The sequence below is a fragment of the Triticum dicoccoides genome, chromosome 6B, assembly GCF_002162155.2.
Source record: "Triticum dicoccoides isolate Atlit2015 ecotype Zavitan chromosome 6B, WEW_v2.0, whole genome shotgun sequence".
In the NCBI taxonomy this organism is placed as follows: domain Eukaryota; kingdom Viridiplantae; phylum Streptophyta; class Magnoliopsida; order Poales; family Poaceae; genus Triticum; species Triticum dicoccoides.
In genome coordinates, this window is record NC_041391.1 from 228,471,096 (window position 1) to 228,543,184 (window position 72,089).

Sequence of the window (72,089 nt, forward strand, 5' to 3'; positions counted from 1 at the left end):
ACGGATGTGTTTTTTTTGTAGTGTTTAGTTGAATCTGATCCTTTTTCTAGCCTTGAATCTGAAACTGTTGTGGCACATCTTACCAAGTTGAATGATATAGCTACCCTATTTACTAATGATGAGAAGTCTCGCTATTATTATATCCTTAAGATATTTCTGTTCTCATTAAAGGGTGATGCTAAGACTTGGTATAATTCTCTCGCTCCTGGTTGTGTGCATAGTTCCCAGGATATGATTTATTACTTCTCTACTAAATATTTCCCTGCTCATAAGAAACAAGTTGCCTTGCAGGGAATATATAATTTTGTGCAAATAATAGAAGAGAGTCTCCCACAAGCTTGGAGGAGGCTTCTCCAGTTACTTAATGCTTTGCCTGATCATCCTCTTAAGAAACATGAAATACTTGATATCTTTTATAATGGACTAACCGATGCTTCCAAGGACTACTTGGATAGTTGTGTTGGTTGTGTTTTCAGGGAAAGAACCGTCAACGAAGCTAAAATATTGTTGAATAATATGTTGACTAATGAAAATAATTGGACTATTCCTGAGCCAATTCCTGAAGCAATTCCTGAACCAATTGAGCCAACTCCTGAGCCTATTCCTAAACTCACTCCGAAGAAGAGAGGTGTTTTATTTCTCAGTCCTGAAGATATGCAAGAGGCAAAGAAATCAATGAAAGAAAAAGGTATTAAAGCTGAAGATGTTAAGAATTTACCACCTATTGAAGAAATACATGGTCTTAATATACCGCCTGTTGAAGAACCACTTTGTCTTGATAACCCGACACAGGTAGTAAAGGTAAATTCTCTCTATAGATATGATAAAGTTGAAATCCCCTCTACTAAATTTCATAGCCCATGCTTAGATGAATTTGATGACTTTATGGCTAGACAAGAGAGTTTTAATGCTTATGTTGGTAGAGAGTTAAAGAATAATGCTTTCAAGATAGGACGTGTGAGCGATAATATGGCTAGAGTTAAAGGTGAACTCCAACTCATTAGCAAATATGCTTCTATGGTTGCTACTCAAGCTGAGCAAGTACTTAAAGCTCAAAATGATTTGCTTGATGAATTAAATAATAAAAATGACTTTGCTGTTAGAGTGGCTACTAGAACTGGTAGAATGACTCAGGAACCTTTGTATCCTGAAGGCCACCCTAGGAGAATCGAGCAAGATTCTCAGAGAAATAATTTAGAGGCACCTAGTTCTTCTAAAAAGAAGAAAAAAAACGATAGAACTTTGCATGCTTCTAGTGAACCTACTGTAGACACACCTGAGAATCCCAATGATATTTCTATCTCTGATGCTGAAACACAATCAGGTGATGAACATGAACCTAGTGATAATGTTAATGATAATGTTCATGTTGATGCTCAACCTAGCAAAAACAATGAAGTAGAGATTGAACCTGCTATTGATCTTGATAACCCACAATCAAAGAATCAACGTTATGACAAGAGAGATTTTGTTGCTAGGAAGCACGGTAGAGAAAGAGAACCATGGGGTCAGAAACCCATGCCCTTTCCTCCTAAACCATCCAAGACAAAGGATGATGAGGATTTTGAGCGCTTTGCTGAAATGATTAGACCTATTTTCTTACGTATGCGCTTAACTGATATGCTGAAAGTAAATCCTTATGCTAAGTATATGAAGGATATCATCACAAATAAAAGAAAGATACCGGAAGCTGAAATTTCCACCATGCTTGCTAATTACACTTTTAAGGGTGGAATACCAAAGAAACTTGGAAATCCGGGTGTACCAACTATACCATGCTCCATTAAAAGAAATTATGTTAGAACTGCTTTATGTGATCTTGGAGCCGGTGTTAGTGTTATGCCTCTCTCTTTATATCGTAGACTTGATTTGAATAAGTTGACACCTACTGAAATATCCTTGAAAATGGCTGATAAATCAACTGCTATACCTGTCGGTATTTGTGAGGATGTGCCTGTTGTGGTTGCAAATGTCACTATCTTAACGGACTTTGTCATTCTTGATATTCCCGAGGATGATAGTATGTCTATTATCCTTGGTAGACCTTTTTTGAATACTGCAGGGGCTGTTATTGATTGCAACAAAAGCAATGTCACTTTTCATGTTAATGGTAATGAGCATACGGTACACTTCCGAGGAAACAATCTCAAGTTCATAGCATCAATTCTATTGGAAAAGTTCCAACTATTATTATTGGAGGTTTTGAATTTCCTCTCCCTACTGTCAAGAAAAAGTATGATATTCTTATCATTGGGGATTTTCATATCCCCGTTGAGGTAACTTAGTGTTATTCGAAATTTCTCCGGTTCCGTGTTATTCGGAATGAGTTTGTTAACAAGACTTGATCGACCTTGTTAGTGGATTCATTTTGATGATCATGAGATGGATGAAACTAGAAGGCACAACCTTTTGTATCCTCTTTTTACTTTCTGTTATTTAGAATAAATAAAGAAAAAATAGTATTATCTGTCTATTTTCTGAATTATCCGTGCATTAAAAAATATCCCAAAAATAAAAGTGCTCCAAATGCCCTGCAAATTTAGTATGATTTTTAATGGAATATTTGTGGATTTTAGGCACTGAAATCACTACAGGAAGGGCAAGCACCAGGCCACGAGAGTGGAGGGCGCCCCCCCTATAGGGCGCGCCCCCCTGTCTCGTGGGCCCCTAGTGGCCCACCTCCACTTATGCCAGCACCCACACACTTCATCTTCTACCCAAAAAAAATCTCCATCCAGCTCAAGCACGAGTTCTAGCTCATTTTGCTATGATTTTCGATCTCCTTGCTCAAAGCTCCATTCACAAAACTGCTTTGGGAGATTGTTGCTTGGTATGTGACTCCTCCATTGGCCCAATTAGTTTTTGTTCTAGTGCTTTATTCATTGCAAATTTTTGCTGCTTAGGTGACCATGTTCTTGAGCTTGTATGTTAAATTTATGAGGTCCCAAGCAATTCTAATGCATGATATAGGCTCTAGGCACTTGTAGGAGTAGTTGCTATCAATCTTATTTAGTTTTATTCACTTTTACTTTGAAGTTACTAAAATTTCAGAAATTTTCAGAAAATGTTAAGGAAGTTTTTGAGGGGCTCTTCTAGCCAAAGCTCTCAGAAAAAACAAGCCAAAGAGAAGGAAAAAGCCAAGTATAATCTTCCTCGCTTAGCGGAAGTACGGTCGTGTGAATGGCCATGCGATGATTTCTTGAAAGAAGCTGGAATTCATGAAGATTTTTATTCTTTGATCGAGAATGCAGGCCTTCCCAGTTTCATGAACGACCGGATCGATCAGTATCTCTTACTCACCAATACTTTCATGCAAAATTTTTATTATTATCCTAAGAAATCACCGCCTTCAGTATCATTTCATTTATATGATGAGTTCAGAGAAATATCTTTACGTAATTTTTGTGCGGTATGTAGGATACCCTATGAGGGAGAATTAGAGGAACACCATCGTAAAGATGTGGATGGCTTTGTTAACACTATAGCTGTAGAGGAACCAAAGAAGGGTTCCGAGGCAAAAATCTCTAGCATACACTTTCCTGTTTTACGCTACTTTGCCATATTTGCTAGTATATGCTTGATTGGTCGTGGAAATAGTGGAAACTTCAGTGTTCCTAGTATTATCATTCTTCAACATGCCTTGCTTGGGGACAATAGCTTTAGTGTTGATGTCGTCGTTGCTAAACGGCTAGCCCTTAATCATACAAAAGGCCCCATATTTGGAGGTATCTATGCTTCACGTCTTGCTAGACATTTTTAGATACCTATTAGGCACCATGAGAAAGAGGAGGCAAAATTGCCTCCTCACATTTTAGATACAAGAGCATGGTAGCACACAAGTTTATTGTTGACAACAAAGATAGGATGCTCTTGTATAAACTTAGATTCAATAAGAAACACATTGAGAATATTATTTTGCCTGCGCCTCTGTTGTTTGATTTGCTTGCAGAAAATTTTCTTGTCACACCGGAGGCGGTGTATGCTCATCGAGCCCAAGCATCCACTCTAGAACCTGAACCTGAACCAGAACCTAAACTGGACCCTAATCGTGCATCATCTGTCCAGTGGGATCCAGAGATGACCAGCCAGTGGTATCCTGATTACACTTCCCAGTACACCAGGGAGAGTAGCGGCGGTCCTTGGTACTAGACCAACTTATGCCAAAATCCTAAGCTTGGGGGAGTACGTATTTCTCACCGACTTTACATTCATGTTCACACACTAGTCGTCGGTGCTCATACTCTTTCATTGTATTATTCATGCTAGTTTAAATTTCTTTTTCTAGTTTTCTTCTTGTGTGTTTGATAAACCTTAAGAAAAACCAAAAAATTAGTTAATTAGTTTAATTTCCATGCTTGTGGTAGAAATTAAAATGAAAATCCAAAAAGATTTCTAGTTCTTCTTTTTACTTGTTGGGAGCTTTCCCGTGTAAATAGTTTTATTTTCTTTTCTTTCCTTTGGGGGTCGAGAAGACCATATTGAAAATGTTTAGTGTCTCTCATATGCATGATTGTTTATTTAATTTAGAGCTCATATTACTTGTCTTCTCTTTTGAGTTGAATGCTTGCAGATTCCAGCTTAGTCCAATGCACGTGCACTATTATTATTATACACATCGTTCGGTCATGCAAGTGAAAGGCAATAATGACGATATATGATGGACTTATTGAGATGAGAAAAGCTGGTATGAACTCGACCTCTCTTATTTTTGTATGATGAGTTCATCGTTTCCGAGTCAGCTTATTATGAGGTAAACATATTTGCAATGACATTTAGAGATTATAGTTGCTTGTGCCATGCTTGATTAGCTATGAGTTATAATGGTTTACCTTGCATGCCAACATGCTATTAGAATGATTATGATGTGGTATGATGGGATGGTATCCTCCTTTGAATGAATTGAGTGACTCGACTTGGCACATGTTCACGCATGTAGTTGAATCAAATCAACATAGCCTTCATGATATTTATGTCCATGGTAGATTATATCCTACTCATGCTTGTACTCGGTGTGAATTAATTTTAATGCATGTTTATGACTGTTGTCGCTCTCTCAGTTGGTCGCTTCCCAGTCTTTTGCTAGCCTTCACCTGTACTAAGCGGGAATACTGCTTGTGCATCCAAACTCCTTAAACCCCAAAGTTGTTCCATATGAGTCCACTATACCTTCATATATGCGGTATTTACCTGCCGTTCCAAGTAAATTTGTATGTGCCAAACTCCAAACCTTCAAATGAAATTCTGTTTTGTATGCTCGAGGAGCTCATGTTACAACTAGGGCTGCCTATATCTTCCATGCTAGGTGGGTTATTCTCAAGAGGAGTGGACTCCGCTCCTCATTCACGAGAAAGGGCCGGTAACCGGGATGCCCAGTCCCATGATCCAAAAAGATCAAAGCAAATCAAAATAATTAAACAAAACTCCCCCAGGGTTGTTGTTAGTTGGAGGCATTCGTTGTTTCGAGCAAGCCATGGATTGATGCTTGTTGGTGGTTGGGGGAGTATAAACCTTTACCATTCCGTTTGGGAACTGCCTATAATGCATGTAGTATGGAAGATACAACCATCTCATAGTTGTTGCGTTGACAACAAAAGTATGCCGCTCAAAATGTTATTCAATCTCTATTTTAAAATCGAGCTCTGGCACCTCTACAAATCCCTGCTTCCCTCTGCGAAGGGCCTATCTATTTACTTTTATGTTGAGTCATCACCCTTCTTATTAAAAAGCACCCGCTGGAGAGCACACTGTCATTTGCATTCATTATTGTTGGTTTATATTGGGTATGACTTGACTGGATCTCTTTTACCATGAATTACAATGTTTAGTCAGTCCTTGATCTTTAAAGGTGCTCTGCATTTATGTTTTGCGGTCTCAGAAAGGGCTAAACTCCGCCTATGTTGTCTCAACATAGCCGGTCCCAAGCCCGGGTAAAGGAGGAGGGTTGTGATAGGCTTGGAGAGCCAACGTAAAAACTCAGCCACTCTTATGGAGATGAAACCCAAAAGATTTTTGTTGGGGCATAACCCTCTCAGCGACGCGCCACACCGGAACCCGGGTGTGGTGGAAAATGGGCAAGGGCCGGGCCGTCACCCCCCCAGGTGGCGTGCCGTATCTTGATCCGGATACGGTGGCAAGTGAGCGAGGATCGGGTCGTCGCATCCTTAGTGGCGTGCTACATCGGTGCCCGGATGTAGTGGAAAATGAGCAAGGGTCTTCGCATTTGACTCGACGAGTGCGAAGGGTAAGGAAGCTAGCCGAGCCTAGGAGGATTCACTTAGGTAGCTGGAACGTAGGGTCTCTGACAGGGAAGCTCGGGAGCTAGTTGATGTAGCGGTGAGGAGAGGTATTGATATCCTTTGCGTGCAAGAAACCAAATGGAGAGGACAGAAGGCGAAGGAGGTGGAGGATACCGGCTTCAAGCTATGGTACACGGGGACGGCTGCAAATAGAAATGCGTAGGCATCTTGATCAACAAGAGCCTCAAGTATGGAGTGGTAGGCGTCAAGAGACGTGGGGACCAGATTATCCTGGTCAAGCTGGTAGTTGAGGACTTGGTTCTCAATGTTATCAGCGCGTATGCCCCGCAAGTAGGCCACAATGAGAACACCAAGAGGGAGTTCTGGGAAGGCCTGGAAGACATGGTTAGGAGTGTACCGATTGGTGAGAAGCTCTTCATAGGAGGAGACCTCAATGGCCATGTGGGTACATCTAACACAGGTTTTGAAGGGGCGCATGGGGGCTTGGGTATGGCATCAGGAATCAAGAAGGAGAAGATGTCTTAAGCTTTGCTCTAGCCTACAACATGATTGTAGCCAACACCCTCTTTAGAAAGAGAGAATCACATCTGGTGACTTTTAGTAGTGGCCAACACTCTAGCCAGATTGATTTCATCCTCTCGAGAAGGGAAGATAGGCGTGCGTGCCTAGACTGTAAGGTGATACCTGGAGAGAGTGTTGTACCCCAGCATAAGCTGGTGGTTGCTGACTTCCACTTTCGGATTCGTGTCCAGCGGGATAAGCGGGCTAAAGTCGCTAGAATGAAGTGGTGGAAGCTCAAGGGGGAGGTAGCTCAGGCGTTCAAGGAGAGGGTCATTAAGGAGGACCCTTGGGAGGAAGAAGGGGATGCAGACAATGTGTGGATGAAGATGGCGACTTGCATTCGTAAGGTGGCCTCAGAGGAGATTGGAGTGTCCAAGGGAAGGAGAAGCGAAGATAAGGATACCAGGTGGTGGAATGATGATGTCGAGAAGGCGATTACAAAGAAGAAAGATTGCTTCAGATGCCTATACCTGGATAGGACTGCACACCACATAGAGAAGTACAAGATGACGAAGAAGGCCGCAAAGCGAGCTGTTGGTGAAGCAAGGGGTCGGGCGTATGAGGACCTCTACCAACGGTTAGGCACGAAGGAAGGCAAAAGGGACATCTATAAGATGGCCAAGATCCGAGAGAGGAAGACGAGGGATATTGGCCATGTCAAATGCATCAAGGACGGAGCAGGCCAACTCTTGGTGAAGGATGAGGAGATTAAGCATAGATGGCGGGAGTACTTCGACAAGCTGTTCAATGGGGAGAATGAAAGATCTACCATTGAACTGGATGACTCTTTTGATGAGACCAACATGCGTTTTGTGCATCGAATCCAGGAGTCTGAGGTCAAGGAGGCTTTAAAAAGGATGAAGGGAGGCAAGGCGATGGGCCCGGATTGTATCCCCATTGAGGTGTGGAAAGGTCTCGGGGACATAGTGATAGTATGGCTAACCAAGCTTTTCAACCTCATTTTTCGGACAAACAAGATGCCAGAAGAATGGAGATGGAGTATATTAGTACCAATCTTGAAGAACAAGGGGGATGTTCAGAGTTGTACTAATTATCGTGGAATTAAGTTGATGAGCCATACAATGAAGCTATGGGAGAGAGTCATTGAGCAGCGCTTAAGAAGAATGACAAGCGTGAACAAAAACCAGTTTGGTTTCATGCCTGGGAGGTCATACATGGAAGCCATTTTCTTGGTACGACAGCTTATGGAGAGATATAGGGAGCAAAAGAAGGACTTGCATATGGTGTTCATTGACTTGGAGAAGGCCTATGATAAGATACCACGGGATGTCATGTGGTGGGCCTTGGAGAAACACAAAGTCCCAGCAAAGTACATTACCCTCATCAAGGACATGTACGATAATGTTGTGACAAGTGTTCGAACAAGTGATGTCGACACTGATGACTTCACGATTAAGATAGGACTGCATCAGGGGTCAGCTTTGAGCCCTTATCTTTTTGCATTGGTGATGGATGAGGTCACAAGGGATATACAAGGAGATATCCCATGGTGTATGCTCTTTGCGAATGATGTGGTGCTAGTTCACGATAGTCGGGTGGGGGTAAATAGGAAGTTAGAGTTATGGAGACAAACCTTGGAATCGAAAGGGTTTAGGCTTAGTAGGACTGAAACCGAGTACATGATGTGCGGTTTCAGTACTACTAGGTGTGAGGAGGAGGAGGTTAGCCTTGATGGTCAGGTGGTACCTCAGAAGGACACCTTTCGGTATTTGGGGTCAATGCTGCAGGAGGATGTGGGTATTGATGAAGATGTGAACCATTGGATCAAAGAAGGATGGATGAAGTGGCGCCAAGCTTCTGGCATTCTCTGTGACAAGAGAGTTCCACAAAAGCTAAAAGGCAAGTTCTACAGGACGGCGGTTCGACCCGCAATGTTGTATGGCACTGAGTGTTGGCCGACTAAAAGGCGACACGTTCAATAGTTAGGTGTGGCGGAGATGCGTATGTTGAGATGGATGTGTGGCCACACGAGGAAGGATCGAGTCCGGAATGATGATATACGAGATAGAGTTGGGGTAGCACCAATTGAAGAGAAGCTTGTCCAACATCGTCTGAGATGCTTTGGGCATATCCAGCGCAGGCCTCCAGAAGCTCCAGTGCATAGCGGATGGCTAAAGCGTGCGGAGAATGTCAAGAGAGGGCGGGGTAGGCCGAATTTGACATGGGAGGAGTCCGTTAAGAGAGACCTGAAGGATTGGGGTATCACCGAAGAGCTAGCTATGGACAGGGGTGCATGGAAGCTTGCTATACATGTGCCAGAGCCATGAGTTGGTTACGAGATCTTATGGGTTTCACCTCTAGCCTAGCCCAACTTGCTTGGGACTAAAGGCTTTGTTGTTGTTGTTGTTGTTGTTGGTCTCAGAAAGGGCTAGCGAGATACCATTTTGTTATATCACGTTATGATTACTTTGAGAAAGTGTTGTCATCCGAGTTTTATTATTATGGCTCACTAGCTGATTATGCTATTGATATGAGTAATTGTGAGAACTAGGTGTTATTGTGAGTATGGTTAGTTCATAATATTTGCTGAAACTTGAATGCTGACTTTTCATGTTTACAACAACAAGAGCAAACAGAGTTTGTAAAAGTTTTTCTTTATCACTTTCAGTTTATCAACTGAATTGCTTGAGGACAAGCAAAGGTTTAAGCTTGGGGGAGTTGATACGTCTCCAACGTATCTACTTTTCCAAACACTTTTGCCCTTGCTTTGGACTCTAACTTGCATGATTTGAATGAAACTAACCCGGACTGACACTGTTTTTAGCAGAACTGCCATGATGTTGTTTTATGTGTAGAAAAGAAAAGTTCTCGGAATGTCCGGGAAATCCACGGAGGCACTTTTTGGAATTAATAAGAATTTCTGGGCGAAAGAAATACACCAGGGGGCCCACACCCTGTCCACGAGACAGGGGGGCGCCCCCCCATAGGCCCCCCCTATAGGGCGCGCCCCCTATCTCGTGGGCCCCCTGGACCTCCACCGACCTCAACTCCAACTCCATATATTCACGTTCGGGGAGAAAAAAATCAGAGAGAAAGTTTCATCGCGTTTTACGACACGGAGCCGCCGCCAAGCCCTAATCTCTCTCGGGAGGGCTGATCTGGAGTCCGTTCGGGGCTCCGGAGAGGGGGATTCGTCGTCGTCGTCATCATCAACCATCCTCCATCACCAATTTCATGATGCTCACTGCCGTGCGTGAGTAATTCCATCGTAGGCTTGCTGGACGGTGATGGGTTGGATGAGATTTACCATGTAATCAAGTTAGTTTTGTTAGGGTTTGATCCCTAGTATCCACTATGTTCTGAGATTGATGTTGCTATGACTTTGCTATGCTTAATGCTTGTCACTAGGGCCCGAGTGCCATGATTTCAGATCTGAACCTATTATGTTTTCATGAATATATGTGTGTTCTTGCTCCTATCTTGCAAGTCTATAGTCACCTATTATGTGTTATGATCCGACAACCCCGAAGTGACAATAATGGGGATACTTCTCGGTGATGACCATAGTTTGAGGAGTTCATGTATTCACTATGTGCTAATGCTTTGTTCCGGTTCTCTATTAAAAGGAGGCCTTAATATCCCTTAGTTTCCGCTAGGACCCGCTGCCACGGGAGGGTAGGACAAAAGATGTCATGCAAGTTCTTTTCCATAAGCACGTATGACTATTTACGGAATACATGCCTACATTACATTGATGAACTGGAGCTAGTTCTGTGTCACCCTATGTTATAGCTATTACATGAGGAATCGCATCCGGCATAATTATCCATCACTGATCCATTGCCTACGAGCTTTTCATATATTGTTCTTCGCTTATTTACTTTTCCGTTGCTACTATTACAATCACTACAAAAACCCAAAAACTATTATCTTTACTTTTGCTACCGTTACCTTTATTATCATACTACTTTGCTACTAAATACTTTGCTGCAGATACTAAGTTATCCAGGTGTGGTTGAATTGACAACTCAACTGCTAATACTCAAGAATATTCTTTGGCTCCCCTTGTGTCGAATCAATAAATTTGGGTTGAATACTTTACCCTCGAAAGCTGTTGCGATCCCCTACACTTGTGGGTTATCAATCAACGGGTGGAAGAGAGGCTCCGACGCACCCCTACCTGGCGCACCAAATGTCGGATCTCGATTTCTGGCAAAAACCTTGAGGTTTGAACACTGGGGTGCACACGAAGATCTCTCACTACCTAATCACGCCCTCACCCTCGCCACGATCTCAAAGCCTAGCTCAACGAACCCGCAACACAAGAGACACAAGATTTTATACTGGTTCGGGCCACCGATGTGGTGTAATACACTACTCCAGTGTGGTGTGGTGGATTGCCTCTTGGGCTCAGGGTGAACAGTTACAAGGGAAGAACAGCCTCCTGAGGAGAGGTGTTCTTGTGCTTAGTGGGTGTGAGGATGGAATGGATCCAGTCCAAGATCAGTTGCCTCCTAATGTGGTGGCTAGTCCTATTTATAGGGGCCCTAGTCCTCTCCCCAAATATTGAGCGGGAAGGGAGCCAACAATGGCCAAATTTGAAGGGAGACAATTAGTACAAGTTATCCTGACTAAAGGTGGTCTTCGCCTGCCAAAGGCTCTGGTGGTGACGCCACCTTGGGCTCCATGATGACCTCCATCCTGTCGTCCCACTGGTCTTGGTCTCGTTGCACCAATATGGAAACCTTTGCCTGATGCCTCGCGACTCCTCGCCTGCGCTTGCCCCTTTAGCACCAAAGAGGAAACGAGGACACTGCGCGCGTCAGCGCCCGCCTGGCTCCAGTCGTCATGGCTTGCGTCATAGGAACCTTGCGAGGGGTCCCTTGCCTTGATCTTTCCACCCCTTGCAAGCCAGCCTAGTGAGGCTGCCCCTGAGGAGGTCTTGCATCGTCCTCCTCGCGAGGCTTGGCCCCTCGCGAGGGTCTTGAGTGTTTGTTGGAGAAAATGGGCCATACAGGGCCGCTGGCAGAGCCACGCCATGGGCCGCAAGTAGGCAAGTCTGGGGACCCCCGCTCCTAGGACGCCGACATATATGACCCCGAGCGTCGCACAATTATCATGGCACCTGGTTAGTCTACTTCTTCATTAATGTATTCACTCTCAGAAAGAAACTTTCACTTTGTCCCAAGTTTCAGACTCTTCGAGTGTTATGAACCCATTCCTTTCAAAGATGTGGAAGTGTTAGCCTGGGTGCTGAGTCTAGATTACTGCATGTTTGCGAGGTATAGGGTATTTATCTCACACCGTAACACACATAATCTTTTCTTATCGAGAGGCTTGTTGAAGATATTAGTGAGATTGTCTCCGGTCTTGACATGATTGATAACAATATCCTCTCAAGCCACATGATCACGAATAAAGTGATGTCTGATGGCAATATGCTTCATGCGAGAATGCTACACAGGATTGTGTGCAATTTTGATAGCACTCTCATCATCACAATAAAGAGGTATATGCTTGACCTTGATGCCATAATCCTTCAGTTTCTGCTTCATCCACAATAATTGAGTGCAACAAGAGCTAGCAGCAATATATTCAGCCTCAGTCGTAGATAGAGATACACAATTCTGCTTCCTTGAAGACCAACAGACCAAGGATCTACCAAGGAAATGACATGTCCCCGAAGTAGATTTCCTATTAACCAAATCACCAACCCAATCTGAGTCTGAATAACCAACAAAATCAAACTATGCTCCCTTAGGATACCATAAACCTAAGGTGGGGGTGTGAGCCAAATATCTTAGAATGCGCTTGACCGCTTGGTGATGCGATTCTTTTGGTACAACTTGATAGTGGGCACACATGCAAACACTCAACATAATGTCAGGTCTGGATGCACATAGGTAAAGAAGAGATCCAATCATCGAATGATAGGCTTTCTGATCATAATCCTTACCGTACACATCTGCATCTAGCTTACCATTCATGGGCATTGGAGTCCTATAGCCCTTCATTTTGGAATCTTGCATTCTGAATTTCTTCAGACACTCCTTCAGATATTTTTCCTTAGAAATGAAGATGCCACTCGCTTGTTGATGTATTTGTAGTCCGAGAAAGAATTTGAGTTCACCCATCATGGAGATTTGATATTTACCAGACATTAGTTTCCCGAATTCTAAGCTGCATGCATTGTTAGTATAGCCGAACATAATATCATCCACATTGATTTGACAAATGAATAAATAATTGTCAATAGCACGAGTGAAAAGTGTGGGATCAGTGGAACCTGTTTTGAACCCCTTGTCGAGCAAAAACTTCTTCAGGGTGTCATAGCAAGCTCTGGGGGCTTGCTTTAGCCCATATAAAGCTTTCTTCAACCTATAAACTTCGTTAGGAAACTCAGGTTGTTCAAAGCCAGGTGGCTGTCTAACATAATCTTCATCATCAATTTCACCATTGAGGAAAGCACTTTTCACATCCATTTGATAAAGCAGGATATCATTGTAATTTGCATAAGCAAGTAGAATGCGAATTGCCTCAAGGCATGCAACATGAGCATATGTTTCACCAAAATCAATGCCTTCTACCTTTGTGTACCCTTGAGCAACAAGTTGTGCTTTGTTTCTTACCACAATACCATTTTCATCTTGCTTGTTACGGAAGATCCATTTTGTGCCGATGATATTGTACTTCTTGGGATCCGGTCTGTCAACCAATCCCCATACATCATTTAATTCGAATTGCACCAACTCCTCTTGCATGGCATTCATCCAATCTGGATCGTTCATGGCTTCTTCATATTTGGTAGGTTCTACCAAATAAACAAAGGAGAAACTGCCGCAGTAGTTACCCAAACGAGTACACGAACGAGTTATGGGTCGATAACCTACATTCTCAAGTTCATCAAGAATTAGTGAGGATCAATTCGATTTGCCACTCGAGGATGAGCATTTTCTTTGTGATGGTCATTATCATCAGCATCTGCATTTGTATCATCATTCCCTTCAGGATTGCCATTTTGATTGGCATTTGTGTTCTGATTGCCATTTCCATTCAGAGGAGCATTTGCTTTGGCAGAGGCTTGACCAGTTCAGAGGAGCATCATCATCAGATGACTCAGGTGCATTTTGTTCAACAGGCTTGTCACTCCCAATGGCCATTTGCCGAATTGCGCCCGATACCAGCGGTTCATCTATCACATTTGGCAAGTGCTCCTTTTGAGAGCCGTTAGATTCATCAAACCGCACATTTACCGTTTCCATAATTTTCATGTGGTGAGAGTTATAGACTCGATACATATGCGAGTTTGAGCCATAACCAAGAAGAAAACCTTCATGTGCTTTAGGTGCAAACTTGGAAGAGTGATTCATATCAAGAACATAGCAAGGTGCACCAAAAACATGAAGATCAGAAACATTTGGTTTCTTGCCAGTGATAAGCTCATATGAAGTTTTCTTAAGGAACTTGTGAAGATAAACACGATTGATGACATGACAAGCAGTGTTAATGGCATCGAACCAGAAGCGAATGGGGGTTTTATACTCACTGAGCATTGTTCTTTCCATTTCAATGAGAGTTTTGTTCTTCCGTTCAACAACTCCATTTTGTTGAGGAGTGTAAGTAGCACAGAACTCATGGGTGATACCATGATCATCGAGAAATTCAGCAATGTGAGTATTTTTTGAACTCAGCTCCATTGTCACTTCTGACATGCTTAATTAGCACATCATATTAAGTCTGGGCCTTCTTAGCAAAACTTTTGAATATGTCTTGAGTACAAGTCTTGTCTTCAAGGAAGAATACCCAAGTGTATCGGGAGAAATCATCAACAATAACAAGACCATAATGACTGCCACCAAAGCTTGCATAATTTTGAGGACTGAATAAATCCATATGAAGAATTTCCAGTGGTCTTGTTGTGGTCATGACTGTCTTGGATGAATGATGTTTCTTAGCCAATTGACCAGCTTCACAAGCACCACAAAGACAATTCTTGTCAAATTTCACACCAGGAATGCCACGAAGATGCTTTTTCTTCACCAAATTCTGCAAGTTTCTCATACCTGCATGACCAAGTCTATGATGCCACAGCCATCCTTCGGTTGATTTTGCAAGCAAACAAGTTTGGACTGAGGGACCCTTAGAGAAATCCACAATCTAAAGATCACCCTTTCTAATTCCCTCAAAGACAAAGGAATGGTCAGAGGCCATGAAGACAATGCATTTGGATATATAGAATAGTACTAGCATGCCTAAATCACGTAACTTGCCAACTGACATAAGATTGAAACCAAGGGATTGAACAAGTAGCACATCATCAATAGATTTGTCCTTGGAAATAACAATTTTACCTAAGCCAATTACCTTCCCTTTGTTGTTGTTACCAAAAGTGATATATTTCAGAGAAGAAGCAGTTAAGTTGGGGTCGACAAACAATGACTTGTCTCCGGCCATATGACTTGTGCATCCACTGTCCATAATCCATTCAATACACCCGGAGACATAGTCCTGCAGAAGAATTATGCTTTCTTAACCACCCACATCTTTGCAGGTTGCTTCGAAACAAATGAACAAGCAGGATATGATTTTTTTTGATAAGCATAGTTGTTGCTCGATGAGGAGCGAGAGTAATTGAATAAGCATTAAAATTCCTTCCAGATGAATGAGCATAGTGATTCTATCCTCTATGCATATATTCATTATGTCGAATTCTTTGCTCCTGCATGGTTAGACGAGTAGAAATAGGCAGGGCATCAACAGTTTTCTTAGGCACCCAAATGATTTTCCTTGGGGAACCATTTCTGTTGTTCAGTCCAACATAGCGAGCAATTGTTTCACCATGTTGATCTTTGAACAACTTATAGTTTTCCACGGAATCATCATCGGGATATTCAGGAATGGAAAAGTTATATACCGAAAGCAATGCAATGTCGAGCATTTTGCTCTTTGCAGGAACCCACACAGTCTTAGGATATTGATGTGGTTCCCAGTAAGTGCCATTGTCATTCATTTTCCTTTCGAAACTGATCCCTTCCTTTTGGGGATTTTTGTGAAGAATAGATTTCTTCAGAACATGGCAAAGGGTTTGATGCCCTTTGAGAGATTTGAACATTCATGTCTGAAGAAGATCCTTCAACCTAGCATTTTCATCAGAAACAGAACTGTTTTCCTCAATTGAGGGGTTAGCACTCATAGATGATTCGGCATTAGATTCAACATACTTTCTTTTAAGACATTTTAAACATGGTGGCTCAAACACTTCAGGTTTCTCCTTGAGTTGTTGGGTGAGAAGAGAATTTTCTCTTAACAAGTCTTCATGAGCCTCTCTCAGTGCCTCGAGTTCCTGTTTCCTTTTCAGGAAATCATAGGTCAATCTCTCGTCATCTGCTGAGAGAAAGTCATGAGGAGTTGTGAGTTCATCCATTCGTGACTTGAGAGTAGCATACTCTTCGGTCAGCGACTGATTCTTTTCCTTCTCCTCAACCAACAACCCTTCGGACTTCCTGAGGGTTTTCTCAATTTTCTCAAGAGAGTTTTGTTGAATATTGGGAATTTTGATCAACTTAGCATGGTTATCCTCATTAGAGTGAACCTTGTGATGTTTGACGGGTACCTTTTCTTTCGAGGCTTTAGCCATGAAGCAGTAGGTAGGAGTTTCATCATCGCTCTTTGGGTTCCCGAAGAAATTCGTTGCCGGGGAAGAGGCGCATGCTATGCCGGCCATGCCTGAGTCGGAATCCTCATCAGACTCATTTTCTTCTTCGGAAGCAGACGATTCTTCTTCTTCAGAATCCATCTCCTTGCCGGTCCTTGGCCTTGCGATAGGTACTCTTGCGGTTGGAGGAGGACTTGGAAGGATTCTTTGAGGAAGATCTTGAGGTGGAGCTGTCCTTCTTCTTGAAAAACATAGTTTTTTCTCATCATCGGAGTCATAGTTCTTGCTCTTGCCTTTGCTTCGGTAGTTGCTCGAGTCATATCTCATACTCGCAGGGATTTCAGCTTCCCAGAGAGGGTAGTCTGAAATGAAGTGTCATGGCTTTTTGCACTTGAAAGAGGTGTATTCTCCAGTAGGTTTTGAAGATTTTTAACCTCCAGAGTTGCTTGAACTTCTTTTCTGGAACTGGCTCTTCTTATGGAAACGTTGGAATCGTTTTGTGATTAGTGCGAGATCATTGCTGAGTCTTTCTGGATCATCAGAATCTTCTTCGGCATTTCCATCGTAGGAGGAAACAGCCATGGCCTTGAGAGCATGGTTTTTGTGTTGAGTTGAGCCATAAAGATCTCTCTTTTATTCTTCCTATTCTTCATGAGTGTTCAGTCTCTCCATAACATCATCAGAGTTGAGGCTCTTGAAATCGGGGTGTTCAAGAATCATCAAAACAAGCGTGTCAAATGAGGTGTCAAGGGATCGCAGCAATTTCTTAACAACTTCATGGTCAGTGATGTCTTTGGCGCTGAATCCTTGAAGTTCATTTGCTATGTCACTGAGCCGACCAAAGGTTTGTTGACAGCTTTCATTTCCAATGCGCTTGAAGCAATTGAACTTCGCCCAAAGAGTATCAATTCGATCTTCCTTTTGAGTTGACACTCCTTCATTGATCTTTTCGAGGACATCCCATAGTGTCAGATTCGGGGCTCCGTATACCCAAGATAGATTCGAACTCGTGCAAACAACTCAACCTTCCCAGTCTGCCAACTCGTCGATCCCAAGGCCTAGCTCGATGAACTAGGAGGAAATGGGACAAGGCAGTTTACCCAGGTTCGGGGCACCTTGCGGTGTAATACCCTACTATTGCTTTGTGGTGGATTAGTGCTACGTCTTGAGCTTGCGTTGGTTTTCCTTGAAGAGGAAAGGGAGATGCAGCAATAGTAGCGTAAGTATTTGCCTCAGTTTTTGAGAACCAAGGTATCAATCCAGTAGGAGGCTCCTCAAAAGTCCCACGCACCTACACAAACAAACAAGAACTCGCAACCAACACAATAAAGGGGTTGTCAATCCCTTCAAGGCCACTTGCAAAAGTGAGATCTGATAGACATAATATGATAAGATAAATATATTTTTAGTATTTTATGATATAGATTGGAAAAGTAAACATGCAAATAAAATTAGATTGAAAGCTTTATATGATAAGAGATAGACCCGGGGGGCATAGGTTTCACTAGTGGCTTCTCTCAAGATAGCATAAGTATTACGGTGGGTGAACAAATTACTGTCGAGCAATTGATAGAAAAGTGAATAATTATGAGATTATCTAGGCATGATCATGTGTGTAGGCAGCACGTCCGTGACAAGTAGACCGACTCCTACCTGCATCTACTACTATTAATCCACACATCGATCGCTATCCAGCATGCATCTAGAGTATTAAGTTCATAAAGAACAGAGTAACGCGTTAAGAAAGATGACATGATGTAGAGGGATAAACTCATGCAATATGATATAAATCCCATCTTTTTATCCTCGATGGCAACAATACAATACGTGCCTTGCTGCCCCTGCTGTCATTGGGAAAGGACACCGCAAGATTGAACCCAAAGCTAAGCACTTCTCCCATTGCAAGAAAGATCAATCTAGTAGGCCAAACCAAACTAATAATTCGAAGAGACTTGCAAAGATAACTTAATCACACATAAAATAATTCAGAGGAGATTCAAATATTTCTCATAGATAAACTTGATCATAAACCCACAATTCATCGGATCTCGACAAACACACCGCAAAAATAGTTACATCAAATAGATCTCCAAGAAGATCGAGGAGAACTTTGTATTGAGATTCAAAGAGAGAGAAGAAGCCATCTAGCTAATAACTATGGACCCAAGGTCTATGGTAAACTACTCACAACTCATCGGAGAGGCCTTGGAGATGATGTAGAGGCCCTCCGTGATTGATTCCCCCTCCGGCAGAGCGCCAGCGAAGGCTACTAGATGGGATCTCGCGGATACAGAAGGTTACAGCGGTGGAAATAGTTTTTCGTGGTCCCTTCTAATGTTTTCGGGGTACATGGGTATATGTAGGAGGAAGAAGTAGGTCGGTGGACGCTCGAGGGGCCCACGAGGGTGGGGGCGCGCCCACCTGTAGGGGGCATGCCGGGTACCCTCGTGGTCGCCTCCCTTGTTTCTTGACTTCCACTACAAGTCCTCTGGATCACGTTTGTTCCAAAAATCACGCCCCCAAAGGTTTCATTCCGTTTGGACTCCGTTTGATATTCCTTTTCTTCGAAACACTGAAATAGGCAAAAAAAATAGCAATTCGGGCTGGGCATCCGGTTAGTAGGTTAGTCCCAAAAATGATATAAAAGTGTAAAGTAAAGCCCATAAACATCCAAAACGGGTAATATAATAGCATGGAACAATCAAAAAATATAGATACGTTGGAGATGTATCAAGCATCCCCAAGCATAATTCCTGCTCGTCCTCAAGTAGGTAAATGATAAAAACAGAATTTTTGATGTGGAATGCTACCTAGCATAATTCTCAATGTAATTTTGTTTATTGTGACATGAATGTTCAGATCCAAATGATTGAAAATAAAAGTTCATATTGACATAAGAAATAGTAATACTTCAAGCACACTAATCAAGCAATCATTTCTTCTCAAACTAACATGGCTAAAGAAAGTTCATCCCTACAAAATCATATAGTTAGGTCATGCTTCATTTTCGTCACACAAAAATGCTCCCATCTTGCACACCCCCGATGACAAGCCAAGCAATTGTTTCGTACCTAAATAATCTCAAACTTTTTCAACTTTCACGCAATACATGAGCATGAGCCATGGATATAGCACTATGGGTTGAATAGAATATGATGATGGGGATTGTGTGGAGAAGACAAAAAAGGAGAAAGTCTCACATTGACGAGGATAATCAACGGGCTATGGAGATGCCCATCAATTGATGTCAACATGAGGAGTAGGGATTGCCATGCAACGGATGCACTAGAGCTATAAATGTATGAAAGCTCAACAAAAGAAACTAGTGGGTGTGCATCCAACTTGCTTGCTCACGAAGACCTAGGGCATTTGAGGAAGCCCATTGTAGGAATATACAAGCCAAGTTCTATAATGAAAAATTCCCACTAGTATATGAAAGTGACAACATATGAGACTCTCTATATGAAGAACATGGTGCTACTTTAAAGCACAAGTGTGGAAAAAAAGATAGTAACATTGCCGCATTTTTTATTTTCTCTTTTTTTGGGCCTTTCTTTTTTTATTTGGCCTTTCTCCTTTTTCTTATTTGGCTTCTTTTTTATTTGGCCTTTCTTTTTGTTATTTGGGCACAATGCTCTAATAATGATGATCATCACACTTCTATTTATTTACAACTCATGAATTACAACTCAATACTAGAACAAGATATGACTCTATATGAATGCCTCCGGTGGTGTACCGGGATGGGCAATGAATCAAGAGTGACATGTATAAAAAATTATGCATGGTGGCTTTGCCACAAATACGATGTCAACTACATGATCATGCAAGGCAATATGACAATGATAATGCATGTCATGATGATGAACGGAACGGTGGAAATTTGCATGGCAATATATCTCGGAATGGCTATGGAAATGCCATAATAGGTAGGTATGGTGGCTGTTTTGAGGAAGATATAAGGAGGTTTATGTGTGATAGAGTGTATCGTATCATAGGGTTTGGATGCACTGGCGAAGTTTGCACCAACTCTCAAGGTGAGAAAGGGCAATGCATGGTACCGAAGAGGCTAGCAATGATGGAAGGGTGAGAGTGCGTATAATCCATGGACTCAACATTAGTCATAAAGAACTCATATACTTATTGCAAAAATCTATAAGTCATCAAAAACCAAGCACTATACGCATGCTCCTAGGGGGATATATTGGTAGGAAAAGACCATCGCTCGTCCCCGACCGCCACTCATAAGGATGTACAATCTAAGAACACCTCATGTTTCAAATTTGTTACACGACTTTACCATACGTGCATGCTACGGGACTTGCTAACTTCAACACAAGCATTCTTTAAATTCATAATCACCCAACTAGCATGACTCTAATATCACTACCTCCATATCTCAAAACAATTATCAAGTATCAAATTGATCATAGCATCCAATTCACTTCCTATGATAGTTTTTATTATACCCAACTTGGATGCCCATCATTCTAGGACCAATTTTATAACCATAGCAAATACCATGCTGTTCTAAAAGACTCTCAAAATAATATAAGTGAAGCATGAGCGATTAACAGTTTCTACAAAATTAAGCCACCGTCGTGCTCTAAAAGATAAAAGTGAAGCACTAGAGCAAAAACTATCTAGCTCAAAAGATATAAGTGAAGCACATAGAGTATTCTAATAAATTCCAATCAAGTGGGTTTCTCCCAAAAGGTGTGTACAGCAAGGATGATTGTGGTAAAATAAAAAGCAAATACTAATATCATACAAGACGCTCCAAGCAAAACACATATCATGTGGTGAATAAAAATATAGCTCCAAGTAAAGTTACCGATAGACGAAGATGAAAGAGGGGATGCCTTCCGGGGCATCCCCAAGATTAGGCTTTTGGTTATACTTGAATATCTTGGGGTGTCATGGGAATCCCCAAGCTTAGTCTCTTGCCACTCCTTATTCCATAGTCCATCAAATCTTTACCCAAAACTTGAAAACTTCACAACACAAAACTCAACAGGAAATCTCATAAGCTCCGTTAGTGCAAGAAAGAAAAACCACCACATAAGGTACTGTAATGAAATCATTATTTATTTATATTGGTGTTAAACCTACTGTATTTCAACTTATCTATGGTTCATACCCCTACATACTAGCCATAGATGCATTAAAATAAGCAAACAACACACGAAAAACAGAATCTGTCAAAAACGGAACAGTATGTAGAAACCTGTAACTCTTGAATACTAAGGGGAACTTTAAAAATCCTACCAAAATTGGAAGTCCTGAGAAATTTGTCTATTGATCTACAGAAAAAATAATCAACGCAAAAGCACGTTTTTGTGAATTACTAAAATTATTTTCATGCGCGCAAAGTTTCTGTTTTTCAGCAGAATCAAATTAACTATCACCATAGGTTATCCTATAGGTTCTACTTGGCACAAACACTAATTAAAACATAAAACACATCTAAACAGAAGATATATGAAACATTTATTACTAAACAGAAGCAAAAACAAAAAACAAAGATAAAATTGGGTTGCCTCCCAACTAGCGCTATCGTTTAACGCCCCTAGCTAGGCATAAAAGCGAGGATAGATCTAAGTAGTGCCATCTTTGGCACTCAATTCATAAGTAGCTCACATGATAGATTCATAAGGTAATTTGACTTTGTTTCTTTGAAATTGCTTCATGCCTTTCCTTAATGGGAATTGGAATCTAATATTCCCTTCCTTCATATCAATAATTGCACCAATCGTTCTAAGGAAAGGTCTACCAAGAATAATAAGACAAGAAAGATTGCAATCTATGTCAAGAACGATAAAATCTACGGGCACTTAGTTCCTATTTGCAACAATAAGAACATCATTGATCCTTCCAATAGGCTTTTTAATGGTCGAATCCGCAAGGTGCCAATTTAAAGAGCAATCATCAAGATCATGGAAACCTAGAATATCGCATAAAGTTTTCGGTATCATGGAAACACTAGCACCCAAATCACACAAGGCATAACACTCATGATCTTTAATTTTAATCTTTATAGTAGGTTCCCACTCATCATTAAGTTTTCTAGGTATAGAAACTTCCAAATTAAGTTTTTCATCATATTGCATCAAGGCATCAACAATATGTTTGGTAAAAGCTTTATTTTGACTATAAGCATGAGGAGAATTCAAAACGGATTGCAACAAGGAAATACAATCTACTAAAGAACAATTATCATAATTAAATTCCTTGAAATCCAAGATAGTGGGTTCAATGCTATTTAAAGTCTTGACCTCTCCAATCCCACTTTTACCAAATTTAGCATCAAGATCTAAGAACTCCGAATTATTGGGACGCCTTTTAACTAAAGTTGACTCATCTCCAGTCCCATCATTATTAAGATTCATATTGCAAAACAAAGATTTAATAGGGGACACATCAATAACTTTTAGATCTTCATCATTATTTTCATGGAAACTAGAAGAACACGCCTTTACAAAGCAATCTTTCTTAGCACGCAATCTAGCGGTTCTTTCTTTGCACTCATCAATGGAAATTCTCATAGCTTTGAGAGACTCATTGATATCATGCTTAGGAGGAGTAGATCTAAGTTTGAAAGAATAAACATCAAGTGAAAGTCTATCAACGTTCCTAGCCAAATAATCAACTTTAAGCAATTTTTCTTCAAGCAAAGCATTAAAATTCTTTTGAGAGATCATAAATTCTTTAACACTATTCTCAAAATCAGAGGGCATCTTATTAAAATTACCATAAGAATTATTGTAGGAATTTCCATAATTATTAGAGGAATTACTAGGGAACGGTCTAGCATTAAAGTTTCCTCTATAAGCATTGTTACCAAAATTATTCCTACCAACAAAATTCACATCCATAGATTCATTATTGTTCTCAATCAAAGTAGACAAAGGCATATCATTGGGATCAATAGGAGCACTCTTAGTAGCAAACAATTTCATAAGTTCATCCATCTTTCCACTCAAAACATTAATTTCTTCTATACATGCACTTTTTTACTAGTAGATCTTTCGGTGTGCCATTGAGAATAATTAGCCATAATGTTATCAAGCAGTTTAGTAGCTTCTCCTAACATGATTTCCATAAAAGTGCCTCCCACGGCCGAATCTAAAAGATTTCTAGAAGCAAAATTCAAGTCGGCATAAATTTTTGTATGATCATCCATAAATTCAAACCATGATTTGGGCAATTGCGAATCATTAATTTTATTCTTTCCCAAGATTGGGCAACATGCTCATGATCAAGTTGTTTAAAATTCATAATATCGTTCCTAAGAGAGATGATCTTAGCGGGAGGAAAATACTTAGAGATAAAAGCATCTTTGCACTTATTCCATGAATCAATACTATTCTTAGGCAAAGACGAAAACCAAACTTTAGCACGATCTCTAAGTGAAAATGGAAATAACTTCAATTTAACAATATCATTATCTGTATCTTTCTTCTTTTGCATCTCACACAAATCAACAAAATTGTTTAGATGGATAGCGGCATCTTCACTAGGAAGGCCGGAGAATTGATCTTTCATAACAAGATTCAGCAAAGCAGCATTGATTTCACAAGACTCAACATCATTAAGAGGAGCAATCAGAGTACTATGGAAATCATTATTATTGGTATTGGAAAAGTCACACAATTTGGTATTATCTTGCGCCATTGCAACAACTAATCCAACACACAAGCAAACAAAAAGGCAAGCGAAAGAGAGAGGAGGTTGGGAAAGAGAGGGCGAATAAAACGGCAAGGGTGAAGTGGGGGAGAGGAAAACGAGAGGCAAATGGCAAATAATGTAAGTGCGAGGGAGATGAGCTTGTGATGGGTACTTGGTATGTCTTGACTTGAGCAAAGACCTGCCCGGAAACGGTGCCAGAAATCCTTCTTGCTACGTCTTGAGCTTGCGTTGGTTTTCCTTGAAGAGGAAAGGGTGATGCAGCAATAGTAGCGTAAGTATTTCCCTCAGCTTTTGAGAACCAAGGTATCAATCCAATAGGAGGCTCCTCAGAAGTCCCACGCACCTACACAAACAAACAAGAACTCACAACCAACGCAATAAAGGGGTTGTCAATCCCTTCAAGGCCACTTGCGAAAGTGAGATCTAATAGAGATAATATGATAAGATAAATATATTTTTTAGTATTTTATGATATAGATTGGAGAAGTAAACATGCAAATAAAAGTAGATTGAAAGCTTTATATGATAAGAGATAGACCTGGGGGCCATAGGTTTCACTAGTGGCTTCTCTCAAGATAGCATAAGTATTACGGTGGGTCAACAAATTATTGTCGAGCAATTGATAGAAAAGTGAATAATTATGAGATTATCTAGGCGTGATCATGTATGTAGGCAGCACGTCCGTGACAAGTAGACCCACTCCTGCTTGCATCTACTACTATTACTCCACACATCGACCGCTATCCAGCATGCATCTAGAGTATTAAGTTCATAAAGAACAGAGTAACGCATTAAGAAAGATGACATGATGTAGAGGGATAAACTCATGCAATATGATATAAATCCCATCTTTTTATCCTCGATGGCAACAATACAATACGTGCCTTGCTGCCCCTGCTGTCATTGGGAAAGGACACCGCAAGATTGAACCCAAAGCTAAGCACTTCTCCCATTGCAAGAAAGATCAATCTAGTAGGCCAAACCAAACTAATAATTCGAAGAGACTTGCAAAGATAACTTAATCACACATAAAAGAATTCAGAGGAGATTCAAATACTTCTCATAGATAAACTTGATCATAAACCCACAATTCATCGGATCTCGACAAACACACCGCAAAAAAAGTTACATCAAATAGATCTCCAAGAAGATCGAGGAGAACTTTGTATTGAGATTCAAAGAGAGAGAGAAGAAGCCATCTAGCTAATAACCATGGACCAGAAGGTCTGTGGTAAACTACTCACAACTCATCGGAGAGGTCTTGGAGATGATGTAGAGGCCCTCCGTGATCGATTCCCCCTCCGGCGGAGCTCCGGCGGAGCGCCGACGAAGGCTCCAAGATGGGATCTCACGGATACAGAAGGTTACGGTGGTGGAAATAGTTTTTTGTGGTTGCTTCTGATGTTTTCAGGGTACATGGGTATATGTAGGAGGAAGAAGTAGGTCGGTGGACGCTCGAGGGGCCCACGAGGGTGGGGCGCGCCCACCTGTAGGGGGCGCACCGGGCACCCTCGTGGCCGCCTCCCTTGTTTCTTGACTTCCACTCCAAGTCCTCTGGATCACGTTTGTTCCAAAAATCACGCTTCCGAAGGTTTCATTCCGTTTGGACTCCGTTTGATATTCCTTTTCTTCGAAACACTGAAATAGGCAAAAAAAAACAGCAATTCGGGCTGGGCCTCCAGTTAGTAGGTTAGTCCCAAAAATGATATAAAAGTGTAAAGTAAAGCCCATAAACATCCAAAACGGGTAATATAATAGCATGGAACAATCAAAAATTATAGATACGTTGGAGACGTATCTATTAGCCTCGAGGTGGGCTGAGGATGAACTAGTACAATGGAAGAACATCCTCAGGAGGTGTGTTCTTGTGTTTGAGTGAGCTGGTGAGGGTGTGGATGGTCTGGATCCCTGTCTATGGTGGTTGCTATGCTATACTTATAGTGGCGTTGGTCCTCTTCCCCCAAAATGAAGGCGGAAAGGGATCCCACAACGACCAAATTCGAAGGGAGACAACTAGTACATCTTATCCTGACGAAAGGTGGTATTCGCGTGCAAAGGTTCAAGCTATGCCGCCGTGGTGGGCTCGGCAATGACCTCCGTCCTGCCGTCCTGGCGGTCTTGGTCTTGTAGCATGGAAATGGAAACCTTTGGTTGATTCCTCGGGACTCCGCGCCTGCACTTGCCTCTTTAGCACCAAAGAGGAAACCTATTGTACTGCGCCCACTAGTGTCCGCCTGGCCTTGGTCGTCATGGCTTGCGCCATCCAGCCCTCACGAGGCGAGGGCTCGCATAGAAATCTCCACTCCTCAGGAGCCAGCCTAAGGAGACCACTCCTTCTGGTGGTCTTGGCATTGTACGCCTCACGAGGCTTGGCCCCTCGCGTGGGTCTTGTGTCGTTGGTGCTAAGGTGGACTGTACCAGGCCGCCATTGGAGCCATGAAGTGGGTTGCAGGCAGGCAAGTCTAGGTACCCCGGTTCCCAGAACACCGATAGTAGCCCCCGGGCCCAAGCGCGCTCAGACTTGGCTTCCGGGAGAAGCCAAAGGGAAAGGGTGGAGCGCTGTGGAGCCCAACCGCCTGCGGCCCCGGTCGATGTGTGGCGCTTGATGGGATGTGGGCGTCTTTGCTTCCCCATGCTGCCTTGGCAACCGTTCGACTTAACCAGAACCTGCTGCATGCAAAAAGATCATCATTACTGGGGATCATGGAGGCCGGCGGTTGGCCTCCCTCTGGGTATAAATGGGGGGAGCGGCGGAGCCCCCCTGCTTATCTCCATCTTCTCGTTGCTTGCTCTTTCTTCTTCCTTCTTGTCTTGTTGTCTTGCTGAAGCATCCACGGTGCCTATAAGGAGGTTTTCCACGGCAGAGAAGGGAAAAGCTCCTCGGGAGGAGCTCGGGCCACTCCCGCCGAAGAAAAGGCTTCGCTGCTCCTGTGACGCCGGCGAGGGGCCGGTGGTGACGCGGCCTTGGCACGAGCGGCCTCAACCTGGCTTCACGATCCCTATGTACGCCCGCACGCAGAGCTCTGGGCAGGGGGCAACGCCCAGCGCTGCGTGGGTCGAGGTCGCGGAAGACAGGCTGTGGCTACATGGCCAGTCGGCTTACGAACTCACGCCAAAGGCACATCACGCGAGTTCATGGTCTGGGCAGCAATGCTGTCGCGCACGTGAATCCGGATCATGAGGTTCTTCGCCGAGGAGATACTGCCTAGGGGGCCCGCCGAGATGTGGCTGCAACACGCCGGGTGCTGCAGCCAAGCTACTGAAGAGGAGATCGAGGTCGTCCCCCCGGGCGACGTCTTCATGACTCAAGGATGGGGCGAGATCGCCCGTGCCTGCTGTCTGGAAGGGGCCCTTGCCATCCACTTCAAATACGACGAAGCCTCCACGCTTTTCTTCAAGGTCTTTGGCCGGCGTCTGGAGTGCTGCTCTGGAAGAGGAGATCCACGTTGCATGGCCACGGGCGTTCAACTTGCCCTTGGCCTTGTCAGCAGCTCCTCCAGTAGCAGCAGCGACTCCCCAGAATCCAGCGATTCTCTGGAGTCCAGTGATGATGATGGCTACGAGCCGCCGAGCTCTTGTCGTGCCCGGAGCACAGCAGCGCTGTTGGCCCGGCCTCGTCGGTGATGTCCTGTGGCCGGGGTTCTTCCAAGTCTTTTTCTTTTGTTTTCCCTGCGTGGAATCGTGACGGACCCCATGGGGGGTATGTAAGAAACTTTAATACTTCTTCCTTAACGTTATCATTCCTAGTTCAGTTTTGTGACTGCGTATCTCGCTTTGGCATGGTGCTCCTTTTTGTTCTCTCGGTAGCTTAGTGCTCTACGCCGATAGGACCCAGTCCACAGGCAGGCTTCAGCCATCGCTGATATGCCACGTCGCGATGCCGTGATCAAGGCTAGGAGGTGAGCAGCCTGAGGTCCGGTAAGAGCCCCTGAGGCACGATGCTCAGGAGGTCCCCTTTAGCATGCAAGCAGCTCCATGAAGGCCGAAAAGGAAAGTGGCATTTCCCGAGCGAGATCGCGAGAGTCAAAATACTGGGTCGTGAGGTTCACGCCGTTATGTATGGGGTGACTTATCTTGGTGAGCTCGCGGTGATTCCCTTGCGTGACGCCTGACCATGTCTTGGTGGTGGCACTTCTAAGAAGGGCTCATGCCAGCCCCCCTTTTTTTGCTCACATAGATGATCTACGTTCTCGGGTCCCAAACCTCGAGCGGGGCTCAGCCGCCACTAGTATGCCAGGTCGCGATGCAAGGCTCAAGGACAGGGGGTGAGGGCTCGGGAGCCATTAGGAGCCCCTATGGCGCGATGCTCAGGAGCCTCCTTTAACGTGCAAGCGATTTGCATGAAAAAGGAGTAGCCGATGGGGCCGCTCGTCCAGAGGTTCCTGCAAGTTAGTTGGAGAAAGAGACCAGAACACATATCCGCGCTTGCTGTCGTGCCGTTGATCTTTCGGCAAGTAGATGAACGCACTGAGGACCTGGCGAGGTGATGTGCACGGGGCAGGCCACGAGTCAGAGCTTGATCTCTCAGGTTTATCAGTGCTGCAGGGACGAACCCGAGCACAGGCACCGTGCCAGCCGCCCCCATGGCGGGATGAGCAAACGGCGGGTTAGCAACCCACGGAGGACGCGAAGGGCGACAAAGCACCGGACATGCAGGTGATAATCATAAAGCAACTCATGAAAGAGTAAGGCCAGTTCTGATAGATGCAAAGAACGATACATGCCGCAGGGACGGACCCACACGGCTTGGGGATAATGCAGCCCGAGGGGCACCCCAACTGAACAAACCAAAAAGTGTCACCTGGCACCGTTACTGAAGAAGTGTTGAAGTAGCTGAAGACGCGTGTTGTAGAGGTCACTCCTCATGAGCCATCCAGGTCCTGAACCTTGTGACGCTCTGGAGGCCCAGGGGGCTTGCGAGGATCCAACGCCACCTCCGATAGGATCACCTGGTGCCTAACCTCATCAGCCGCCAGGACGCCCTGCATGTGGCGCTGCTACGTGGCAGCCTTTTTCAACGAATCAAAAGGCATGCGAACATAGATGTGAGGGGGCCTTCGCACCAGCCAATGTGGGATGACCAGAAGAGCTCCTGAGACGCGGCTCTGTTGAGCCCTAGGATGTTGACGCAGACGTGCAGCTCGCTGCCCTCGTCAGGGAGGGAGCCGCGCTGGGTGGTGCAGGGCAACTCTTGCCTCGCATGGCTCTTGCTTCCTAAAGCTCCTTGGTTGCCTCGGTGATGAACTCCTGAGCGACTGGCGCCTCGCGCCCTGCGCTCTCCTTGTGGAAGTGCGCGTTGAAGAACGTCTCCACATGGTGCCCGAGCGCCTCCCTCGTGACGTGGGCCAGGTCAGAGGCCCTCCAGAGGAGAGCCCAAGAGCCCGACCTAAGAGGGGCGCCGGGCGCGCCTTCCTATGGGAGAGGGGAAGGCGCCCCGTCAGTGGGCAGAGGTCCTGAAGCACGGCAGTTGGTCGCCCCATCCTCCTGAAGTCCTAGGCGGAGCAGCTCCTTCTTCTTCTTGGGGACGGCCTCAGGAGGGTAGACATCACCCTCTTCCTCTGGATTCTCGACTGCCGCAGCCTAGTAGGCGCGCTCGAGGGAGCATACGGCGTCATTTTCGTCGCAGGCAACTGTGATGATGCCGCAGCTTCCTGGCATCTTGAGGACATTGTAGCCATGATGTGTTGCAGCCTTGAACTTGGCCAGGGCCGGATACCCAAGGATGGCGTTGTATGGGAGGCGAATGTGGGCGACGTCGAAGTCGATGAGCTCAGTGCGGTAGTTGTTGCGCTTGCCGAAGGTGACAGGGAGTCGGATCTGCCCTATCGGGGTGGTGGAGCCGTCAGACACTTCTGAGAAAGGCTTGGTAGGGAGGAGTTGGTCGTAGGGCACCTGGAGCCTGTCAAACATCTCGACGGAGAGAACATTGAGCCCCGCTCCGCCATCGATGAGTGTCTTGGTGACGAGGACGTTGCTAATGGTAAGCCAGCAGAGCATCAGGAGGGTGCCGGCAGTGGCCACGTGATACGTCTCCAACGTATCTATAATTTTTGATTGTTCCATGCTATTATATTATCTATTTTGGATGTTTAATGGGCTTTACTAAGCACTTTTATGTTATTTTTGGGACTAACCTATTAACCAAAGGCCCAGTGCAAATTGCTGTTTTTTTGCCTATTTCAGTGTTTCGCAGAAAAGAAATATCAAACGGAGTCCAAACGGAATGAAACCTTCGGGAGAGTTATTTTTGGAACAAACGTGATCCAGAGGACTTGGAGTGGACGTCAAGAAACAAGCGATGAGGCCACGAGGCAGGGAGGCGCGCCTGCCCCCTCGTTGGCCCCTCGCAGCTCCACCGACCTACTTCTTCCTCCTATATACACCCATATACCCCAAAAACATCCAGGAGCACCACGAAACCCTATTTCCACCGCCGCAACCTTCAGTACCCGTGAGATACCATCTTGGGGCCTTTTCCGGTGCTCCGTCGGAGGGGGAATCGATCGCGGATGGCTTCTACATCAACACCATATCCTCTCCGATGATGTGTGAGTAGTTTACCAAAGACCTTCGGGTCCATAGTTATTAGCTAGATGGATTCTTCTCTCTCTTTGGATCTCAATACAAAGTTCTCCTCGATCTTCTTGGAGATCTATTCAATGTAATTCTTTTTGCAGTGTGTTTGTCGAGAGCCGATGAATTGTGGGTTTATGATCAAGATTATCTATGAACAATATTTGAATCTCCTCTGAATTCTTTTATGTATGATTTGTTATCTTTGCAAGTCTCTTTGAATTATCAGTTTGGTTTGGCCTACTAGATTGATCTTTTTTGCAATGGGAGAAGTGCTTAGCTTTGGGTTCAATCTTGTGGTGTCCTTTCGCAGTGACAGCGGGGGTAGCAAGGCACGTATTGTATTGTTACCATCGAGGATAAAAAGATGGGGTTTATATCATATTGCTTGAGTTTATCCCTCTACATCATTTCATCTTGCCTAATGCATTACTCCGTTCTTATGAACTTAATATTCTAGATGCATGCTGGATAGCGGTCGATGTGTGGAGCAATAGTAGTAGATGCAGAATCGTTTCGGTCTACTTGTCACGGACGTGATGGCTATATACATGATCATACCTAGATATTCTCATAATTATGCACTTTTCTATCAATTGCTCGACAGTAATTTGTTCACCCACTTTAATGCTTATGCTATCTTGAGAGAAGCCACTAGTGAAACCTATGGCCCCGGGTCTATTCTCCATCATATAAGTTTCCAATGTATTTTTACTTTGCATTCTTTACTTTCAGTTTATATCATAAAAATACCAAAAATATTTATCTTATTATCTCTATCAGATCTCACTTTTCCAAGTGGCCATGAAGGGATTGACAATCCCTTTATCGCGTTGGTTGCAAGTTTCTTATTTGTTTGTGTAGGTACGAGGTGACTTGCGTGTAGTCTCCTACTGGATTGATACCTTGGTTCTCAAAAATTGAGGGAAATACTTACGCTACTTTGCTGCATCACCCTTTCCTCTTCAAGGGAAAACACAACGCAAGCTCAAGACGTAGCAAGAAGGATTTCTGGCACCGTTGCCGGGGAGATCTACGCCAAGTCAAGACATACCAAGTACCCATCACAACTCTTATCCCTCGCATTACATTATTTGCCATTTGCCTCTCGTTTTCCTCTCCCCCACTTCACCCTTGCCGTTTTATTCGCCCTCTTTTTCCGTTCGTCTCTTTTCTCTTGCTTCTTGTGTGCTTGTGTGTTGGATCGTTTGTCACGATGGCTCAAGACAATACTAAATTGTGTGACTTTTCCAATACCAACAATAATGATTTTCTTAGCACTCTCATTGCTCCTCTTACCGATGTTGAATCTTGTGAAATTAATGCTGCTTTGTTAAATCTTGTCATGAAAGATCAATTCTCCGACCTTCCTAGTGAAGATGCCGCCACACATCTAAACAACTTTGTCGATTTGTGTGATATGCAAAAGAAGAAATAAGAGGATAATGATATTGTTAAATTGAAGCTATTTCCGTTTTTGCTTAGAGATCGTGCTAAAACTTGGTTTTCGTCTTTGCCTAAAAATAGTATTGATTCATGGAATAAGTGCAAAGATGCTTTTATCTCTAAGTATTTTCCTCCCGCTAAGATCATCTCTCTTAGAAACGCTATTATGAATTTTAAGCAACTTGATCATGAACATGTTGCACAATCTTGGGAGAGGATGAAATTAGTGATACGTAATTGCCCTACACATGGTTTGAATTTATGGATGATTATACAAAAATTTTATGCCGGTTTGAATTTTGCTTCTGGAAATCTTTTAGATTCGGCCGCAGGAGGCACTTCTATGGGAATCACTTTAGGAGAAGCTACTAAACTTCTAGATAGTATTATGGTTAATTATTCTCAATGGCACACCGAAAGATCTACTAGTAAAAAGGTTCATGCGATAGAAGATATTAATGTTTTGAGTGGAAAATGGATGAACTTATGAAATTGTTTGCTAATAATAGTGCTCCTATTGATCCTAATGATATGCCTTTGTCTACTTTGATTGAGAATAATAATGAATCTATGGATGTTAATTTTGTTGGTAGGAACAATTTTGGTAACAACGCTTATAGAGGAAACTTTAATCCTAGGCCGTATCCTAGTAATTCCTCTAATAATTATGGTGATTCCTACAACAACTCTTATGGAAATTTTAATAAGATGCCCTCTGATTTTGAGACTAGTGTTAAAGAATTTATGATTTCTCAAAAGAATTTTAATGCCTTGCTTGAAGAAAAATTACCTAAGATTGATGTGTTGGCTAGGAACGTGGATCGAATTTCTCTTGATGTTGATTCTTTGAAACTTAGATCTATTCCTCCTAAGCATGATATCAATGAGTCTCTCAAAGCCATGAGAATTTCCATTGATGAGTGCAAAGAAGGAACCACTAGGATGCGTGCTAAGAAAGATTGCTTTGTAAAAGCGTGTTCTTCTAGTTTTCATGATAATAGGGATGAAGATCTAAAAGTAATTGATGTGTCCCCTATTAAATCTTTGTTTTGCAATATGAATCTTGATAATGATGGGACTGGAGATGAGTCAACTTTAGTTAAAAGGCGTCCCAATGATTCGGAGTTTTTAGGTCTTGATGCAAAAATTGGTAAAAGTGGGATTGAAGAGGTCAAAACTTTACATAGCAATGAACCCACTATTTTGGATTTCAAGGAATTTAATTATGATAATTGTTCTTTAATAGATTGTATTTCCTTGTTGCAATCCGTGTTAAATTCTCCTCATGCTTATAGTCAAAATAAAGCTTGTACTAAACATATCGTTGATGCTTTAATGCAATGTTATGAAGAAAAGCTTGAATTGGAAGTTTCTATCCCTAGAAAACTTTATGATGAGTGGGAACCTGCTATTAAAATTAAAATTAAAGATCATGAATGCTATGCTTTGTGTGATTTGGGTGCTAGTGTTTCCATGATTCCAAAAACTTCGTGTGATGTGTTAGGTTTCCGTGAATTTGATGATTGTTCTTTAAACTTGCACCTTGTGGATCCCACCATTAAGGAACCTATGGGAAGAATTAATGATGTTCTTATTATTGCAAATAGGAATTATGTGCCCATTGATTTCAATTTTCCTTATATAGATTGCAATCCTACATGTCCTATTATTCTTGATAGACCTTTCCTTAGAACGATTGGTGCAATTGTTGATATGAAAGAAGGAAATATTAGATTCCAATTTACATTAAGTAAAGGCATGGAACACTTTCCTAGAAATAAAATTAAATTACCTTATGAATCTATTATGAGAGCCACTTATGGATTGCATATCAAAGATGATAATACCTAGATCTATTCTTGCCTTTATGCCTAGCTAGGGGCGTTAAACGATAGCGCTTGTTGGGAGGAAACCTAATTTTATTTTTGTTTCTTGCTTTTTGGTTCTGTTTAGTAACAAATAATTCATCTAGCTTCTGTTTAGATGTGGTTTTATGTTTTAATTAGTGTTTCTGCCAAGTAGAACCTTTGGGAAGACTTGGGTGAAGTCTTTATGATCTTGCTGTAAAAAACAGAAACTTTAGCGCTCACTAGATTAGCTACAACGTTTTACTGGAGAGTTATATTTAGTTGATTCTTTTTTAAGATGATTAATAGATAAATTACTCACGTCCAGCAATTTATTTTAGAATTTTTGAAGTTATACAAGTATACGTTTGATACAGATTACTACAGACTGTTCTGTTTTTGACAGATTCTGTTTTTCGTGTGTTGTTTGCTTATTTTGATGAATCTATGGCTAGTATCAGAGAGTATGAACCATAGAGAAGTTAGAATACAGTAGCTTTAACACCAAAATAAATAAATAATGAGTTTATTACAGTACCTTATGATGGTGATTTGTTTTCTTATACTAACGGAGCTCATAAGATTTTCTGTTGAGTTTTGTGTTGTGAAGTTTTCAAGTTTTGGGTAAAGATTTGATGGATTATGGAATAAGGAGTGGCAAGAGCCTAAGATTGGGGATGCCCAAGGCACCCCAAGATAAAATTCAAGGACAACCAAAATACTAAGCTTAGGGATGCCCCGGAAGGCATCCCCTCTTTCGTCTTCGTCTATCGGTAACTTTACTTGATGCTATATTTTTATTCACCACATGATATGTGTTTTGCTTGGAGCGTCTTGTATGATTTGAGTCTTTGATTTTAGTTTAACACAATCTTCCTTGATGTACACACCTTTTGGGAGAGACACACATGAATCAGAATTTATTAGAATACTCTATGTGCTTCACTTATATCTTTTGAGCTAGATAATTTTGCTCCAGTGCTTCACTTATACCTTTTTAGAGCACGGTGGTGGTTTTATTTTATAGAAATAATTGATCTCTCATGCTTCAATTATATTATTTTGAGAGTCTTTTAGAACAGCATGGTAGTTTGGTTTGGCTATAAAATTAATCCTAATATGATGAACATCCAAGATGGGTATAATAAAAACTATCATATAAAGTGCATTGAATATTATGAGAAGTTTGATACTTGATAATTGTTTTGAGATATGAAGATGGTGATATTAGAGTCATTCTAGTTGAGTAGTTGAGAATTTGAGAAATACTTGTTCTAAAGTTTGTGATTCTCGTAGCATGCATGTATGGTGAACCGTTATGTGATGAAGTCGGAGCATGATTTATTTATTGATTGCCTTCCTTATGACTGGCGGTCGGGGATGAGCGATGGTCTTTTCCTACCAATCTATCCCCCTAAGAGCATGCGCGTAGTAATTTGTTTCAATAACTAATAGATTTTTGCAATAAGTATGTGAGTTCTTCATGACTAATGTTGAGTCCATGGATTATATGCACTCTCACCCTTCCACCATTGCTAGCCTCTCTAATACCGCGCACCTTTTGCCGGTATCATACACCCACCATATACCTTCCTCAAAACAGCCACCATACCTACCTATTTTGGCATTTCCATAGCCATTCCGATATATATTGCCATGCAACTTACCACCGTTCCGTTTGTTATGACACGTTTCATCATTGTCATATTGCTTTGCATGATCATGTAGTTGACATCGTATTTGTGGCAAAGCCAGCATTCATAATTATTTCACACATGTCACTCTTGATTCATTCCATATCCCGGTACATCACCAGAGGCATTCACATCGAGTCATATTTTGTTCCAAGTATTGAGTTGTAATTTTTGAGTTGTAAGTAAATAAAAGTGTGATGATCATCAGTATTAGAGCATTGTCCCAAGTGAGGAAAGGATGATGGAGACTATGATTCCCCCACAAGTCAGGATGAGACTCCGGACTAAAAGAAAAAAAAAGAAAAAAAGAGGCCATAAAAAAGGGGAAAAGGCCCAAATAAAAAAATGAGAGAAAAAGAGAGAAGGGACAATGTTACTATCCTTTTACCACACTTGTGCTTCAAAGTAGCACCATGATCTTCATGATAGAGAGTCTCCTATGTTGTCACTTTCATATACTAGTGGGAATTTTACATTATAGAACTTGGCTTGTATATTCCAATGATGGGCTTCCTCAAAATGCCCTAGGTCTTCTATGAGCAAGCGAGTTGGATGCACACCCACTTAGTTTCTTTTGTTGAGCTTTCATACACTTATAGCTCTAGTGCATCCGTTGCATGGCAATCCCTACTCACTCACATTGATATCTATTGATGGGCATCTCCATAGCCCATTGATACGCCTAGTTGATGTGAGACTATCTTCTCCTTTTTGTCTTCTCCACAACCACCATTCTATTCCACATATAGTGCTATATCCATGGCTCACGCTCCTGTATTGCGTGAAGATTGAAAAAGTTTGAGAACATCAAAAGTATGAAACAATTGCTTGGCTTGTCATCAGGGTTGTGCATGATTATATACTTTGTGTGATGAAGATAGAGCATAGCCAGACTATATGATTTTGTAGGGATAACTTTCTTTGGCCATGTTATTTTGAGAAGACATGATTGCTTTGTTAGTATGCTTGAAGTATTATTATTTTCATGTCAATATTAAACTTTTGTCTTGAATCTTTCGGATCTGAACATTCATGCCACAATAAAGGAAATTACATTGAGAAATATGCTAGGTAGCATTCCACATCAAAAATTCTATTTTTATCATTTACCTACTCGAGGACGAGCAGGAATTAAGCTTGCGGATGCTTGATATGTCTCCAACGTATCTATAATTTTTGATTGTTCCATGCTATTATATTATCTGTTTTGGATGTTTAATGGGCTTTACTAAGCACTTTTATATTATTTTTGGGACTAACCTATTAACCAAAGGCCTAGTGCAAATTGCTGTTTTTTTGCCTATTTCAGTGTTTAGCAGAAAAGGAATATCAAACGGAGTCCAAACGGAATGAAACCTTCGGGATAGTTATTTTTGGAATAAACGTGATCCAGAGGACTTGGAGTGGACGTCAAGAAAGCAGCCAGGAGGCCACGAGGCAGGGAGGCGCGACTGCCCCCCTGGGCGCGCCCCCACCCTCGTGGGCCCCTCGCAGCTCCACCGACCTACTTCTTCCTCCTATATATACCCATATACCCCCAAAACATCCAGGAGCATCACGAAACCCTATTTCCACCGCCGCAACCTTCCGTGCCCGTGAGATCCCATCTTGGGGCCTTTTCCGGCGCTCCACCGGAGGGGGAATCGATCACGGATGGCTTCTACATCAACACCATAGCCTGTTCGATGATGTGTGAGTAGTTTACCGTAGACCTTCGAGTCCATAGTTATTAGCTAGATGACTTCTTCTCTCTCTTTGGATCTCAATACAAAGTTCTCCTCAATCTTCTTGGAGATCTATTCGATGTAATTCTTTTTGCGGTGTGTTTGTCGAGATTCGATGAATTGTGGGTTTATGATCAAGATTATCTATGAACAGTATTTGAATCTCCTCTGAATTCTTTTATGTATGATTTGTTATCTTTGCAAGTCTCTTCGAATTATCAATTTGGTTTGGCCTACTAGATTGATCTTTTTTGCAATGGGAGAAGTGCTTAGCTTTGGGTTCAATCTTGCGGTGTCCTTTCCCAGTGACAACAGGGGCAGCAAGGCACGTATTGTATTGTTGCCATCGAGGATAAAAAGATGGGGTTTATATCATATTGCTTGAGTTTATCCCTCTACATCATGTCATCTTGACTAATGCGTTACTCTGTTCTTATGAACTTAATACTCTAGATGCATGTTGGATAGCGGTCGATGTGTGGAGTAATAGTAGTAGATGCAGAATCGTTTCGGTCTACTTGCCGCGAACGTGATGTCTATATACACAATCATGCCTAGATATTCTCATAATTATGCACTTTCTCTATCAATTGCTCGACAGTAATTTGTTCACTCACCGTAATACTTATGCTATCTTGAGAGAAGCCACTAGTGAAACCTATGGCCCCCGGGTCTATTCTCCATCATATAAGTTTCCAATCTATTTTTACTTTGCATTCTTTACTTTCAGTTTATATCATAAAAATACCAAAAATATTTATCTTATTATCTCTATCAGATCTCACTTTTGCAAGTGCCCGTGAAGGAATTGACAACCCCTTTATCGTGTTGGTTGCAAGGTTCTTATTTGTTTGTGTAGGTACGAGGCGACTTGCGTGTAGTCTCCTACTGGATTGATACCTTGGTTCTCAAAAACTGAGGGAAATACTTACGCTACTTTGCTGCATCACCCTTTCCTCTTCAACGGAAAAACCAACGCAAGCTCAAGAGGTAGCACCGCGCACTTGAGCTAATCAGTAGAGTGAAAGGTGATGGCATACTTGGACCACCTGATCGGACACGTCGCTCGAGCTTGGGGAGGGCCACATTCACCTCGCGAGCTAATTGCTTGAAGATGCGATGGGAGGCAGGGGCCTGAGTGCCGCCTAGGATGCAAGCGATGGCACGAGGCTCCTGGAAGCTCCCAGCCCCATCATCTTGGTGGTGGCCATCATTCCTTCTTGGTGGCGGTGGCAGCCGAGGAAGGCCAGTGTTGCCTTGAGGATGATCCTCATGAGGCTGATCCTCATGAGCCCTACCAGCGGTCCTCATGAGGCTGAACGCGCCAGTCCTTTCGGGGGTCGCGGTTGTCCCAGCATCCTCCGCCTCGGCCTCCTCCATGGGCATAGCCTCGGTCGTTGCGCTCGGGGCAACGACCGAGGCGCCCGTCGCGGATGGCCCTGAGCTCCCGGCAGTCATTGGTGTTGTGGTTGTGCACGTTGTTGATGACGCAGAACGGGCGGTTGCCCTTGGAGGACTCGGGGTGATCGCAGCAATGCTTCATCTTAGGTTCGGCCGCGAGCACGGCTGGGCCCTTGCGCTTCATGTCCTTGGCCTTGGCTTTCTTGTCTTCTGTATCCGCCTCCGGGAGCTCGAGGAGGGTCCTTCCTCATCTCTCGCACATTTGGTTGCAATGTTGAACATCTCCAGAGCCGAGCACAGGTCCTCATGTATGGTGACTTGATATCCTGGACGCCATCAGTGAACGCCGAAATAATGGCCTCGTCCAACACCTTGGGAATGTTGAGGCGAACGTTGGTGAAACGCTGGATGTATTTGTGCAAGGTCTCTCCTGGCTGTTACTTGATGCGCCGCAGGTCACCCGCGGCCGGTGCGCGGTCATGAGTGCCCTGGAAGTTGGTGATGAAGCGCTCTCGCATCTCATCCCAGGAGGAGATCGATCCCGCGGGGAGGTTCAGGAGCCACGAGCACACGCCATCCTTCAGGGCCATGGGAAACCAGTTCGCCATGACCTTCTCATCACTGTTGGCCGCCTCGATACTCAGCTCATAGAGTTGGAGAAACTCGGCAGGGTTGGGGGGCCGTCGTAGCGCGGAGGCAGGTCTGGCTTGAACCTCCCAGGCCAGACGATGCGGCGAAGCTCTGGGGTGAACGCGCGGCAGCCCGCCGAGGTCATAGGAACCCGCCGTGGAGGTGGAGCCTGATCTTGGCGCTCGCGCACCGCCGCCTCGAGCGGCACACGGTCTTAACATGGTGGTGCTGGGAGCGCACGCGCCTCTCCTTGGGGCCGCTGCACCACCTGGTAGCTTTCCTCGTCGCACGTCGGCGCCCTGCGCGGCGGGTCATGCCGAGGAGCCTCACGCCTCGGCTCAAGGACGACGTCTTGCCTGGGAGGTGGAGGAAGCGCACCGTGGGCCACGCCACCTGCAAGAGGCGGTGGTGGATGCAGCGAGTAGGACGGCGCAAGGGCCTCTACCGCGGCACTAACGAGGTCGGCGATGCAGTCCAACCAGTCCTCGTAGAGGTCATCGGTCGGGCGATAGCGCAGGAGCTCGCATGCCATGAGCAACGCAGCCTGCGCGTTCGCTGGCACGCAACGAGCATGAGAAGATGAAGCAGCCGTCGGAGTCAGCGACGGAGTGGTGGTGCACCCATCATGCCGCATAGAAGGCTGCAGCCGAAGCCTGCTGCTCATGGGCCACGGGGTTGGTGGCAGTGTTGGCCATAGGCGACTGGGAACGGCGGGGAGCGCCGTCGCCTGCAGGCGCCGTCTGGGTGACGCGGGCGGCGAGGGCAGCCCAACGCTCAGAACGAACTCGACGAGCGTCAGCCATGGGAATGGTGAAACGGTGGCAAATCGGTCGGAGGAAGAGAGGCTCCGACACACCCCTACCTGGCGCTCCAAATGTCGTATTCGGGGCTCCGCAGACCCAAGATAGATTCGAACTCTTGGTTGCATGCAAAGAACTCAACCTGCCCAGTCTGCCAACTCGTCGATCCCACGGCCTAGCTCGATGAACTGGAAGGAAATGGGACAAGGCAGTTTACCCAGGTTCGGGCCACCTTGCGGTGTAATACCCTACTCCTGCTTTGTGGTGGATTAGCCTCGAGGTGGGCTGAGGATGAACTAGTATAATGGAAAAAACAACCTCAGGAAGTGTGTTCTTGTGTTTGAGTGAGCTGGTGAGGGTGTGGATGGTCTGGATCCCTGTCTATGGTGGTGGCTAGGCTATACTTATAGTGGCCTTGGTCCTCTTCCCCCAAAATGAAGGCGAGAAGGGATCCCAAATGGCCAAATTTGAAGGGAGACAACTAGTACATTTTATCCTGATGGAAGGTGGTCTTTTCCTGCAAAGCTTCCAGCCGTGACGCCGTGGTGGGCTCGGCGATGACCTCCGCCCTGCCGTCCTGACGGTCTTGATCCTGTAGCATGGAAATGGAAACCTTTGGTTGATTCCTTGGGACTCCGCGCCTGCGCTTGCCTCTTTAGCACCAAAGAGGAAACCTGTTGTATTGTGCCCAATGGCGCCGGCTTGGCCTTGGTCGTCATGGCTTGCGTCATCCAGCCCTCACGAGGTGAGGGCTCGCATAAAAATCTCCGCTCCTCGGGAACCAGCCTAAGGAGGCCACTCCTTCTGGAGGTCTTGGCGTCATCCGCCTCGCGAGGCTTGGCCCCTCGCGTGGGTCTTGTGTTGTTAGTGCTGATGGTGGGCCGTACCAGGCCCCCGTTGGAGCCATGCAGTGGGCCGCAGGCAGGCAAATTTGGGTACCTTGGTTCCCAAGATGCCGACACATAATTCTTTTTCAGTATCACACTATTGGTATCAAAGGAATTGAGCTCGAGAGAGATGGCCACCAATTTCATCTTTGGCTTGAGCGTCTAGCTGAATGAGCTTCTTTTCTTCATCGGTAGGTGCTTGAGGAATTAGAACTGTGAACCCAATGTGCACGACGTTCCACATGTCATCATCTATAGCTCGAAGATGGATCTTCATCTTCTCCTTCCAAAAGGGGTAATCCGTCCCATTGAATATGGGAATCTTGAGATGCAACTTGTAGTTCATAGAAGACATACTTAAACTCCAAAGTCGTTAGACTAAAATGAGCAGAGTCAAGGAGTACCTCCCTCTGATACCAATTGTAGGAACGAAGTATGTCTACCAGAGGGGGGTGAATGGGAGTTTTAAATTTTCTTTGGAAAGCTTAAATCTCTCAGAACCCAGCAGTGGAATAAACAACAAACAGACTAAGAAGAACTACAACATATGACCGAAGGGAAACTAAAGCATGCTTCGAAGTAAAATACATGAATAAAATGCATTGGAGGTAAACTTGAGTAACAGAGGTAATCGATGGTGCTCGATGGCGACAAGGTATTTGTTCGACCAGTTCGTCCTTCTACACAACTAAGTCTGGTTTGAGGGGCTGCGACTTAACACGGAAGATAAACTCTCTTCACCCTATTCTCCTCGACAATCGATTCATCAACCGATGTCGATCACTCGTGGTAGATACTTGAAGGCGATCTCCAAACATTTACAAACTTCTTCTTTGAGAACCACAATTACTCTTGGTCTCTGAAGAACTTGACACCTAACCGTCTAGAGAGTTTGCAGCTGTCAAGAGTAATAGGCGGAGTGTACTACTTAGATTCTAGTGATGTTGAAACACTATCTAATTCTTCGGCTCTAGTTTTTTTTTTCTCGGTGTATTTTAAACTCAAATCGCTCAGAGAGGGGGTTGCTCAACAATATTCTGAGAAATCAAACGGAACAGCCACCGGACAAAGCCGGCGTGGGGTGGCTATTTATAGCCGCAGCCTTCCCAGATGGGAAATGACCATTTTGGACACGAGGTCCAGCCAATGGCCAACCAACACATGATCAACGGTCGGTTTTTGGAGCAACGGTAACATTACTTGAGGAACAAGTAATGCTAACTCCTCGGTCCGAGGCAAATCTCTCGCAGCGAAGAATATCACAGTCTCTTGCTGGCAATTATTTTCTCGGAGCACAAAGAGATTTCTCTCGCAGCTTTCATAGGTTTGGGTTTAGCATCAGAGAATCAAAGCTTCGAAACATTATACCCCTCTTAATAGTACGGTGGTCCTATGACTCAATCAAAGAAGAAAAACAACAAAATAAATACTATGTCTTCACTTCGTCTTCATTCTTCCTCGAGCGCTGTCATTTGCTTCGAACAATCACCGAACCAATTGCTTAAACTTCAGCAATTTTTAGGGGTCACTCTCGTTAGCTTTATCCTCAGTAATAACCTTCGCTGTTGTGCAGGGAGATTATCTTCGTCATTTTCATCAAACTCCTCAATTACTCCAGGGACCTGTTACTCTGTATGCACTAGCAAACACATAAGTCCCAAACTGTTTATGTCAACAAAATCCAAAACATAAGGGGCCTAACGTTGCACCAACATCATGGTTGAGCTGAATGATGTTTGCATTGCCCATCTCAAATTTCTTTTGCTTTGTTTTGAAGCTCTCTCGGGTCTCAAGATTAACTTTTTCTAAGAGTGAGGTTATTGTGACTGGTGCATCAGAGGCGGAGGCTTTTCGGGTCTCTCAGCTCTTAAATTGTTCGTTGGGCTCCTTTCCCTTTAAGTACTTGGGCCTTCCTATCTCTCCGGTCAGACTATGTTCTAAGGAATTCACTCCTACTGTGTCCAAGGTCGGTAATAGAGTTATGCCTTGGAGGGGCAGATATAACACAAATGTTGGCAACGTGTGTCTCATCAATGCCTCCTTATCTTCCTTGTCGGTGTTTATTATGGGCTTCTATCTCCTTTCTGCTGGCACCCCACGGTGGGTTTGATAAGCATAGGGGTGGTTTCTATTGGAATGTCGCGGATAACAAACGTAAATACAGGATGGTAAAATGGAAGTCCATTTGTAGACCCAAAAACCTTGGGGGGTTGGGAATTCTTAACACCTTGGTCATGAATAAGTGCCTTATCATCAAGTGGTGGTGGAAAATTATGACTAGTGGGATGGAATCCCTGTGGTTCTCTATCCTTAAAGATAAGTATTTTCGTTACTCTAACCCTATGTTTGGGGGAGCCCAGGGAGGATCCCAGTTTTGGAAGGACGGACCTTGTTAAACTGCGCCCTATCTTTAAAGAGCACGTCAATTTTGTAGTTGGAAATGGTAAATCCGTTAGATTCTGGACAGATTGATGGTGTGGTAGCTCTACTATTGTTGTGGCTTTCCCTACGCTTTTCTCTTACTATTCGGACCCGGAGATCTCAATCTTTGAGCTCTCTGATAATAATTGGGACTTTTCTTTCCGTCGTTCTCTTTCCCCAGAAGAGTTTGATGATTGGCAATGCCTTGTTTCCCTCATCCCCGTGCTCTCGGTGAATGAGGACTCGGTGATTTGGCCCCATTCGGTCATTGGTCACTTTTCAGTTAAGTCCTTATATGCTAGACTTATTTCTGGGGTTCCTACTACTAAGTTCCACCCCATCTGGCGTGCCCCTATACCCCCAAAAATTAAGATCTTCTTGTGGCAAGCCTTTAGGGGTTGACTTCCTGCTGCTGACCAGATTCATAAGCATAATGGGCCTAGCTCGGTGGCTTGTGTGTTACGCGACGCTGTGGAGGATACTAATCATATCTTTTTCAGCTGTGTCCTGGCCAAGATGGTTTGGTGTTGTATTCGTTCTTGGCTGGGTGTCACTTGGCACCCCACCTCCTTCTCGAACCTCGGAACCTTGGCATCTGGCCTTTCTGGGATTACCAAACACATGTTCTGGATTGGTTTTGCCGCGATTTGCTGGTCATCATGGACGACTAGGAACAACTTTATCATTGAGCATATCTTCCCTGCTAGCATGTTGATTGCTTATTTAAAGCTTGTCTGTTTCTGCAGTGGTGAAGATTATTGACTAAGGTTGATGATCATGGTGCGTTCGACCTCCAGTGCGGCAAAATTCGGGCTTCAGCTTCTTCTGTTTCGCAGCAGGTCCCAACTAGCTAGTTGTCTTCAATCCTCCTTTTGCTCTAGGTAGAGGCCTAGGTGGTGCTTCATGTTGCTTATCCGGCCTGCGTGTCGTCGATGTTTGGTTGTGATGCTGTGTATCTCCGTACTTTGTCCTTGCGTGTGGTTGTGGCCGTTTTTTTTTTAGCATCAGTACAGACACAAGCGCTCATATACATGCGCATACACTCATCCCTATGAACGCACACACGCACACCCTACCCCTATGAGCACCTCCGAGAGACTGAGCCGGCATATCATCTTGAAATTTACGAAGTCACCGTAGGCGCCTCGTCGTCGACGGGAACGTCTCCTCCCACTGAAAGCGCATCGCCGGAAATCCTGAAATAAATCCAGGAATAATGCGAGCACCAGGATTTGAACCCTGATGGATTGGGGATACCACTGTCCACCTAACCAACTCAACCACGGGTTGATTCGCGGCCCTTTTTTTTCGTATGTGTGGTTTCGATGTACTCTGCCTGGTGGCTTTATTTAAAGTCAAGCGTATGCCTTTCCTTAAAAAACATGACCAATGGGCCTAGCTAGTCAAACTCGAGGGAAATTGTAGAATGGGGTAAAGCTTGACCCAATGCAACAATTTGGGGGTTTTAAACGGGGTAAACAGTTTACAAATGGGAGATATATAAAAAGTGGAATTCACTCTGAACTTATTATTATTACATGTATGCATCGTCCTCGATCCCCATGCGTGCACAACTATTTAATTTCTACGTACGTACCAACATTTGACCAGACAATTGTATATAGCTAGCTTAAGTACGCAACATGATGAAAGAACAGCCTAAGACACAGGTCACACAGCTGCAATCTTATCTTACATACATATAGCTCCCAAATTAAATAGTCGTCCTCATGCATGCATCATAAGGGTCAATCTTCCATCCACCGTGATCTTCTTCTTCCTAGAATCCATGAATCAAGGGAGCCCATGAATCAACCAATCCATCACCGGCGGCGCGTGATGATCAAATCTCTGCCAACAATGTTTCATATGATCAAACTCTCTTTTTATATATCTGGCCGTGACTGAATTGACAGATGTGAGTGCATGCGCGGTCGATTGATTCTTAATTTTAGTTACCAGAGGTGGAGGCCGTGGCCGGCGTGGAGGCTGCTGCACGCCGGGTCCTGCAGGTTGGGCTGCGTCGGCTGCAGCCGGAACCCGGCGGCTTCGGCGGCGTGGAGCTGAAGCTGCGGGGACGTCAGCTGCAGCGCGGTGCTCGACGACTCCTCGCCCGTGTAGTACGGCGTCGCCGGGAAGGCCGGCGTCAGCATCGACAGCACCGGCGGCATCACCGCCATCTTCCCGTCACTGCCATGCTGGTTCTCGCTGATCTGTAGAACAAGGGCGCGCAACACCAACAAATCATTATAAATTTACACGTACGTGCATGCATATGCTTGCTTCAACAGAAATTTCCCATTGGTTAAGGCAGGATTGATCGATTACCATGCGGCACAGGAAACTGTTCTGATCTTCCAAGATATGCTCCTGTCAATTGATCAGTCAATTAGCAACGCTCACATAGCGATCAACCATTTCACACATAGACACCAGATCAATAGCAGATGCCAAAATGAGCAATTGATAATTCGTTATATACCTTGCGACGTAAGTTGTCGAGCTGCTGGTTCAGGAGCTGATGCTGCAACAAGCCAAGAACACGGCAGTAACACAAGACATGAATTAGCCGGGTAATTAGCAGTAAACCCTAAATAGGAAAAGTTCATGTGCTGCAAGTTAGTAAAAGTAACCAGTTCATATCCTGGCATGCATTGCCCTTTTTACCTTTCTTGCACGGACTTTGGCGACGGAGAACTCGAGCTGCTGCTCGATGTCATTGACGTCGGCGAGGGAGAGGGAGGAGAGGTCATCGCCCGTGTACCTCCGGATGGCGCCATCCAGCTTCTCCATCTCGTTCCTCATCCGTGTCATCTCCACAAATATTTGCTGGATCCATCCATGCATAACAAACAGTATAAATTTCCCAGTGCGCAGTCAGTTTGTAGATGTGCTGAATGCTGGCAAATTAATTACTAACAGTAGTAATAAGTGATTTTTGGTGTGTACCTGATCGTGGTTAATCTCCTCGAACTGACTGTTGGTGGCGTTCTGGTACTGCTCAATGAGATCCCTCAAGCTACATCATCGGATAGTTGAACAAGTATGTTAGTTACATAATTCAGTTAACTAGTTTGCTGGTGATGGCTATCTACATCTACTTAATTCAGTTATACTCTGTCAGTAATTTCATGCAAAACAGGGTCTAATTGTTGACAAACATCAGATAAAGATTATCTAGGAAACTGGTTCAGTTTTGTGCATTTTCTTGATGCATGCCATGCATCTATCATGTGAATGATTGAACAAGTTTAGTTAGGATATCATATCTTGGACACTTGGAGCCAGCTGCACCAGATTTGTAGTAGCAAGCCCTAGCTTCTACTCAAAAATTTGGTGTTCTTCATAGTAATGCTTCTACTCAAAAATCTGTCTGAATCGTGAGCTTGACTCATCTCGGAATAAGAACACAGTGAGTTTATAAAAGATTAAATGCATGCTTTGCTGACAGATTAACATACACAATTAACTTGATCCAAACAGACAAGCAAATCCAGGCTTACGTGACATGCATATACTCGACAAAAATACGATCAACACCACTCGATCTCCCTAAACAGATCGTAAAATCATACTAAAGGTAGAAGACTGAAGACCACATGCTAGAAGAAACATACTAACTACTACTAGTAGATCCGGTTCTCCAAAATACTGGAAAGAAAGAAGTAGATGGTAGCAGCTCGAGGAAAGAGAAGCTAATAAATCAATTAATAAGAAAGACGGACCTGGAGGCGGGGCTGGAGTACTCGAACATCCTGCCGGTGCTGGAGAAGATGACGACGCCGACGCGGGCGTCGCAGAGCACGGCCAGCTCGTTGGCCTTCTTGAGCAGCCCGCCCCGGCGCTTGGAGAAGGTCACCTGCCGGTTCGTGGCGTTCTCGATCCGCTTGATCTCGATCTTCCCGCGACCCATCTCCGCAACCGCAACCGCGACGATCGATCCAACCAGAGGAACCAAGCTATGGCTTTGCGCGTCTCCGGCCCCTTGGTCTCTCCCCCCCTGCTGCAGCAACAAGAAGAAGAACGAGGGTTAATCGTCTTCACGAGCTAGCCCCCTCATGCATCAATCAAACCGAGTGGATCTGATCGAACAACACAATCACACAAGCAGACCAAAAGAGAGAGAGAAAGAAAGAAACAAAATCATGCGGAGCTAGCAGCTAAAAAAGCCGGATGCGGATGCAGCCCTCTTAATTTGCCAGGAACCAAAGAACTAGGAAGCCGATGCTCCAGCTAAAGTGGAATTTTTCACTAAATTTGCGAGGAACAAAGGGGCACTCTTTCCGGCGCGGATCATAAGAACGGAGAGACAGGGAGGGGAGGAGTAGTACTAGCTACCAGCGGTGGTGGTGATATGCACATTACCTTGTGATGTGGTTGCTTCAAAGGCTAAGGCAGGGGGTGCAGAAGGAGGGACATATATAGAAGGAGAGTGAGGTAGTGTACTGCTGCTCCTACCGCTTGGCTAGCTAGGTCTACACTCGATATCCTCACATCCTGCCTAGCCAGCTGCCCCGAGTAAGCATATGCAAAATAATGGTAAATGCCTGCAGGCAGTACCAGTTGTTAACTGGCCCTCTTGACTGGCTGTAAATAACGACGTACGATGGCTGGCTATCCTGCTTCTTTTTGGTGGTGTTTCTTTCTTGCGCGGCTGTCTAGCTGCTACCAGCATGCAAAGTGGTTGCCTTCTCTGGCTCTTGTTTGCAGTCAATCAATTTTTATTTTGTTTTTTGCCCTCCATATATAGAAGAGATCTCTATATAGGATAGAATGACGCGCAAACCCTTCTCCCCCTTCATAATTGCTTCTGATTAGCTTTCTTTTCTTGACGGCGCCTACATGATTAATTGACTACCATGCATAAAGTTAGACGGTTACATTTGCCCACAATAGCTATATGTAAGTTGACTGAATTTGCGATTTGGGTCAGTCGATTTTTGGAGGAAGAAACAAGTTCGGTGGAGGAAAGGAAGAAAGGTACAACCGGCGGCGATCTATCTTAGGGTGGCAGGCTCGCCGACGATCTATCTTATTAGGGTGGCAGGTTCACCGACGATCTATCTTACGGGTGGGGGAGTGCAGGTTCACCGGAAAATTATGTTCCTTGCCGAGGTTAGAGGGATGGTCGTGGGTGGCGCCAGCACGACGGTTGGGGGTGGTAGCCGTGGACAGCGCCAGCACGGCGGTGCGCGGTGGTTGGGGGAGGGCGGGAAGGCGAGGCAGGCGCGGGAACGCCGCAGGCCGCGGGAGGCGGCAGCAGGCAGTTGGGCCGGTAGTACGTCCGGCGGTTTGAAGAAGAAGATGCGCAGGAGATCTGGGCTGAAGGTTTGACAAAGAGATCTGACCGTCCATTTTTCATCCAACGACTTAAACCAAATCAATGGACCCCAAAAGAAAATTCAGACGACTGTGACCTAGCCACTCCCATAGTTGCCGATGTAAACCAGTACTGCACACCCCCACTGTATTAAGAAGGCTGCATGCAAGTGTTTGAAGCCATGGGAGGAGTATAGGACATGGTTGATTACAAGAAATGTTTGTACAGATGCATGCATTCTTTCTGTTTTTCAACACGCGCGTGTACAAATGAACGAAGGCCACATTCTCATCCCAGATAATTAATCGGGATCAAGTCTAATCATGCCCAGCCTGAGCGTGACCTGTGCATGCATCCACGGTCATACAGCATATATACAACTTTGAGCATCGGTGCATGCAATGATGCACCCTGCTGCAACATGCACGAGCCCCTGTGATACGCCGCAGGTCACACACACACACACACACACACACACACACACACACACACACCAGCTAATTCCTCACCCTGCATCCACTGCGCAAGTCGACGACGATGTGCCATGAATACACATGAGAGTGCGCGAGGGCAGAGGCCGGCCGGGTTGCTAGCTATCTAGGCAACGATCGGTCTGCATGGCCTCACAAGGCACCACGGACAGCGACGTTCTCTGAGCTCCACCGCTGCGTCCGTCCGTAGTGTGGGCTCGATCGTAACCGCCCTCTGGCCGCGTGGCCCCACTCCGATATCGACAGGCTCATGAGGTGGCCGTGGCCGGGGTGATAGCGACACTTGCCACTGCACCCATCGATGATCGATCGGTCACCCAGGAATCAAACCCAACCCTAGCTAGCTACAGTAGCTGCTGCAACTCATGCAGGGCATATTGACCGGCCTCCACAGTGGTTGCGCAGAGGCGTAGTTGGACCACTCTGGAATTAACCTCACTAGTGTAGTATATACTACTCCATAAAAAACATAATCGGGCTCAAGTCAGTGTTTCGGTCCGTATACAAGCAATAGATTGAGTTGTTCGTTTAAGTCTGCTCACTCGTTCTCCGGTCGAGTCCAGTCCAGAAGATGTGCCTGGTTCCCAAACTCCCTCTCCTCTCGAACAATGGCATCTAGCGAGCGCCACCAGCCAACAGCACGAGGCTGATAGGGCACCCGCTGACGGCGACAGATAGGCGATCGGCGAAGGACGCTCGTGCTGGTGGGTGGCGGCGGCGGATAGGTCATAGGTGACTAGCAAAGGGTGCATCCACACAGACACAACCCTATTAGGCTGAGCACTACTTGTTTTCTATTCTAGTCCAATCTAAAGTAAGATGTTTGTTCTCCTTTAACTGAAAGTATGATTTTGTTTTGCTATGAAGATTTGAACATGTTGAAAGTGCAAGCTTTAAAGTTTTTACAATCGATAATTGGTAAAATGAACTGATTGAATCATTAGGGATTTGTTCCAACTGATAGTTAATAATCAACTTTGAACTATTAGAAAATTAAGAGCGGATGCGAGTGTTAATGTGGGTGTTTCTGTCACACACAAGTGGCCACAATTCTGGTGTGAATTAACTTTTTTGGTATATGCAAAGATTAGTCTCGAATTGTAAAACAAGTAACCAAAGGTTGAAACAAAGTAACGAGCATAGAAAAGTAAATAACATAAAATTAAAGTAATTAAAGTAAATCGTCAGTTTGTCTACAGTAGGAGGTTAGGCATTGGAAACTCGGACCATGGTGTACATTAGATATGCCGTGTATCGGTAATACTAATTACCTTTTTATGTGATTATACTCTTCGATTATATGTTCAGTAGGTAGGTCATCCTTGAATAGTTGAACTCCTCTATCAGGGATTGTTCTCCTATATTGTCCTGCACCAACGCTATCACATGCATGGTCATTTCGGCAATTAAAGTCGTAAAACCGGACCAATGCTTTAATGTGGTTATCCTCATACTGTCTTCACTCCTTATAGATACCAACACCCAGTGGCGTAGCTGCGGGGTGGATAGGGTGGTCTATGGAGCACTCTGTAAATCGGCCCAGTACTTCACTGTAGCTGTGCAAAAACTATACTTCACTATAGTTGTAAACAAAACAAGCAGGCCACAGCGCACGCTCAAGGCTCAAGCCGAAAATGAACGATTACATGATTGATTGCTAACTCCCATGTTTCATTTGTACATTCTATAGATGTTGTTGTCTTAACTATCCATGGATGTCCGGACGTGATGCCTAAGTGCAATTATGTAATGTATAATCATACTCATAAAAATTCCAATTTAATCGATAAGAAATTGTAATTTGTTCACCATGCCATGTTACCTTTATTTGAAGAGCTGCCGCTAGCAAAACTATGGATCCAATCCATTCATCCTTACTTCTTTCAACCTCGATAATTGTACTTTTAATTTCTTTTTCTCTAGGTCAGTTTTGATTCATGCATCTCTGTGATGCCATGATGCCTGCTTTCAGATAGGGTTCATTTTCATATTTATTAATATGAATCAGAGGGAGTATCAAAATTTGCAGACATCTTATTAAAACATTTAATTAATTGTCGGTTTGATCAAATAGAAAAAGAAGCTACAAGTCCATTTTGAGCAGCCGACCGAGTGTAAGAAAATCTTCGTAGGCTAATTGGGTTGTGAAGGAAATATGCCCTAGAGGCAATAATAAAGTTATTATTTATTTCCTTATTTCATGATAAATGTTTATTATTCATGCTAGAATGTATTAACCGGAAACATAATACATGTGTGAATACATAGACAAACATAGTGTCACTACTATGCCTCTTCTTGACTAGCTCGTTAATCAAAGATGGTTAAGTTTCCTAACCATAGACATGAGTTGTCATTTGATTAACGAGATCACATCATTAGGAGAATGATGTGATTGACTTGACCCATTCCGTTAGCCTAGCACTTGATCGTTTAGTATGTTGCTATTGCTCTCTTCATGACTTATACACGTTCCTATAACTATGAGATTATGCAACTCCCGTTTACTGGAGGAACACTTTGTGTGCTACCAAACGTCACAACATAACTGGGTGACTATAAAGGTGCTCTACAGGTGTCTCCGAAGGTACTTGTTGGGTTGGCGTATTCCGAGATTAGGATTTGTCACTCCGATTGTCGAAGAGGTATCTCTGGGCCCTCTCGGTAATGCACATCACTATAAGCGTTGCAAGCATTGTAACTAATGAGTTAGTTGCAGGATGATGTATTACGGAACGAGTAAAGAGACTTGCCGGTAATGAGATTGAACTAGGTATTGGGATACCGACGATCGAATCTCGGGCAAGTAACATACCGATGACAAAGGGAACAACGTATATTGTTATGCGGTTTGACCGATAAAGATCTTCGTAAAATATGTAGGAGCCAATATGAGCATCCAGGTTCCGCTATTGGTTATTGACCGGTAACGTGTCTCGGTCATGTCTACATAGTTCTTGAACCTGTAGGGTCCGCACGCTTAAGGTTTCGTTGACAGTTTTATTATGAGTTTATGAGTTTGATGTATCGAAGGTTGTTCGGAGTCCTGGATGTGATCACGGACATGACGAGGAGTCTCGAAATGGTCGAGACATAAAGATCGATATATTGGACGACTATATTTGGACACCGAAAAGGTTCCGGGTGAGATTGGGATAATACCGGAGCTCCGGAAGGTTATCAGAACCCCCTGGGAGGTATATGGGCCTTATTGGGCATTAGTGGAAAGGAGGGGAAAGGAGCAAAGGAGGGGGCACCCCCCCCAAGCCCAATCCGAATTGGGAGGGGGGCCGGCCCCCCTTTCCTCCCTCCCTCCCTCCTCTTCCTTCCCTCTCCCTCTCCTAATAGGAAAGGGGGGAGTCCTACTCCCGGTGGGGATTGGACTCCCCCCCTAGGGCGCGCCACCCCCCTTTTCCGGCCCCCTCCTCCACTCCTTTATATACGGGGGAGGGGGCACCCCATAGACACAACAATTGATCTCTTGATCTCTTAGCCGTGTGCGGTGCCCCCCTCCACCATAGTTCTCCTCGATAATATTGTAGTGGTGCTTAGGCGAAGCCCTGCGACGGTAGAACAACAAGACCGTCACCACGTCATCGTGCTGACGGAACTCTTCCCCGACATTCGTCTGGATCGGAGTACGGGGGACGTCATCGAGATGAACGTGTGCAAGAACTCAGAGGTGCCGTAGTTTCGGTGTTTGATCGGTCGGGCCGTCACTAGTAGAAAAAGGGTCAAACGTGCAGCACATTAGTTCCGGTTTGTATTAGAGCCGGCACTAATGTATACATTAGTGCCGGTTCCAACGGCTAGCCGGGTCGCTCTCATTAGTACCGGTTCGTGGCTAACCTTTAGCACCGGTTCGTGCCACGAACCGGTACTAATGAGGGTGGTGGCAGGATGTTGTCAGTCTGGGCCCCCTCCAGCACCTTTAGTACCGGTTCGTGCCACGAGCCGGTACTATAGGTCCTCCTGCATATAAACCCTTCGTCCAGCTCGCTCTGTTCTTCCCCCTTTCCCCTCTCCTCTCCTCTCTGTTCTTCCTCTTCTCCCCTCGAGCTCATCACACATTTTACCCAAAATTTGTCAAGATTTGAAGGCCCCCATCCATTCAAGTGATCACAAAGGTTAGCAACTTTGTCCTTTCATCTCTCATTGCTAGATTAGCTCTTCCCATGCTTTGTATAGTTACTAATTTGTGAGTTTAGTAATTTGGGAGGAAATATATATATGTGCTAGTATTTGATTTGTATGCAATTTGAGGTCAAAAATAACACTTAGTTTGCATATGTAGGTGTGGTTTACTTAGTGCCTTCTAAATCACCGTCGTAACCACCATCAATCGCCCGCACCGTCCCGTCACCGGCACCACCTTGTGGTGAGCCTCTTGTTCATGAAATTTTATATAACAAATTGATGTTTGTGTGATTTGGATATATAGTTAATCATGTAATAATTATCTTACCCGTACGTTGTTTGTTATACATAGTGCCATGGTGTTGATATCCGTCCCCGTCGGCCCTCGTCCTTGTTATGATTCGGATGTGGTATATTCTCTTTTAGAACTATTTGTTGCATTTCGTGCTTATGACAAATTATGCCCATCAAGTTGACATAGATATTTTTATCTAGGAGGTATGTAAACCGGAAATTCCAACCGACCCTATTGTCGAGAGGTTAAATTTAGTTGAAAGAGAAAACGAGTACTTGAAAGAAAAATTGAAAAGAATTGAGGGGGAGAAGATGGAATTGGAGTTGCATGTTGCCGATGTCGTCGATGATCACAAGATCAAGATGGAGAAAATGCGCTTGAAGAATAGAAAGATTAGAAAATATGCCATCGATAGTGAGGCTTGGTATCATTATGCTGTTGGATCAATTGTTACATTAGTTGCGATCTTGATCGCATTTGTTGTTGCATTTAAATGCTTTAGCTAGAGAGTTATTTGTTTGTTGCATTTAAGTGTTGTATGAACTTTATGTATGAACTTGTATTAATTTGGTCTATTCGGTGTTGTGTAACGAAGATGAGCCGGCAATGGATGTACGATGACCGATGCTCTCCCCAGTTCGTTGAGGGCGTGCATACTTTTCTGCTTGCGGCTGAGGCAAACAAGCGGGCGGATGGTTTTATGCCTTGTCCATGTGCTGGCTGTAAGAATGGTCGCAATTACTCTACGTCAAGAACCATTCATGTCCACCTGTTTGAGTCCGGTTTCATGCCCCACTATAATGTTTGGACCAAGCACGGAGAAAGAGGGGTTATGTTGGAAGACAATGAAGAAGAAGAGGACGACGACAGCTATCCTGGCCATGGGTTCCCTGAATATGATGATACAACAATGGGGGAAGAAGCTGAGCCGGTAATGCGTGAAGAAGCTGAGCCGGCAATGCGGGAAGAAGCTGAAGAAGAGGCATCAGATGAGCCCGTCGATGATCTAGGTTGGGCCATTGCCGATGCAAAGAGAAACTGCGCAAGTGATTTGGAGAAGAAGAAGTTGCAGCGCATGTTAGAGGATCACAAAAAATTGTTGTACCCGAATTGCGTAGGTGACAAGAAAAAGCTGGGCACCACACTAGAATTGCTGCAATGGAAGGCAGAGAATGGTGTATCTGACAAGGGATTTGGAAAGTTGCTGGTAATGATAAAGGATATGCTTCCAAAGGACAACGAATTGCCCGAGAGTACGCACGAAGCAAAGAAGGTTGTCTGCCCTCTAGGGTTAGAGGTGCAGAAGATACATGCATGCCCTAATGATTGCATCCTCTACCGCGGTGAGTACGAGGATTTGAACGCTTGCCCGGTATGTGGTGCATTGCGCTATAAGATCAGCCGCGATGAGCCTGGTGATGTCGAGGGCGAGCGCCCCAGGAATAAGATTCCTGCCAAGGTGATGTGGTATTCTCCTATAATACCACGGTTGAAACGTTTGTTCCAAAACAAAGAGCATGCCAAGGCGATGCGATGGCACAGAGAAGACCGTAAGAAAGACGAAAAGTTGAGAGTACCCGCTGACGGGTCGCAGTGGAGAAAAATTGAAAGAAAGTACGGGAATGAGTTTGCAGATGACGCAAGGAGAGTATGGTTTGGTCTAAGCGCAGATGGCATTAATCCTTTTGGGGAGCAGAGCAGCAACCATAGCACCTGGCCTGTGACTCTATGTTTGTATAACCTTCCTCCTTGGTTGTGCATGAAGCGGAAGTTCATTATGATGCCAGTGCTCATCCAAGGCCCTAAGCAACCCAGCAACGACATTGATGTTTACCTAAGGCCATTAGTTGAAGAACTCTTACAACTGTGGAATGGAACAGGTGTACGTGCGTGGGATGAGCACATGGGGGAAGAATTTGACCTAAAGGTGTTGTTGTTCGTGACCATCAATGATTGGCCTGCTCTCAGTAACCTTTCAGGACAGACAAACAAGGGATACCGCGGATGCACGCACTGTTTGGATGATACCAACAGTATATATTTGAATAGTTGTAAGAAGAATGTGTACCTGGGACATCGTCGGTTTCTTCCGAGCAGGCATCCCGTAAGAAAGAAAGGCAAGCATTTCAAAGGTGAGGCGGATCACCGGGCGAAGCCTCGCCACCGTACTGGTGCTGATGTACATGATATGGTCAAGGATTTGAAGGTGATATTTGGAAAGGGTCCTAGCGGACAACCTGTTCCGAAGGACGCGGACGGACGCGCACCCATGTGGAAGAAGAAATCCATATTTTGGGACCTGCCATATTGGAAAGACCTAGAGGTCCGCTCCGCAATCGACGTGATGCACATGACGAAGAATCTTTGCGTGACCCTGCTTGGCTTCTTGGGCGTGTATGGGAAGACAAAAGATACACCTGAGGCATGGGAGGACCAGCAACGTATGCACGGAGAAGACGGCATACATCAGGGTCATGCAAGCTACGCTCTTACCAAAGAAGAGAAGGAAATCTTCTTTGAATGCCTGCTCAGTATTAAGGTACCGTCTGGCTTCTCGTCGAATATAATAAACATGGCAGAGAAAAAGTTTCAGAACCTAAAGTCTCATGACTGCCACGTGATTATGACGCAACTGCTTCCGGTTGCATTGAGGGGTCTTCTACCGGAAAACGTTCGATTAGCCATTGTGAAGCTATGTGCATTTCTCAATGCAATCTCTCAGAAGGTAATCGATCCAGAAATCATACCAAGGTTACAGAATGATTTGGTGCAATGTCTTGTCAGTTTCGAGTTGGTGTTCCTACCATCCTTCTTCAACATCATGACGCACGTCCTAGTTCACCTATGCGAAGAGATTAACGTTTTGGGTCCTGTATTTCTACATAATATGTTCCCCTTTGAGAGGTTCATGGGAGTCTTAAAGAAATATGTTCATAACCGTGCTAGGCCAGAAGGAAGCATCTCCAAGGGCCATCAAAATGAGGAGGTCATTGAGTTTTGTATTGACTTTATTCCTGACCTTAAGCCGATTGGTGTTCCTGAATCGCGGCATAAGGGCAGACTGGATGGAAAAGGCACGCTAGGAGGGGAACAAATAATATGTATGGACCGACATTCTCTCACTGAAGCACACTACACAGTTCTACAGAATTCCACCTTGGTGGCTCCGTATATGGATGAACACAAGAATTTGCTACGCTCCAAACACCCGGAGCGGTCTGATGACTGGATTACACGTGAACAAACCAGGAGTTTCGCCAACTGGTTGTAGACACGTACCATGCATGACACCTCTATTGAAGATGACCTGTACTTGCTGTCCCAGTTACCATCTTCGAATATAATGACTTTCAAAGGGTACGAGATAAATGGTAATACATTTTACACGATCGCCCAAGATAAGAAGAGCACCAACCAAAATAGTGGTGTCCGCTTTGATGCAGAAACCAAGACGGGAAAGGAAACATATTATGGTTATATACAGGACATATGGGAACTTGATTATCGACGTGGTTTAAAGGTCCCTTTGTTTCGGTGCAAATGGGTCAATATGACACGAGGCGGGGTAACGGAAGACCCGCAGTATGGAATGACAATAGTGGATCTCAACAATCTTGCGTATGCAGACGAACCATTCGTCCTAGCCAATGATGTGGCACAGGTTTTTTATGTGAAGGGCATGTCTACCAAGCCAAGAAAAAGAAAAGATAAGGAAGCGAATGCATCGTACGATGAGCCAAAGCGGCACATAGTTCTTTCTGGGAAGAGAAACATCGTGGGAGTGGATGACAAGACAGACAAGTCAGAAGATTATGATAAGTTTGATGAAATTGCTCCATTCACAGTGACTATTGACCCGAGCATCCCGTTAAATGATGAAGATTTTCCATGGTTACGGCGCAAAGGGACACACGCGAAGAAAAAGTTTCACACCCAAAGATCTGGGATGTGATCGGCTTCACTATCATCACTTTCTTCTGTGTTTCACACCCAGGAGGGAATGTCTGTAATAGTTAGGGTAGTTATGTCTTTTGGCATTTGAAACGCGAAGAAATTTTATGTGCAAACAAATTCTTTTCATGCATTTACTGATTTTTTTTCCAGCTAAATGACCCTGAAATTGAAAAGCAATTCAAATGAACTCAGAAAAGGTTGAAAGTTGGCATGGTATCATAATTTCATACAAATAGCATGTGCAAGAAAGTAGAGAGGGTTACGGCAAAAACTGGATGCACTTCGTGTACAAAATGGACAATCTCTTTTGAAGTATCAGGGTTTCCGACGAAAACTGAACTGTTACAAAGGCATTTCATTTTTTAAATAACCTAAGCATTACTAAATTGAATATAATGATAAAACACACTAATATTAAACATAATAAAAAAGAATCACTGAAAAAACTTTTTTCAAAGTTAAGTTATTCACAAACTAGTGATTCACACAAATTTCAAATAATTCAAAATTTAAACTATTCAAATTTGAAATCTACCGGCACTAACAGAAAGTTTGTAATTTTTTGTACCTAAAGCAAAAATATTCACAAAGAAACTCTAAATACAGCAAAAAACAACTCAAAAATAAATAAAACATAAAAACATAAAGCAAAAAAAATTAAGAAAAAAAAGCCCGCCTACTGGGCCAAAGCGGCCTGCATACGACTAGCGACACAACCTTTCGTTGGGCCAGGATGCAGGCCCGCGAAGGCCTAGTAGGCCCACAAGGCGAGGAGGACAGGTAGGCCCAGTAGGCCTGATTAGGAGAGGAGCTCGAGAGAGCTACCGCACTGGGGCTTATAAACCAGTGCGGTAGCCCCTCGACTAGCGAGGTGGGACTAAACTTCCGCACCGCACCTGCGCCAGCGCACCCCCTTTAATACCGGGTCGTGGCACAAACCGGTACTAAAGGGGGGGCCTTTAGTACCGGTTTGTGCCACCACCCGGTACTAAAGGGGGTCGCTTCCCGCCGCTTGGCCTGGCCAAAACAGACCTTTAGTACCGGTTGGTGGCTCCAACCGGTACTAAAGGTGCCTTCTATATATACAACTGCTACGAAAATTTCAGTTTCCCTCTGTTTTCGCCTCTGTTCCGTCGTCTTCGTCGCCATCGCCGCTGCCCTCGATCGTCGCCGCTCGTCTCCGTCGCCGCCCCCGTCCCCGTCGCCGCCCCCGTCCCCGTCGCTGCCCTCGTCCCCGTCGCCGCCCCCGTCCCCGTCGCCGCCCCCGTCCCCGCCGTCGCCGCCCCGGCCGTCGCCTCGCCGTCGCCTCGCCGTCGCCTTGCCTCGCCGTCGCCTCTCCTCGCCGTCGCCTCGCCGTCGCCGTCGCCCGCTGTGAGTCCTCCAGCCCCGAGCCCGTACACACACACACAAGCATTAGATAATTAGTCTTTAATTAGTTTAGATAATTAGTCTTCAATTAGTTTAGATTATTTAGATTATTATTTTGTACGTTTAATTAGTTTAGATAATTAGTGTTTAATTAGTTTAGATTATTTAGATTATTATTTTTTCACTATTATATATGTATGAATGCATGTTAGATGGATATAATTAGTGCTTAATCAGTTAGAAATTAGTGTTATATAGAAATGTTAGAAATTAGTGTTATATAGAAATGTTAGAAATGTTAGAAATTTTAGTGTTATTTAGATTATTTAGATTAGCATAATTAGTGTTATATAGAAATGTTAGAAATTTTAGTTATCAAAATCCAATCATTAAAAAAATGTTACTTTTTGCGGGCATATAGCTAGTATTTGTTCTCGACGATGCCCGGCCCGCATCCTCGCCGTCGACCCGTCCGCGACGACGTCCAGCCGACCCATGTCCGGGACTGGGCTCCGCCGGGCTGGCACTGGGAGGTGCTGCTTGGAGGGGCGCGCCGCTTGATGAGGAACCCGGCCGCGGGTCCCGTCGTCGACCCTGATCTCGTTTGGTGGCGTTCGCGTGGGCCAGTTTCGGTGCGGAGGGACCCGGCCCCGCCGGAGGTGGTACGTCGCCGTGTCAGGGAGGAGGACGAGCATGTCCATCGCTACATGGTTGCGTTAGAGGGCGGCAGGTTCTCCAATACGTGGCAGTATCTTCGGGAATCTCACTTCAGCTATGATCCTGTGAGGGTTCCTTCTCTTTGGGTGTCCACCGCCCGCGCCGGAGGAACCGCGAGTGTCCTAGATTCTTCTGTAGTATTCGATCTTTATTAGCTAATAGCCAGTGATGTACTATTCAATATTATATATTATTCGAGATGATGTATTCGAGATTATATCTATTATTCTGGACGATGTATTCGAGATTATATCTATTATTCGAGACGATGTAATTTGAATACTAAATTGTTTTATATTTCTTTTGGATTAGTTAAACAAAAGCTATGGCAGACAATACCGACAGAGAGGGAGAACAGACCATGTTCGATATGATACGCGGGCCAGATGATAATCAGAATGAAGAAGATTATGACAGCTTCGAATTTCTAAACAACACCGGAGAGGGTGATATGATATTCGATCGCGACGACGAAATTGATGAAGTCATGAACTATGATTATGACGATGACGAAGAACATGTTGATCCTGAAACAACAAACACCGGCGAGGTATATATATTTATATAAGCAGGCATCTGGTGATCATCACATGTTTTAAATGACTTGAAGATATATTAACGAATCGATCTTTGTTCTTTCAGCCATCCGAATCGAGCAAATCTTCAGGCAAAATGACGAAACGAGGCCCGAACAAAAAGTTGAAGCCGGGCGTAAAGTACAATATCGAGGCATGCGGCCCTACTGGCAAACCATTAGCGCCTAAGAAGATTGCGGACAAGTTCGTTCGTCAGTGCAGAGTTCTTGTGAAGGACCAACTCCCGATCAAACTTCAAGAATGGAGAGCGCCAGCAAAGCCACGTCCAGATGTTACTTTTGTCGACAAGAATCAAAAAGATCTGCTTTGGGATACTCTCATGGAACATTTCACCCTACCAGATCATTTCACAGAAGCAGATGTGCAGAAAGTCAAAGAGGCTGCTCTTAGGATGATGGCGACTGCATTCAAGAACTACAAGAATCGTGAATGGAACAAGTACGTCAAGGGAGGAAGGAAGACTCCAGTATTCAAGGGAACACTGGAGAACCAACGTGATCATTGGGACGATTTCGTGAAATTCAAGGATTCGGAATTAGCTAAGGAACGGTCGAGAATAAACAAGAAGAATGCCGAAAAAAAGGATAAGTTCCATAAGCTGGGGCCAGGTGGCTATGCGGTGGCAATGCCTAAGTGGGATAAGTCTGAGAAAGAGATGGAGGATGCAGGTGTCACTCCGGCTACTAAGAGTTGGCCCCCTAGGGTCAGGACTTGGTTCTATGCGCATGGGGGGAGTTGGACCGGGAGACAGGCAATGTTTCGATGAGGGCAAGTCTGAAGGGAGCCGACGATGCGATACTTGTTGCAATAGAAGAGGCACGAACGGGGGTGTTCCAGCCCAACAGAGAGAACGACGAGCTTACGCGTGCCCTGGGAAATCCTGAACACCCGGGAAGAACACGAGGCAAGGGCGCTATGCCGTGGTATGAGGGGTTTTCAGACTGGAACAACGACTACAGAACCCGTGCGAGAAAGAAGATTGCAGAGGAGAAGAAGAGGAAGATGGAGGAGGAGCAGAGGAAGCGGGACTATGAACGCCTTCAAGGCCTAGAAGCAAGTCAAGCGGAATTGGCAGTCAAATTCCAGCGGCAGCAGGAGTAAATCGACTCACTTACCCATCAAAGGGGGTCTCAGCAGCTGCAGCAGCTAGCGGATGATCCAGCATTGGATAGCACCGGCCCATCCATGCCGAGAAGCAGCATGGGTTCCGTCCCGGACGATGCAACGCTGGGTAGATACCCCGTGGATGACATCACGGAGAAGACTAACTGCGAGCTACACATCAAAATGAAGAACATATCCATGAAGGTGGCGGACGACTGTGCTTTCACAAATCCCCCCGAGGCAACCTTCCATTGCAACCCGATTCCAGCGGGATATGCTCGTGTCTTGGTTGATGAGGTGGTGGACCCACCATATTCGGGGCTACAACTTGACATTGCTGGAGGTGACGGCGAGCGCTTTCTCGGAGAGGCCAAACATCGTATCATCCTATGGAAAAAGGATTGCATCATCTTTCCAAGGCCACCGACACCGCGTCAGCCAAGTCCTCGTCGAAGTCCGCCACCGAGTCAGCAGACTCCCGCTCCTGCAAGTCCACCAAGTCCGGCAAAGTGTCAGGCCACTCCTCCTCCTCCAAGTCCGGCAAAGTGTCAGGACAATCCTCCTCCTCCAAGTCCGCCACAGCGTCAGACGTCCACTCCTCCTCCAAGTCCGGCACAACCTCAGGCCACTCCTCCTCGTCCAACTCAGTCCCGTCAGCCGTCTCCGCCGCCTCAGCAATCGCAGAAGAGACACCCCGCAGCTATGGTGCGTAGCGGTACGAGTCGAGGTAGTACAGGAAGTACAGGCGGAGGCAAGCAATATAAATATGGTCCAAGCCTCAAGCCTCTTCCGCAGAGGTCTTATGACAGGTCCGAGGAGGAAATCACAGCCATATCGAAGGCCGAGGTGGAAGCCCATTTTGCACCGAAACCGCCACCGCCGCCAAGGGAGAAAGTGCCTGAGGAAATGATTGACCACTTCATTCGTATGGCTCAACCACCAGCTCCCAAGCCTGTTGACACAGACTATGAGCGCCACATCAGGAAGTTAAATCGAGCACGTCTACAAAGGGAGGCGAGCACGTCTACATCGGGATCGAGCAAACAAGAAGCAGCTGCCCAAAAATGCGGGAAAACCATTCCCCAGCTGGGAGAACAGGCGGCGCAATCGATCCCCTCGCTTATTGTGCCAACAACAGGTGACAGTACGCGCGCCCAATATTATTGTGGGCAAACAGTGCATGTTCCCGAGGTGGGCAATGTGGTAATAACGGAGGAGCATATAATGCAGGCTGAAGTTCTCAACATCACTGTTGGACAACTCCTCGAGATCGAGCCCATGCCTTTGCTTAGAGAGGATGAAGTAAAACGGAAATATGTCCGAGGCCAACCTTTGGTCGCACCAGACAAGGTCAAGAACCACCCAACGAGGATGTATGAATTGCATGAATGGTACATGAACATTACCAAGATTTCAGAGTGATTGTCCCTCATGGTGAATGTCAAGCAGGACCATTACTACCATGAGAAAGCTGTGTCCGTTGAGTATTTAGAACTATTTCAGTTATACAATCAAGACGCACTCGACAAATCTATCGTCAGTTGCTATTGTCTGTAAGTGATTTCTTTCTATAATTTAAGTCTCAAGCTAGTTGTAGTGATCCTTTTGATCAATCATTACCTGTAATTATCCTCACTACATTCTTTTCTGTGGTATTATGCAGGATGAAGATATATGAAATGAGAAAAGGTGGACGCTTTGGCATTGGGTTCATTGACCCAAACACCGTTAATGAATACACATGGAAGATAAATAAACGTTGTGCAAAGGAAGTAGAGGACAACAATGAAGATATACTACTTCCTTACAACTTCCAGTGAGTCACACTGTCTTGTACTACAAATTCTCTGTTTTTGCTTACATATGCCCGCTTAATTAAGACATGTAAACGTGTGTGCATGCAGATTTCACTGGGTCTTGTGTATCATTAAAGTTGATGCCGGAACAGTTGAAGTACTGGACTCACTAATCTCAGAAAAAACTGACTATAACATCTTGTATGGGATAGTCAACAGGTAATTTCAATCATTATTAACTATATATATATCTCGGCCTATTTAGTTCGTCATTTCATGATATGAACTATTTAATAACCCCTTTATTCATTTTCTTTGTCGGCGGGCAGGGCTTGGGAAAGATTCATCAGCGTCACGGAAGGTGAATGGAAACAAAAGCTTAAATGGATTCGACCCAAGGTAAGTAATTAAGTAGTACTAGCTAGCTAGCTAGCTGCCATCTCTTTAATTATCATGCTTGATTACTTATTATCTGATCAAATTTCATTCTCGTAAAGGCCCTGAAGCAGGCGCAGGGGACTGATATGTGTGCATTCTGCGTTTGCGAGAACATTCGCATGATGGCGTCCGAAAGGAGCAGATCTCAAAGACAGCAATGGGTACGCTTGTCAGAACACTATTCACAATTTTTACACCATTATCGATATCTAGTCACACAACTAATACACATGCATATTGATCTCCTTCTTAACAGTTCAAAGAGGTGCGGGAGAAGCTCATAGAAAGGGAGCGCGTAGAAGCACTTCAAGAGGAAATAGCGGGATTTTTGCTCGACCAGGTCATAAATCCGAATGGAGAATTCTATTACCCGCTACGCCCCCATGAAAACCACTTCCAATTGTCATCGTGCTCCGAAGGCACCAATTAGGCTAATGCCACTGGCTCCGAAGGCAACATTCATATGTAGGAGAAATTGTATATAGCTATACATGTGTGTATGTGTGAATTAATTAATATGGTGGTTTGTGAGACATTGATGATATATATATGCATGATTGGTTCTACTAGAAATTCTATTTATATATATATATATATGCATAACGTGTACAATGTGTAGTATCGTAAAATACCAGCAAACGAAAAAGAATTAAAATGGAAACACAAAATTAAATGAAAAAGAAATCATAAAACTAAAAACCCACCAAACCTTATAGTACCGGTTGGTGTTACCAACCGGTACTAAAGGGCTCCAGGCCCCCGGAGCTGGCTCGTGCCACGTGGTTGCCCTTTAGCACCAGTTCGTGCTGAACCGGTACTAAAGGGGGGGCCTTTAGTGACCACAATTTAGTGACGGTTATGTAACCGGCACTAAAGGGCCTTACGAATCGGTGCTATTGCCCGGTTCTGCACTAGTGCGTGAAGACGTACGACTACATCAACCGCGTTGTGCTAACGCTTCCGCTTTCGGTCTACGAGGGTACATGGACAACACTCTCCCCTCTCGTTGCTATGCGTCACCATGATCTTGTGTGTGCGTAGGAATTTTTTTGAAATTACTATGTTCCCCAACAGTGGCATCAGAGCCAGGTTTTATGCGTAGATGTCATATGCACGAGTAGAACACAAGTGAGTTATGGGCGATACAAGTCATACTGCTTACCAGCATGCCATACTTTGGTTCGGCGGTATTGTTGGATAAAGCGGCCCGGACCGACATTACCCGTACGCTTACGCGAGACTGGTTCTACCAACGTGCTTTGCACACAGGTGGCTGGCGGGTGTCAGTTTCTCCAACATTAGTTGAACCGAGTGTGGCTACGCCCGGTCCTTGCGAAGGTTAAAACAGCACTAACTTGATGAACTATCGTTGTGGTTTTGATGCGTAGGTAAGAACGGTTCTTGCTCAGCCCGTAGTAGCCACGTAAATTTTGCAACAACTAAGTAGAGGACGTCTAACTTGTTTTTGCAGGGCATATTGTGATGTGATATGGTCAAGACATGATGCTATATTTTATTGTATGAGATGATCATGTTTTGTAACCGAGTTATCGGCAACTGGCAGGAGCCATATGGTTGTCGCTTTATTGTATGCAATGCAAACGCCCTGTAATTGCTTTACTTTATCACTAAGCGGTAGCGATAGTCGTAGAAGTAATAGGTGGCAAAACGACAACAATGCTACAATGAAGATCAAGGTGTCGCGCCGGTGACGATGGTGATCACGACGGTGCTTCAGAGATGGAGATCTCAAGCACAAGATGATGATGGCCATATCATATCACTTATATTGATTGCATGTGATGTTTATCCTTTATGCATCTTATTTTGCTTTGATTGAGGTAGCATTATAAGATGATCTCTTACTAAATTTCAAGGTATAAGTGTTCTCCCTGAGTATGCACCGTTGCGAAAGTTCTTCGTGCTGAGACACCACGTGATGATCGGGTGTGATAGGCTCTACGTTCAAATACAACGGGTGCAAAACAGTTGCACATGCGGAATACTCAGGTTAAACTTGACGAGCCTAGCATATACAGATATGGCCTCGGAACACTGAGACCGAAAGGTCGAGCATGAATCATATAGTAGATATGATCAACATAGTGATGTTCACCATTGAAAACTACTCCATCTCACATGATGATCGGACATGGTTTAGTTGATTTGGATCACGTGATCACTTAGATGATTAGAGGGATGTCTATCTAAGTGGGAGTTCTTAAGTAATATGATTAATTGAACTTAAATTTATCATGAACTTAGTCCTGGTAGTATTTTGCAAATCATGTTGTAGATCAATAGCTCGCGTTGTTGCTTTCATATGTTTATTTTGATATGTTCCTAGAGAAAACTGTGTTGAAAGATGTTAGTAGCAATGATGCGGATTGGATCCATGATCTGAGGATTTTCCTCATTGCTGCACAGAAGAATTATGTCCTTGATGCACCGCTAGGTGACGGACCTATTGCAGGAGCAGATGCAGACGTTATGAACGTTTGGCTAGCTCGGTATGATGACTACTTGATAGTTTACTGCACCATACTTAACGGCTTAGAATCGGGACTTCAAAGACGTTTTGAACGTCATGGGCCATATGAGATGTTCCAGGAGTTGAAGTTAATATTTCAAGCAAATATCCGAGTTGAGAGATATGAAGTCTCCAACAAGTTCTATGGCTAAAAGATGGAGGAGAATTGCTCAACTAGTGAGCATGTGCTCAGATTGTCTGGGTACTACAATCGCTTGAATCAAGTGGGAGTTAATCTTCTAGATAAGATAGTGATTGACAGAGTTCTCTAGTCACCATCACCAAGTTAGTAGAACTTTGTGATGAACTATAGTATGCAAAGGATGGCGAAACCGATTCCTGAGCTCTTCGCGATGTTGAAATCAACGAAGGTAGAAATCAAGAAAGAGCATCAAGTGTTGATGATTTACAAGACCACTAGTTTCAAGAAAAGGGCAAAGGGAAAGAAAGAGAACTTCAAGTAGAATGACAAGCGAGTTGTCACTCCTGCGAAGAAGCCCAAAGCTGGACCAAAGCCTGAAACTGAGTGCTTACACTGCAAAGGAAATGGTCACTGGAAGCGAAAATGCCCTGAATATTTGGTGGATAAGAAGGATGGCAAAGTGAACAAGGGTATATTTGATATACAGGTTATTGATGTGTGCCTTACTAGTGTTTATAGTAGCCCCTGAGTATTTGATACTTGTTCGGTTGCTAAGATTAAGTAACTCAAAACAGGAGTTACATAATAAACAGAGACTAGTTGAGGGGAAGTGACAATGAGTGTTGGAAATAGTTCCAAGATTGATATGATCATCATCACACACTCCCTATACTTTCGGGATTAGTGTTAAACTAAATAAATGTTATTTGGCGTTTGCATTGAGCATGAATATGATTTGATCATGTTTATTGCAATACGGTTATTCATTTAAAGTCAGAGAATAATTGTTGTTCTGTTTACATGAATAAAACCTTCAATGGTCATACACCCAATGAAAATAGTTTGTTGGATCTCGATCATAGTGATACACATATTCATAATATTGATGCCAAAAGATGCAAATTTAATAATGATAGTGCAACTTATTTGTGGCACTGCCGTTTGGGTCATATCGGTGTAAAGCGCATGAAGAAACTCCATAAAGATGGATTTTTGGAATCACTTGGTTATGAATCATTTGATGCCTGTGAACCGTGCCTTTTGGGCAAGATGACTAAAACTCCGTTCTTCGGAACAATGGAACGAACTACTGACTTGTTGGAAATAATACATACTGATGTATGCAGACCAATGAGTATTAAGGCTCATGGCGGGTATCGTTATTTTCTCACCTTCACAGATGATTTGAGCATATATGGGTATATCTACTTGATGAAACATAAGTCTGAAATAGTTGAAAGGTTCAAAGAATTTCATAGTGAAGTGGAAAATCATCATAACAAGAAAATAAAGTTTCTGCAATCTAATCGTGGAAATGAATATTCGAGTTACGAGTTTGGCCTTCAGTTAAAATAATGTGGAATAGTTTCACAAACTCATGCCACATGGAACACCACAGCGTAACGGTGTGTCCGAATGTCATAACCGCACTTTATTGGATATGGTGCGATCTATGATGCATCTTACCGATCTACCACTATCGTTTTGGGATTATGCATTAGAGACAGCTGCATTCACTTTAAATAGGGCACCATCAAAATCCGTTGAGACGACACCGAATGAACTATGGTTTAGCAATAAACCTAAGCTATCATTTCTTAAAGTTTGGAGTTGCAATTCTTATGTGAAAAAGTTTCAACCTGATAAGCTCAAACCCAAATCAGAGAAGTGCGTCTTCATAGAATACCCAAAGGAAACTGTTGGGTACACCTTCTATCACAGATCCGAAGGCAAAATATTTGTTGCTAAGATGGATCCTTTCTAGAGAAGGAGTTTCTCTTGAAAGAAATGAGTGGGAGGAAAGTAGAGCTTGATAAGGTAATTGTACCTTCTCCCGAATTGGAAAGTAGTTCATCACATAAATTAGTTCCAGTGATTTCTACACCAATTAGTGAGGAAGCTTTTAATGATGATGATCATGAAACTTCAGATCAAGTTACTACAGAACCTTGTAGGTCTTCCAGAGTGCAGTCCGCACCAGAGTGGTACGGTAATCCTGTTCTGGAAGTCATGTTATTAGACCATGATAAACCTACGAACTATAAGGAAGAGATGATGAGCCCAGATTCCGCGAAATGGCTGGAGGCCATGAAATCTGAGATAGGATCCATGTATGAGAACAAAGTGTGGACTTTGGTGGACTTTCCCGCTGATCGACAAGCCATAGAAAATAAATGGATCTTCAAGAGGAAGACGGACGTTGATAGTAGTGTTACTATCTACAAAACTCGACTTGTCGCAAAAAGGTTTTCGGCAAGTTCAAGGTGTTGACTACAATGAGATTTTGTCAACTGTAGCGATGCTTAAGTCTGTCCGAATCATGTTAGCAATTGCCACATTTTATGAAATCTGGCAAATGGATGTCAAAACTGCATTCCTTAATGGTTTTTTAAAGAAGAGTTGTATATGATGCAACCAGAAGGTTTTTTCAATCCTAAAGGTGCTAACAAAATGTGCAAGCTCCAGCGATCCATCTATGGACTGGTGCAAGCATCTCAGAGTTGGAATATACGCTTTGATAAGGTGATCAAAGCATATAGTTTTATACGGACTTGAAGTGAAGCCTGTATTTACAATAAAGTGAGTGGGAGCACTATAGCCTTTCTGATAAGTATATGTGAGTGACATATTGTTGATCAGAAATGATGTAGAATTTTTCTGGAAAGCATAAAGAAATATTTGAAAGGAGTTCTTTAAAAGAAAGACCTCAGTAAAGCTACTTACATATTGAGCATCAAGATCTATTGAGATAGATCAAGACGCTTGATAAGATTTTCAATGAGTACATACCTTGATAAGGATTTGAAGTAGTTCAAAATGGAACAGTCAAAGAAAGAGTTCTTGCATGTGTTGCAAAGGTGTGAAATTGAGTAAGACTCAAATCCCGACCATGACAGAAAATAGAAAGAGAATGAAAGTCATTCCCTATGCCTTAGTCATAGGTTCTATAAAAGTATGCCATGCTATGGACCAGACCTATTGTATACTCTGCCCTGGTTTAGCAAGGGAGTACAATAGTGATCTAAGAGTAGATCACTGGACATTGGTCAAAATTATCCTTAGTGGAATAAGGATATGTTTCTCGATTATGGAGGTGACAAGAGGTTCGTCGTAAAGGGTTACGTCGATCCAAGTTTTGACACTGATCCAGATGACTCTAAGTCTCAATCTGGATACATATTGAAAGTGGGAGCAATTAGCTAGAGTAGCTCCGTACAGAGCATTGTAGACATCGAATATTCTGCAAAATACATACGGCTCTAATATGATAGACCCGTTGACTAAACTTCTCTCACGAGCAAAACATGATCACACCTTAGTACTTTGGTTGTTAATCACATAGCGATGTGAACTAGATTATTGACTCTAGTAAACCCTTTGGGTGTTGGTCACATGACGATGTGAACTATGGATGTTAATCATATACAGATATGAATATTGGTGTTAAATCACATGGCGATCTGAACTAGATTATTGACTCTAGTGCAAGTGGGAGACTGAAGGAAATATGGCCTAGAGGCAATAATAAAGTTATTATTTATTTCCTTATTTCATGATAAATGATTATTATTCATGTTAGAATTGTATTAACCGGAAACATAATACATGTGCGAATACATAGACAAACATAGTGTCACTAGTATGCCTCTTCTTGACTAGCTCGTTAATCAAAGATGGTTAAGTTTCCTAACCATAGACATGAGTTGTCATTTGATTAACGAGATCACATCATTAGGAGAATGATGTGATTGACTTGACCCATTCCGTTAGCTTAGCACTTGATCATTTAGTATGTTGCTATTGCTTTCTTCATGACTTATACACGTTCCTATAACTATGAGATTATGCAACTCCCATTTACCGGAGGAACACTTTGTGTGCTACCAAACGTCACAAGGTAATTGGGTGATTATAAAGGTGCTCTACAGGTGTCTCCGAAGGTACTTGTTAGGTTGGCGTATTTCGAGATTAGGATTTGTCACTTCGATTGTCGGAGAGGTATCTCTGGGCCCTCTCGGTAATGCACATCACTATAAGCCTTGCAAGCATTGTAACTAATGAGTTAGTTGCAGGATGATGTATTACGGAACGAGTAAAGAGACTTGCCGGTAACGAGATTGAACTAGGTATTGGGATACCGACGATCGAATCTCGGGCAAGTAACATACCAATGACAAAGGGAACAACGTATGTTGTTATGCGGTTTGACCGATAAAGATCTTCGTAGAATATGTAGGAGCCAATATGAGAATCCAGGTTCCGCTATTGGTTATTGACCGGTAACGTATCTCGGTCATGTCTACATAGTTCTCGAACCCGTAGGGTCCGCACGCTTAAGGTTTCATTGACAGTTTTATTATGAGTTTATGAGTTTTGATGTACCTATGGTTGTTCGGAGTCCCGGATGTGATCATGGACATGACGAGGAGTCTCGAAATGGTCGAGACATAAAGATCAATATATTGGACGACTATATTTGGACACCGGAAATGTTTCGGGTGAGATTGGGACAATACCGGAGCTCCAGGAGGTTATCGGAACCCCCCGAGAGGTATATGGGCATTATTGGGCCTTAGTGGAAAGGAGGGGAAAGGAGCAAAGGAGGGGGCGCCCCCCCCAAGCCCAATCCGAATTGGGAGGGGGGCCGCCCCCCCCCACCCCCCCTTTTCCTTCCCCCATCCCTCCTCTTCCTTCCCTCTCCCTCTCCTAATAGGAAAGGGGGGAGTCCTACTCCCGGTGGGGATTGGACTCCCCCCTAGGGCGCGCCACCCCCCTTGGTCGGCCCCCTCCTCCACTCCTTTATATACGGGGGAGGGGGGCACCCCATAGACACAACAATTGATCTCTTGATCTCTTAGCCCTGTGCGGTGCCCCCTCCACCATAGTTCTCCTCGATAATATTGTAGCGGTGGTTAGGCGAAGCCCTGCGATGGTAGAACATCAAGACCGTCACCACGCCGTCGTGCTGACGGAAGTCTTCCCCGACATTCTGCTGGATCGGAGTACGGGGGATGTCATCGAGCTGAACGTGTGCAAGAACTCGGAGGTGCCGTAGTTTCGGTGCTTGATCGGTCGGGCCGTGAAGACGTACGACTACATCAACCGCGTTGTGCTAACGCTTCCGCTTTCGGTCTACGAGGGTACGTGGACAACACTCTCCCCTCTCGTTGCTATGCATCACCATGATCTTGCATGTGCATAGGAATTTTTTTTTAAATTACTATGTTCCCCAACAGGTTGGAGATGTTAGAAGAGAATAGAGAGGATATTGGTGGAATCGATTGATTATTGCTTGAGCCACGTAAGCGTATATATAGTGAGTACATTACCTTCTTGAAGTACAAGGCGGTAGTCCTTTGTGTCGTTGTCGGGGTAGACGAGAGCGTAGGGTGGTGGAGCCGTGGTCAATGTAGCCATGCGAAGAACGCCATGGTCGATGTCAAGTCAGGGTGGCCGGTGTCGAGGAGGTCGCCGGGAAGCCACGGGCGCAAGGAGGCGGCAAGTTAGTGATAGGCACAGTGGTGTTGAAATAGTGGTGCGCCGGGAAGAAGACAACATTGACGAGGCGTCGCGCCGGGTTTTCCAGGCCCGGGGATACATCATGGATGAAGGCATGCATCGGTGTTGCCAGCACCGGATATGCGTAGACAGACG

General features: G+C 44.2%; 1 protein-coding gene across 4 annotated transcripts; it reads right to left on the minus strand.

Annotated features, from left to right (window-relative positions):
* Positions 1–45,043: 45,043 nt before the first annotated feature.
* Positions 45,044–47,997, minus strand: LOC119323719 (MADS-box transcription factor 29-like). 4 transcript variants are annotated; one of them, XM_037597425.1, is made up of 7 exons: positions 47,272–47,900; positions 46,496–46,565; positions 46,214–46,375; positions 46,029–46,070; positions 45,875–45,916; positions 45,506–45,759; positions 45,044–45,397 (listed from the first exon to the last, which is right to left on the minus strand). In XM_037597425.1, coding segments are annotated over exons 1-7 (759 nt in total). In that variant the 5' UTR covers positions 47,460–47,900; the 3' UTR covers positions 45,044–45,396. The 4 variants fall into 4 exon arrangements, with proteins under 4 accessions (XP_037453322.1, XP_037453320.1, XP_037453321.1 ...); XM_037597423.1 differs by lacking the exon at positions 45,044–45,397 and adding an exon at positions 47,912–47,997 and having other exon boundaries at positions 45,502–45,759; positions 47,272–47,546; XM_037597424.1 differs by lacking the exon at positions 45,044–45,397 and adding an exon at positions 47,912–47,958 and having other exon boundaries at positions 45,502–45,759; positions 47,272–47,549.
* Positions 47,998–72,089: the final 24,092 nt, after the last annotated feature.

What these genes read in the sequence shown, in the direction of transcription:
- LOC119323719 (XM_037597423.1), bottom strand. Translation starts at nt 47,459, where the DNA reads ATGGGTCGCGGGAAGATCGAGATCAAGCGGATCGAGAACGCCACGAAC. An exon ending in AGGAGATTAACCACGATCAG is followed by an intron (nt 46,376 to 46,495) that starts GTACACACCAAA and finishes GGATGGATCCAG; the next exon opens with CAAATATTTGTGGAGATGAC. An exon ending in ACAGTTTCCTGTGCCGCATG is followed by an intron (nt 45,760 to 45,874) that starts GTAATCGATCAA and finishes CTTGTTCTACAG; the next exon opens with ATCAGCGAGAACCAGCATGG.